At 37.9% G+C, this 72,089-nt stretch overlaps 1 long non-coding RNA gene across 2 annotated transcripts; it reads left to right on the plus strand.

Annotated features, from left to right (window-relative positions):
- Positions 1 to 3,657: 3,657 nt before the first annotated feature.
- Positions 3,658 to 28,705, plus strand: LOC135416803 (uncharacterized). Of its 2 annotated transcripts, none has more exons than XR_010431742.1 (3): positions 3,658 to 3,927; positions 4,310 to 4,422; positions 24,776 to 28,705. It is a non-coding gene; the product is annotated as an uncharacterized LOC135416803 (long non-coding RNA). The 2 variants fall into 2 exon arrangements; XR_010431741.1 differs by lacking the exon at positions 24,776 to 28,705 and adding an exon at positions 8,129 to 8,238.
- Positions 28,706 to 72,089: the final 43,384 nt, after the last annotated feature.

Genomic DNA, 72,089 nt, shown 5'->3' on the forward strand with positions numbered 1-72,089 from the left:
ACCTTTGACATCACCCATTGCCAGAAAATTGCACATACTGTCTTCAATAAAACCTTCCCAAGTTAGGACATACACATGGATGCCTGCGTATAGTCTGGCCTCTAAAGTGTATGACCTTTTCCCAAACTGTATAAATATCTTGAGTATGCATGTGATACTTTATATATGCACTGCTTGTAAAGGAAAGTGAAATTAGAGAATGAAGTACAGCCTAAGTGACAGACTTTTCCTTTGCCATGGATAAAATCTGGATGAAACTGAAACCCCCATGCCATACACATGCTGAAATGATGCTGAACTTCAAATAATTGCACACAAAGCAAGGAAGGACAAAACTTCACAGAAGCAAATTCTGTAGCACGGTTTACACTATGGGGTCAATTTTCATAATATAGCTTGCCATGGCATTGCAGGAATGTGAGCTGTGAAGGGCTAAAGGAAATACGGCTTGTTCTAGAGACTATCAAAGACACAGGAAATACAGCATGTTCCAGAGCCTGTCAAAGACATAGGGAATCTTTCCATTGACTTTGGGAGAGCTTTGGGCTGAGTCTGTGTTACAAATGTGAACTATTTGATTTGATTGAAAAAATCCATGAGGAATGTGGGCTTTTGGTACTTTGGCAGATTGTGGAAAGGCATTCCATGTCTGCAAAACGTCATGTCAGGACTCAGTGTTGCAAACAGTGATATCTGGCTTTGAATGAGGGATGTGGATTTTTTACCCAGCTATATGCACAGCTCCAGTTAGCATAATTAAAAGTGTGCATATGTTGAATCACAGAGAGATTAGACTTGAGTGTAAGAAGGTCCGTCCCCATGGAAAAGCAACTTAACAATTAGACTAAAGAAATGGACTGTTCTAAAATTGGTACACTTGATCTTTTTTCAGCATATTGTTAAAGAATAAATACCTACATTCTTCATCTCTACATGAGATACATGTATGAGACTTAAAAACATAAATAGGTTGAATTTGTATGCTTGAATTCAAAAGAAGTTTTACTTATGTAAAGCAACATAGGGATGAGTTCAATGTCGTCTTAGTGACTTTGATATATAAGATTACTATAGAACACATCACATCTGAAATAATTTGAATTAATAACATTACAGATTTGCTACAGTCTGACTATAGTGCAATGCATCTTTCTATGGTTTTCAATTTGCACATAATATTTGTAATGGTGTTTATTAGCTTTTTTCAGTATAAATCTACCCAGGTAATGTGTTGCTGCTTAAACTTTGAATGTATGTCTTGGAGGACATAGAAATAGCAAAATAAAGCATGCTTGAACATTTTCACTCTTTTCTTTCTTCCATGTATACAATTAAGGCTCAGATATTTGCATCTGAATTGATCCTGTATTATAATATGAAGTTTACATACCACTGGTTACAAATAATGAGATGCTGAAGAACAACAATTGTATTTCTCCTCCCAGATTTTCCCTTTTCTTAAATTTCTCTTCTTCATTCTTTATTGGCTGTAATTTAAAAATCTTTTCCCTGACATGAATGCATTTTCTTCTGTCAAAATGATTCTTCTGATGCTTTCTATTTTAAAATAATTTTATATAAAAAAAATATAATTCTTAACAATACACAAATAAGACTTTAATGAGCCCAAACATGAATTAAATGTTTGTGTTGTCCAGTGCTGTCCAGCATGATATTGCAGTGCTCATTGTTAGCTTTCCTTCTAATATTGTCAGCTTCAATTTCTTAATTTAGAAAAGATGATTTGTTTCCTTATTCAAAAATCCACCAAGAATTTACAGTAGTGATTCATTAGCTTCCAGTTGGAGACAGAACTGGAGACTCAAGCAAGTTCTTAAGTGACTGTATGGCTAAACTGCCCCAAATCATTTATTTTTCTGTTTAAAGACACGTTGTGATAGATTACATGCAGCTAGCTCACGCGAGCCTTGTTCACACTTTGTAATGATTTTCTTGGTAGGTAGTTCCCATGATTTCCTGGGGAAGATTCAGAGAGTAAGTCAAGGTTTGGCAACTTTTCAAAGTTGAGGTGCCAGATGGTATTTTTCTTTCCCAAATTAGAAGTTAAGCGTGCTGTTTGAAACTCAGCAAGAGCTGGGAGATACTGCCTTTCACAGAAACAAGATGCTGGCAATCACTTTACTGGAGGTATCATTTCTCTGCACAAAGACATAGTTTCTCAGCCCCTGTTGAGTGTGGAAGGTGGGGGAGCTTCTGCCTTTCACAGGTGCCCCTCTAAAGATGTGCTTTGTCTCCCAGCTCCTGAGCCTGCGTGAGTCCTGCTGTGTGCCATTAAGAGACTGCCTGTGGACCATTCTGGCCAACCAAACTGAAGGCTGGTGATGCCTAGAAAAATAATTTTGTTAGTGGAGCAGAGATGTCATAATCTAACCCTAGTCAAGGGAACAGGTTTGGATTGTCACAATGGTGCCTCCATCTCATAGTTTTTTCTTGGTGTGCTCTCTATTTTTGTTGTCCCCATGTTGTGGCTATTTTTGGGGTTGTTTGCTTTTCCTCCAAATTCAGATTTAAATAGGTGTCTAAAAGTCAGGCCTTCAGCCTATAGTGTGTATCTTTAGACAGTTACATTCACAGAAGGTGCTTCAGGGAAAACAAATTTGTTGCAGGTAGGCAAGTGATTTAGCTGCTAGCACTCATTTTCTGGCACCTGAAAGTTGGCAGAGATGATAGTCTACTTCCCTGTTCAACTGCAGTCTGTCAACTGAAAGCTGCTGCATTTTGCATTTTTGAGTCTCTTTCGTGTCACTACAGGTCACAATCCCTTTTCTGGGAATCACCAACCCTTGAATATCCACAAAGATGCTTCACAGAGTAAGGTCCTTTAAGTTTTCTGCTTAGTGAACTAACAGGAGCAAGAAATGTTAGAAAAATGGCCCCTTTTATAACCTGTGAAGTTAGAGATTGTCTTGCACTGCTAACCAGTGCCTCCACTCAGTGAAAGGGCAACACAAACATACTAAAGAGAGGAACTTTCCGAAGCAAATAAACACAGATCAGTAAAGATGATCTGGCTTGTCCTTCACTCCAAACACAGGCTTGGAACTCCTCAGCTGCTTGAATGAGGTGAGTGTAGCCAAGCTGTGGCTCTTGAGAGGAGTCTCTGTAAGTGAACACATGGACCCAGTGACATAGTCCTCTCAGACAATTAGTAGGAGCCCTGCTGTGTTATCTGAATTCACAGTGTCAGGAAGAGCTGTGGAAGAAAACATCACTGAACTGCTTTGAGAGCTGGCTTCTTGTTATGTTGGAGAGTGGCTCATTGGTTTCTCGGGCAGCAACGTGGCATTTCTAATGAATGTTAACATCATCACCTTCATGTCTGACTAGAGGCTGGGATGAGTTGAGGGACTGCCATTAGAAGTCCAGATTCTCTTGGCTACTACCAATTGACAGCTCATCTCTTACCGTATCAGAAAAAAAAGGGTGCAGAAACCTATGCTCATGCTTTCTCCATCAACCTACTAACTTAACACCACTTTTAAACAAAAAGAAATGAAAACCAGCTTGACATTTACCAAGATTGTTCTGAGACAACAAATATGTTGCAAGCCTGAAGACAGGTGCATTACCACAAAGAAGGATTTTGTTATGAATGTTCTCATTACAGTGTGTCATGGATAACTAACAGCGTACAGTTTGTGCCTTGAGGTTCAGTTTGCTGTTGTTGTATTGTTGTCACATGTTTTTATGCTAATCTTTTAGATGGTAAATATAGAAGTCTTTATTCAATTAACAAAGAATTAGTCATTAAGGGATGGTGAATGAAATAAAATGGTGAGAAATATTATCCTCTTAAATATGAAATTAATGCATAAGAGTGGACACGTGCAGTACAGCAAGGGATGGAATAAAGCCGGAAAAGACCAAAAGCAATATTGAAACATCCCTCAGCTCTCTGTTTAGCAGGTAAATGTTCAGAATTTACTTGTTTTTTTTACCCATTCTGCATGATACACATAATGTACATCTGAAGTTCTGCATGCAAATATTCAAACACATTATGTTTGGTATTTACTCTCTCATTCGTTTTAATTCAGTTTGCTGCTGACTATAGATCTCTCAATGTAACTTTTATCTGAAGTAAAATAATGGACTCTTTTCGTGGGGTTATCTATCCTTCTTCTAGTAAATGTCTGAGTTGAGGGATGAATTTTAGTCCTGGACTTTTATTTTAACCTGTATTCTGATCAGATCTGACTGTAATAAATATTCTTACTATTATTGTTATTTAAGTGATTTCAATAGAATACTAACAATAACCTGGAATAATATAGTCTATATATGACAGTGCCAGCCAGCAAGGAAGAAGAGAATCTGCCTACGGAGTCAAAAGAGCAAACTGCAACCCACCACTCTCCTTATTAAGACAGCTAGGAAATGTCTTCTCTGTCCTTATAGCAGGTAGGCAGATATGAAGTGTGATAATTATCTGTCCCTTATCTTATCAATAATTAATACTTTTCACTTGCATTCTGTTATTGCTGGTTACTACACCTTGTTCATCACCATATTTGCTGCATTTCCACAGGTGTCATGTGTTTGTTTTCTTGTACTCTTCTTGGGCAGAAAAGCCACAGAAAATTTTAGATTAATTTTTATAATCTGTATATCTCTACATATATATTATTAAATATTTGAAAGAAATCAAGATCATAGTCATTATCATGGGATTGGGTGGGGATGGTTTTCTCTGTCTTACTCTGCCAACAGCATGTCAGGTGCAAGTAAAAAACACTAAGTACTCAGAGCAGAAGTCTAGATTCTTTTGCAGGTGTTTAGGTTATATTGGCATTTTTCTTTTGACAGTCCTCTGACGTATCAATTGTCTTATAAATTGCAGTTTCTTTACACTGCACAGGCATGTACAATCTTACTGTAAATGCCCAGCAGGGCATTTAACTGAGCATTTTATTTGCCTCATCCTCAGAAGTACATTTGCTGAGGATCTTTACCTTTATCCTGACTGTGACAGCAGGACTGGGACTGAAAGAACTTGATTTCTCTATCTTTCCATCACAGACAGAAGCCGTTGAGGAACCTATATGACCACTGTAACTTAGCATAGCTTGGCAACAGCTCCACGCTGCAGTCAGACAGCCTGTTCTGGCTGCAGATGGTACCCTGATTTCTCCCTGCTTAAGCATCCCCTCAGCTCACACCCAGGCTCCTGCTGAAAGTTGCTGCCTCCTCAGGTCTACTGGTATGAGTCACAGAATGACTTTCTAGTCCAAAGCAGACAAACTAATGCAGGTTAAGGAAATAGTTTTTATTGAATCAGGTTAGGGAACAGCTACATGAGCAGGAAGTGGCAGCTGTGAGGGAGCAGATAAGGGGTGACCAGGTGAGGTGGTTTCATTTGCAGTGGTAAGAGGGTGCCTGCGCATCACATAAGTAGTGTCAGTACCCCTGACAGTCTTCTGAGATGGGAAAAGGGAGAGATCTTCTGTGCCCTCCTTTCCTTTCTCCTGAACCAGGTCTAGCTGTCACATAGAAGTGTATCAAACTTGGTGCTAAAACTAATTTATTTATTATTTTAAGGAGTTAAACAGCTCTTACCCTGGTCAGTAAATGGTTTCTATAATGTGCTAGTCACAGATCAAATACAGAGGGTAGGAAAAAAGAATTTCTTCCACTAGCTGCCTTTGTTTGAGGTCTGGCTTTATATACTGGGTTAATTGATTAGATCTTCTTTTTCATTTTCCTTCAGCTGGTTAGTATCTAAGGCCTATACGTGATACAGATAGATCACAAAAACTCCATTTTGAGCAGTGATTAGTTCCTATCTCACATAAAAGCTATACTTAGTTCTGGTCAGAACTTCAGCAGTAACAGCTTTAGGAAAACAAATTTTTATAGGAAGTGATTGATGTACTGACTGATTAGGTTGCAATCTTCCCCTGCAGTAGGTGGTGCTCACTGCTTAAATAAAATTAAACAGTGACAGTGTTTGGTTGAGTCCTAAAACCAAGGATGGACAAATTCCGATGGAAAAAAAAATATGAGAAGGGACAGACTTGTTTTGTAGGGTGCATTCTATCTAACCTTTCCTTTTACAGTTTCACTTTTAAGTACTCTTTCTAAAAAAACTTCTCTGCATGCTCTCTTGTTGCATGGACATCTGGCATATATCATTATACAGTACACTTCAGGAAGGTCTTAGAAGACCAGAAATATTAAGTTTTTATATAAACATTGCTGGTTTTGGTGAGAAAAATGGATTGGTAATTTATATAAGTGCTAACTTCACCTGTTAAGCTGTTGTTTGTAGAGTCTCAAAACAAAGTGAAATCGATAAGAATTTGGCCCAAATGCTTTTGGAAACTCCTATAACAGTCTATATGTGTTTTACGTACCAAAATACCTTCAAAAATGTGTTCTTCAGTCCCGTGTCACTTGTGTGATGCTGTAGAGATTGAGTTTGTTCACAGATCCAACTACCTGAACATGCCTCTTCTCAGCCTCGATGCAGGTGTCCTGCTTACAGGTTTACCCAGTCCTGCTGCTGCAGGTGTCTGCAGGTGCTGGAGTCTGCACCTTTCCCTCTCTGGCTTTGCCCATTTTAGCATCAACTTGCTGGGTTCCTCAGTGAACCTGGGGCTTTCACCAGCAGTGCAAGGGCATTGCAGATAATGTGCATATGCAGGCTCGAGTGGAATGATAAGAAGACTGTTTCCATACTAGGTGTTGAACAGAAGTGATTATAGAAACTAAACTGAGCCCCGCATGTTCCTTTGTAATAAAATTTTGGTATTCACACTGGAATTTTGGACACAGGCCATCCTTGAATTTTTAGAAAAGTTTGGATGAAGATCTGAATTGTGTGGCTTATTTCTATAATGGTTTTGAACTGGATGCCAGATTTGTGAGGTCTGCCCTGTCTAAGTACTTGGATATTGGCCTGGTGCTTGGATACCATTGCCTTAAAAACTAAAAATAATTTTCTCAGTAGTGAGAACCTCTGTTTTGAGACATTTTCAAAACAGCTGGTCTGGTTACCACAGCTGAATAAAAATGGAAATTGCATTAAAGAATGTGTGTTAAAAATTTTGTAGTTTGATTTACTATTTGTAGATTTGCAGGTCATTATTAATGTTCCATAATAATGCTTCACCTGGTTATAATACATATTCATTCCTTCATATTTCTAAAGCCCTTTGAGAACCTAGAGAAGTGCAAAGTGTTATTAAATGAGTTTAAAATTCCAGCTGTTTTTCCTGCAATAGATTTTGCCTAAAGTAAGAATGAATATTAAAGAAAAAATATAACTTTTTCTGAAGCAGATCTTTGCTGACAGTCTGACAAAAGTACATTTCTCAGCATGCTGTCCATCTCTTTTTCTTGATGATATTTAATTTTAGTTTGATTTACTTATTACTTCATTACTTTAAGAATAAAAGTTCACCAAGGCTGACACTTGTCTCAGAAGGTAAATCTTCACTCCAGTAAAAATGAAGTGAACCTTTCCTTTCCAGTCAGAAGAATATTCTCTTGTAATCTTTTTTTTCATAAATATTTGTATAGTGCTTAATGGTGTCTTCTGTATAGAAATCATGTCTCTCTTGAGAAATACATTGGTCTCAGAGATAGAAAAGTAAAATCCTTAGCTCACTACCTTAAACCTAGATGCAGTGTTCTGCATGGCTTGGTTTTGTTTTGTTTGAAACCATAGTATTTCTATTACTATAGAACCTGTTGAAATGCAGGCTGTTAGTGTGCTAATGTAAATTGTAAAAAAGAAACTAATTTGTGCTGTTTTCTTAGGCTATAACCGAGATTACTTTTTCTATTTGGGGTAAAAAAAATTGCAATGATGTAAAGGTCCATGAGTTAAACTGCAACCCTTTGTGTAACAAGGAAAAAAATCCACCTGAAAAATGTGTGTAAAATGTGTTCTAAGCTGCAACAATGATCTCTTTCAAAACAGTGCTCTCACTGTTTCAGTACTTTAAAGTGACACTGTGATTTTCAAATATTAATAAGCATCCAGGGGGAGCTAGGGAGTAACAATTTTGCTTTTTCTAATGGTATATAAGGAAATATGAATACAGAGAAAAGTAGTATAAATGTCTAATTCTTATTTTGGGATTGGGGCTTTTTTTTTTACTAGGAACTTTTGATGAGAAACTGGTCAGCCATTCTGAGAGTAGTGGAAAGCCTGTCAAGGTCACTGCCAAGGACAAGAGAGTCAATTAGTATGCAGATCAGAGCCAAGGAGTTCAAAGGTATTGTTCCAATTCAATCACATTAGCCAGGCCAGTAATGAACAAACGGCATGACCTTAATCAGGGAGCCTGAACCACTCATTGAAGGGAAGTCTGTGTGTCTGTGTGTATTTGGGGGGGAGCAGGAGGAGGGGTTAGGGTGGCAGAAAGGATGTGGTTTCTTTTGTTGTTGTTGTGGTTTGGCTTGGGCTTTTTTTTTTTTTTTTTTTTTTAAAGGGACAGCAAGCCCAGTTTGCTTAATTAGCCACCAGTAATGTAAACTTATTTCTGGATCCCTGTGTTCTGAAGTACAGAATTGCTTTTATTTTTGGGTGATAACTGAAACAGGCTCAAATGGACAGGTGGCTTGAATATTTTAATAAAATGCATTCAGTGATATGCTAAAGGGTATGCAGGAGGAGGGAGATAACCTTATATAAAACACCAAACCAAATTTTGCAATTACAGTTTCTCTCACACTGTTGTAATTTTCTAAAAGTCTACATGCAAGGAAAATTCTGGGTGATTTTTTTTCCCTTAGACATAACGTAAAGTAATCCACACTCTAGTTAATAATGGAAAGAATGTTTATTTAGAGGAAAAAATATTTTTTTAGCATTTTCAGTCTGACAGATATTGCACCATACATAATTATATTTTAGATATCTAAATCGCTAAGTTGTTTCATACACTCAGCACAATACACACTGCATGTTTCAGTGTGCTTGATTTAGTACAGTCAAAAAGCAGCATTCTGTGTTATATTCACTTTAACAAATGCTCATTTTATTATAAACTTATAAAATATATCTCTCTGACATACCGAGGACAAAATAATAAAATGACAGGACATATCTGTAGTCATTTATATATTATAATGTCTGCATGTTTCTGCAAAGTGGTTTTTGAATGCATACTTAGGACTCCATTGAAATTTCTACATAAATCAGGACTGTATTCCCTTTTTCATGAGCTAATAATTGAATTTGGTAGCCAAAAATATTAAAATAACACTTCAAAAGGTAACATTTTTCTGTGTTTGAATGATCAAAATTGTAAACACATACTTTCTGCATGTGGAAAGATTGAAAAAAACCTCTGCAAGACATCAATATTAACTATTGAAAATGTGAATGATGCTTAAAATACATTCACATGGTTTACCTACAAGTTATTGTTTTATGTTCACGTGGTTTACCTACAAGTTATTGTTTTGTGTTTATATATACAATAAGTTATAAGTTTCCTGTATCTCTCTGGGTAACATTTGCTCAACAGTTACTTCAATTGGAGCAGAATATCAAAGAAAGCTTCAGGCTTCATTGGGGAGAGTGTTTGCAGAAATCACTTCATTTCTCTGTAAATTAATCATGATAGGCAACTAAGATTTTAGGAATCAAGGGGCGCTTGTTTTTGTTGTGTTGTTTTGTTTTTTTTTTTTCACTCTTTTCCTCTCTCTTCTTTACTGGGGAGATAGTTCATCATATCTCACTAAAACGGAAGATGCATAACAGAAACGAAACTATTCTGGGCTATGAAGCACCCTAGGGGTTCATGAATGTTGGGGGAGGAACACTGATTATACAATGCAATAACATATTGAGACACTATTTCAGTTTTACACTTGGTATCAAGTAAATACAGGATATCTCACCCATGAAGGGTGATTATCTTTCATGAAGGGAGGAAATGAGTTATTAAGGTCTTTCTCAGGAGCAAAACAAGGATAAGAATCTTTATTAATGTAAGAAACAATTTTTTTTCCCCTACAGTAATATACTTCCTTTTTAGCAAAGATCTGGGGGGTTTTTGTCTTTAAATTGTCTATATCTCAGAATGGAACACATATCAGTTTTAGCTGACACCACTGCAGTGCTTGAGAATATTGTTATAAAACATGTGCTCATTTTTATCTAGATCACAATTAATAATATTTTTAAGCATGCAATGTCTATCTAGTCCCATAAAAACACTTGTAAAGTATTTGATATTTTATTTGAAGATATTAAAAGATTGTTTAAAAATAAACATGCACCAGCAGAGCAGAATTTTCACACGATTATTCAGATAGTCAATAGGTCTTCTTTGATCATATTATTATGATGCTTCTGCTGGATTTCAGTCTAAGACAGGCGTATTTTTTCCTGTCTCTCTCTCGCTCTGTCTCTCTGTCTCTCTCTCTCCCCCCCCTCGCCAAACAAGGTCATAGATTTTTTTAAATGAGGACTAGAAGTTCCAAGTACAAGATTAAGTAAGTTCTAACAGTGTTATAAAAGTAAGTGCTTTTTTCTATAATAAAAGGTGTTTAAAAGGTTCGCTACAGCTTTAAACAGAATTACAATTTACTTCTTTCAAGTGTCCAGGCCATAAATTCTTCTCAATTCCCTCTCTCTCTCCTTGTCGGAATTAATGAGATCAGATTTGATCAGGGCAGTGATGTGTTCAGAGCCAAATCACACAACAGCGCGCGTGCGGTAATGGAATTTGCATCTAATGCATACATAAATCAAACATCTTTCTGGACATTTTCATATGCATAATGTCATTTCATCCAGTTCTCTCTGTGCAGAGGGGGAGATTTTTCTCTCTGAGAGAATGACTTTCTTTAATGCTTTCATTTTATTTTCGCTGACTACAATCCCCGAGAATGCGCTCGGTCGGAGAATCTTTCGGGGCGCGGTTGACAGTTCCTTTTCCAAGAGGGGTCCTTCACATTTATCATGCCTCTTCCTCGGGGGCTTTGTTATGCAAATGTGGCTGAAATTGATAATTCCAAAGTGCTTCATTTCGGTTCCTTGGCGGTTGGAGATGGTAGATAAAAAGAAACTGACAAGACACACTGATTGCCCTCAATGCTTGTAACTCTCTTGCTAACAAGGCTCGATATTGTTAAAAATTCCTATTGTTATCAGGGTGGCAGTTCCATTATGCAGGCCTTGCAAATTTCTCATTTGAATATTAACCCTTTAATCACCCTGCTCTGCTCCCCTCCCCCTAGCCCCAAACCAGTTGCCCTCGGGTGGGTCAGAACGCAAACCGGGAAATTATTGCCCTATTATTAGTGCAAACTATGTGTGTGTGTGTTTTGTTCTGTTTTGGGGTTTTGTTTTTCTTTCTTTTTTTTTAAAAAAAACCCAAACTCTACCTCTATCTTTCATTTTTTCAATGAGAATTTTTTACCATAAAAAAATAAAAGCTTTAACAAAACAGGTCTATCACAGACAGACAGAACTGGGTTATTTCAAGTTAGGTTTGGGAGAATATTTACATCAAAATATCTGTTCACAGAAGTCAAATTCAGTAGCTCCTGGAGAGTGGAGAAGTTTCATTAAATTTAACTTGTATGTACTTGCACTTTATGTTCTAACTTAGGTAGGCCTCAGGGAGGGGATAGTGTGTCTTTATATACCAGAGATACATGAGATTTTTAGCTGCCGGTCCTACTGACTGCAACATTCCTGTCTCAGGCTAGCCAGCAACTAACTTCCAGCCTATAGACAGGTGGCTAAAATAAAGGAGTAGGGAAAAAGGGAACTTGAAAACTAGGATTTTTGGAGCTGTAGGGGTTTTTTAACCTTGAAGGACACATACCTATAACTTTACTTTTACAGTTAGGCTCTTATTATTGACAGATTTCACTTACCTACTTTTAAAATACTGTTAATAAATGGAAAGGGAAGGACTGATTCAGGGACCTGATAATGCAGTCGTTGTGATTCATGGGAGTTTTGCTGGTATCTTCAGCTACAACTGCATCAGGTCCTAGAAATGACGTACAAGTGGGCAATGTCAAGTTCAAGCTAAGGATTAGGTCACTCAGCAAGAGCATGACTGGTTGCTAACTGATTTATTCACTGACTGATGAAATTGTGAGGTTTGGAATTTCAAATATCCCTCTAACATTCCCCTCTGTGCGTGTCCATAGAAGGTGAATTCTTTCCCACCAACTGCATGCCTTCAGGCTGATATTACAATTATAGATTAATTTTAGTTTGTCATTTTTCTGGGGATACCTGACATGGCTCCAGTTAAAGTAAATCTTGGTGTGACAAAGGTAAGTACTGCAGATGCTGGATGGAAGTGGAGAAAGGAAGCATTGGCACCATAAAATGAAACATAGTTCACTGCTAACACCAGGCAGCTGCGAAAATATAATATTTCTCTACAATTACAAAGAAGATGCATCTCAACCAGCTCAAGTCAAAGGAACGTCAAAGTTTTCCACTTTCCTAGCTCTGAAGCCTTGCAGAGATGTGTCTGCCAAATTACAGTAAATAAAAAAGACATTTGCGCAACAGTAACCAAAGACTTCCCTCCCCCCATAACAACAACAACAACAAAAGAATAAGAAAACCCTCTCATGTTATTGTAGGAACTCTTGGGAAGCTCATACTTCTTTCTTTCATTTATAGGTGTGATGGCAGATTAAATCCATGACAGGAAACAGTGATAATGCCCACTATAGAGCCGTGTGAGTTACAGCATCTAAATTTCCCATGTTGGTGCTTTTTCTTTCAATTATCTGAAAACACCCTGTTAATTTTTAATGTGTTCATACCCTCATTCTGTTACCAAAACTGCTACCTTTCCCCCCCTTCCTACTTCAGAAATAGATTTCACTAAACCTGGCTGCTGTAAACTCATTATATGATTCTATCATTTATTCTGTCCATTAGAGTAACCAGTGTTAGTGCTTTTCCCCCTACTTGAGTCTGTCAAGTGCTGTTATTTATGCTCAATGGTATTAATATCTCTGGTTGTAATATGGTTGTGCACTCAAAATCTCTAATACAATCTAAGCTTGGCAATAGTGACTGCATCAGCTATCAATAATCAAAAAGTCTCATGCAAGTTGTATGTATTAATAAGAGTCAATAAATAGATAAATATAATTAACATGTTCTGCTTGCTATAAAGAATGATCAGTAGTGCTGATGGCTTAAAAAAGGTCCTCCTTTTCAAAATCAGAGAGCGTGCCCGTATTATGAACATGAGAATTAAAGATCTGACAGTATGATTTTTGAATGTTTCTTTTTTTTGTTACCTTTGGCAATGACTGCTGTAACCTGGCTGTATAATGTTACCTGCTGTTTTTAGGTGGAAGAGGGCTTAAAAGTTGATTTTTCTTTCACTGCCTGATTTTGGTGGGTTAATTTCACTAACAAAAGGATTTTCTGTTTTTCTGTAACAAGAAAACCTCTTAGGTAATTTGTGACCATAGAATTAGAGCAATACAGCTAAACTAATATAAATGCAATGTTTCATTATGCGTAAGAGCAGGCACTCTTTACTTTGCAGCCCAAAACACACAAAGCACCCATTAGAATGAAGAGGCCTGTGATGTCTCTTCATGTGCAGAGTGTAAAGGTACATGAATGTCCTTGCTTGTTGGCATTTAATTTACCAGTTGCCTCTGTAGTGGAGCCTTGGCAGATTCAGCTTGAATCTGAAAGACAGGCTGTCATACTGAGAGTCTGCTGCCTACTGCTGAAATTGAGAGGCTTGGCAGATATGCAAACAGTAACTGGGTTTGAGTTGTTTTGATTACAAGTTAAACAGAAAGTCATTGGCAGGGCCAATATAAATCTGCTGAGGTTTTTTGGCAAAATCTGTGGAGGTATTTCTATAGATTCTGCAGAATTCTGTAGCACCTTGATTTCACATCAAAGAGTGTCCACCTCTGAACCCATTCTGCGGATAAATGTGTCAGAAACGTGAGTGAACATGTTTGAGTTGCTGAGAGCTTCCAGATTCGGAAATATGAAGCACATATTAGCAACGTGCTGTACCACACCACCTTTGTACAGTTGTTAAATTCTGAAAGCAAATGTTCTATTGAAGTTCAGGTGGATTTTTTGAGAAATAAAATAAAGCAAGTTATTAACAGCTGAAGTGGAAAGGCAAAATAGATTTTAATGAAAGTTTCAGGTGAATTATTGAAAAAAAAAAGAGTATTGGACCATGTCTCTACTCAGCTATGTGGCTTGAAATGCAGAGATATTTCACCAATTCATTTTTTATGACATTAGCAAGATTTTCTAAAGTTGCTTCCTTCCTGGCATGCAGTGTTTTAACAGTGGTTTGAGTTAGTACAATTCAGTCTACAACTGGCTTTTTTCTCCTCGTGTTCAATAACTTTGCCTCAAACATCATATTTGACTAAACATCCAGACTTGATAAAATCCAAATACTCATCCCAAATTTATTTCCTTACAGAGTTAATTTGTCTCCCTGACTAATCTGCAATGCTGAGTTGATAAAAGTAACTCAAACTGATACTGTATAAGTAAAAAAAAGGAGGCTGTAAACTTTAATTATAAGCACTTTTACAAAGCAACCCCTGCTCAATTCTAACTTATTGTTTTGAACGCTGAGACATCCTTTACTAAAATTGCCTTGCAATTTTAAGGCAAAACCACGTTAATTTTGGAGGGAGGGAAAAGAATACATATAATTGTTGCTGCTATTGTTTTTGTCTGACTGGCTGTAGACAGATTTCTGCAAGGCTGGCTAGCAACAATACATTGATTTGCAGAGGCAAGAATATCTCCACAATTCAAAAGGCTGAGACACCTTTATTTGAAAACTGAGAATCTGCAAAATGTGGCAAAGTTCTTGGAAAGAAACCAAATGTATGGAATCCTTTTTTCATCTTTTTATCTTTTTTTCTTCTCCACTTGTATCTGCTACTTTGCCTATTAAGTCTCTCTAGGCAGAAAAAAAAATAACACCTTTGAATTTGCACAAATTATTATATACCTCATGCTAAATTCTACAAGAACCTAATTTTGACAAATTGATTAGAATGCAAACATTGTTATCTAAATGCTCTTTATTTTCACATCTGGCAAACTGAAAAAGCACATTATTTTCCTGAGAGAAGTAAAGGTTTGTTTTCTTTGGAAATTACTCCACTGATTTTTCCTTTCTCATACTGAATGTCCCTTTCCCTTGAGCAAACAGAATAAAGGAGTTTATATGAATAGACCATATTTCGCTCTGGTTAATGGATAACAATAGCATTTTAGGAATTTCATTTTCAGATGCAGGTTGAAAAGACATACTGACTTTCTGCCTCTTTTTGCTGCCTTTCACTGTTCTATACACTTCTCTTCAAAAAAAAGTGAATTTAGGAAGCTTTAAACAGCATGCTCACTTAATACTGCAACCCGATGCAAATTTTTAGAGAATGCTTACAAATGTCAAATCTCTCTGAAAGTGATATACTTTATTACTGTTCTTTCTTATAATACAAACATTTCAGTGCAGCTCGGATCTTTTTTTTTTTTTTTTCAAAATACACAGGATTTTGATATATGGACAACAGGAGAATATGTATTTTAGATATAACGCCATAAGTGCTTAAAAGTTATTTCTGAGCTGATTTAACATGGAAAATCTCCAGGTAGATTAATTTTATAGGCTGCTTTTATGGGTGTAACATTTCAAGATGAGAAAGCCGTGCTTCTGAAATTTAGTTTCGGCAGATTTCATTGGCACCTCCATCTCCATCTTTTATTACCTTAAAGTTGAAATTTAATCTCTTTTTTTTTTTTTCCCTGATTTTTACTTAATTCTTTACTGAAATGACTGGGTCTGTATTTTTGTTCTCAGGTTCTGTTGTGTCTATTGCTGTCTAACTATTTCTATTCCAAAGGAAAAAACAAAATCACTACAAAAGAAGTACTTAAATAACTATGCATAGAAATTGCAAGATGTAGAAGATTTTTACTGGGACAGGCAGCTATAGAAGGAGGTTAAGCAGATGCCCTCCAAAACCCTCTTTCCAAATGGCTGAGTTAATTCACAGTGGTAAGAGCAAGCTGCCCTAAAACCAGTTGCTGTATTGTGGTAAAGGCAAAGCTTGAAACTGCAGTCCTTGCACACACGAAACTTCCTACAGAAACAGGACTTTTTAAAGAAACAACTATCTGTAACATTGCCAACAGGGGCTGTGTTGCAGTAAAAGGAGAATGTGGGCTGTACAGAAGCATGTTTATAATGTTTCTGGAGGACTCTTAATGTGGATTCAACACACACTTCATAGATGTGTATAGTGAATGTCTATGAACAATAGTAAGCATTTGTGTATTATGTATGTTTTCATATTTCTGAAACATAGTCCGGAATGCATGAAAAGTGGCTTTTATGAATGTGTTAAGAATGCTTGATAAACCTCAATACTTCAGCCATTTGGTTGGTTCTTGTTGTTATTTGTTACTTTTAATGTACCACAGAGGTAGTCTGTATTCTGGCCTGATGGCCGGCAATATTGCTAAAAAGGAGGAATGGGTTTTTAGATTTCAGGAGTGCAGGTTAAGGGAAAGAAAAAGGAAGCATTTAAATCAGAAAACGTGTGTGTGTGGGTGTCTGTCTTTGTGAGCCTCTGTGTGTGTGTGCATGTTTGGAAATTCACAAACTAACACTTTCAGGCTATGATCTCAGTTTTTATGACTGAATTACATACCTTAAAATATTGGTCTCACTAATATAAATGCTGAGAAACTCTCAACGATTGTAGTGCCTACTGTAATAAAATTCTCTGTGAGAGAATGACAGAGATACAAAACACTAAAGAATGATGATTTCCTTGCTACCAATACAATTGCATAAATTAGATGTGCATAAGTTCCCAGTGATTTATAGCAGTTGAAACTTACAAAAAATGATTACATTTGATGTTTCTTTAGTAAATACAAAAAAGCTGATGCTTTCTCACAGGATGGTTAAAAGAAGCAGGAGCTAAATTCGGATTATATAAACTGTCTTATAGTGCTCTTTGTATACCTTTTATATAAATTTTTTTTCTACAAATTTTCCTTGAAGACATATTTCAATAGTCAAACTTGCACATAATATTTGTTAATTTGGAAAAAAATCCTTTTAGTTTTTCTCCACTTGCCCTCCTCACTGGGAACCTATTAGTGGAAGTGGCATTTTATTGATTAGACATTTAATAACAATATTATTCTATATTTGCTCGAATATTTAACTGTTTGCATAGTAACTGGTATAAAGGTCCCTAAGAATGGTACAACTGAAATGGGAGAATGAAGAAATGTATTGGCTATGACAAGAAGAAGTAATTGCTTTTCCTCAAAGGATCAGATGTGATATAGTTGTTTGAAAAACAATCTAAACAACATTTTGTTCACCATTGATTTTAAAAGCATTAAAATTAGTTTTTATGCAGCTATACTCATTAAGCTTTTATGTATACTGTGTAGGATGAATAGTTAAGAAGCAATAAAGCATTCTGCAGTAAAATATACTTTGCCAGTTGTCAGAAGAAATAAAATACATAGATTTGGAATGTTTGTTTCCTGTAGAATATTGCGATATTTGCCATGTTAATTACAATCCAAATAAAGCTATTTTATTTATGTATTTTAAACAACCTTGTAGCTGTAGATGACTAATACAACTGTTATTGAAAGTGTTGTGTTTGGAGGTTGTGTGTTCATACTGATGAGAAACAAGCATCAGCTAAATATAGCCCCAAAATTCTTGCATTTTAAAACTAAATTTCCTCTCAGAAATTAGTGTTCCAAAATCTAATTGTAAATTTTAACCTCAATAAGCCAAATGAAAGTGCCATTCTGTGCGATTTTCTTCTGTACTTCCTTTAGTTTCTTATGTTAAAATCTGCATTCATACACAAAGTAGTGCCCCTAATTTCACTGAAGTAGTTAACAAGTTATTAAAAAAGTAGTCTGGAATACAGTAACAGTCTAGTGCCCAAGGAAAAGAAACTTATTTGGTTATTACTCACAAGAGCATAACCTTTTATTTTGTTTCTCAAAAATGAATAGAGGAATATGTGTACAGTACAACAACATGCCATCAGAGAGAATAATGCATATAAAAATGAATTCCTGTTATTGTGTTCAGGTGTGTTTGTGAATAAAAAATGGAATTTTGAAAAGTCAATTAAAATACATTTAAATTCTGTAACACCAGAATTCTTTAATGTGAAAAATTTTGTTAGACAGTTTGTCAGTATCGCTGTAAGCACTGTGCTGTGATCATAACTGGTTTCCTCCACCTGTGACTGTTAGATGGCTCAGAAATGCATTACAGCTTCCTGTTCCAAATGAGGAGACCACTCTTCAAAACATGGAAGTACTTATAAAATAAATAACCTTTAATTAGATATCATTGTCTAGCATTAATCTTTATAGCTTTGTTCCCTATGGAAATAAAAGTGGATATTCAATTTGTTTTGATTATGCATGAATTTTTACAGAAACATTATTTCTATATTGCTGTGTTCTTCAAGATAGCAGCGTATTTGTGTCGGCATAAACTGTTAAGAAAAATGTTCCTCATTAATGTAAAATAAGAGTGACTCGTTTCTGTTATATGTAAATAAATTGATATTTAGGAAGATTAATAATTTTTTTAAGAATAAACATTAATTCATATATGGCTGGTGTAACCTTCCTGTTCAGTCTGAAATCTCAGTTATTTTCAGCGTTAACTGTGAAGTGAAATACAAAGTATTTCTATTGTTAAATAGGTATTATCTTTGGTACCTGCTGATTTCAAGGATGTTTGGTTGCACAAGTCAAGTTATACTTTTATCCTAAACTAGGGTTTGCATTGTTGGTCTGTATGTATGTGCACAAAGAGGATCAGGGACACATATGTAAATCCTGCTTTCTTAATATCTTGAAAACAAACTCCATTCAACAGGGTATCTTCAGCCTCATACAATTTTACTCGTGTTTTCCATCTTCACTTAGGAGAATTTTGTGACAATCATGTCAGGAAAGTCCACCAAAGTCTATCTCAGTGCTAGGTCACAGTGCCAGGGTGCATCCTCCTTCATTAGCCTCTTGCAGCACTCGTCAACAGGTGTTTGGCTTCTGGTAAACAGAAGTTAATCTACTTTTGGTAAAAATACACCCTCCCGTGCTGAGCTAATGATGTCCTCTGTGGTAATTATTGATGAGGGATAAGCAGGGAGGGAAAGTGTGGTCTTTTCAATTCCTCAGTATTGAAGTACAGTTTATGCTCTGGCCTCTAGCAGTTTAGTGAGGAAGGCAGGTCTCATGAGGTAGACCATAATCTCTACAATTCTCTACAATGTTCTGCCTGACATGGTCTGAGGATGCTTGTCCTCAATGCAGTAAACACTGGGGTTTTTTGTAGCTGTGTGGTAAGACACTTTGCCACTACACTATGGCTATGTATGTGCAGGAGATATCAGAGAGTGTTTAAATAATGTGTAATGGCATGTTGCTCTTTCATCATGTAGGGAAGTGGCTCTCCCCTGTGACAGTCATTATATGCTCAGTGCTGAACCTTGGAAAACACTTTTAATCCTGTCTGTTGTGCCCACAAAGCTAGGCAAGTGCATATATTCAGCATAGAAGCGTTATCCCAGCGCATAACATGATGCTTAGTGCTGAAACCTGAACAAACTGCACTAATATAGACCCTGGGAAACATCCATGGCTGAGGCAGAGCCATGGTCAGATCCATCAGGGTAAAGAACTCAGGAGCAGAGTTCTCTGCGCCAGCGCAGAGAGCCTAACAATTCCTCTCGCAGCCCAGTTTTCTACTCTGAAAACAAGGTGAAGAGAGAGGAATAAACAAGAGAGGTGAAACAACAGACAAAAGGAAGGTCACAGCAAAATGTGTCTTTTTAAGGAGAAAACAGAGAAACAGCATTCCTCTCATTCTTACACATATAATCTCCACTATGGTTATAGGAAAGGAATAGGGGCTGCAAAGACAGAATGCTTTTGAATGGCTGTCCTGCCATCCCATGATGTATTAACAGGATCCCAGACTTCTTGTACGGTCAACAGAAAGGTACAAGTTTTTAATGCTGCTGTTTTGAATTATAACTCAGAAGATCTACTGACTACATAGGAATCCTTGAAACTGTCAGAAGGTGGACAGCACTGGAAATACTGTCTTATTGGGTAGGCATTCAGCAACTACATTTTCCTGAGAGTCCCTCCCTTTCTGTCACTTAATGGAAGATAAAAGGCTGGTATGGGGTTGTTGACTGTGCAGTGACTAGGTTGGGAGTCTCACAGCCAAAGGGCAAAAGTGTGTTCTCCCACAGGTGTGGGAAGAACTGCAAGAATTATTTTCAGAAGCTGGGGAGACCAAATCTAAAATTTCGTCTGCACATATCAGGCCATAGAGCTTCTCTGGATTAACTCTTGCTTCAAATCTAACATCTATGGTTGGATAAGTACCACCTTTTTCAACTATCCAGTAACATATTTACTACTTCTTGTGGGGGAGAATTGACCCTAAACCTCACTGAGCAGTTTCAGTGCTGTTAACAGTGAGCATTTGATTTACAATTTTATTTTTTAGCTGTTGATTTTTTTTTAAATTTTATTTTCCTCCTGGATGAAGATTCCCTGAATATTAAGTTCTTATATATCTCTAGAGGTGTGCCTAAACCATAATCAAGTTATCCTTTGCATTTCTCTAAACTAAATAAATAGAGTTATTTATGTCTTTCACTCTTAATCCTGTTCTCCAGTTCAGTCTCTGAAGTCTTTCCTGCTCCAGAGTCTTTCCAACCCTTGTAGGACTGGTCCCATTGCTATTAAAAACACATGTAACTTTTCTACTTTTGCTCTGTATTCCCTTGTTTATTCATCTAAGGACCAAGCTAGTCCTTTTAAATACAGTGTCACAGATTAAGCTTCTGAGCAGCAGATGAATGGGATTAATGGATCTAGGAGTGAATTTTTAAAAATTTACACCAGAGTGAATGCTATTATAAAAGCCTTTAATGAGAATGAATCTGTGCAAATATCACTGATGGCAGCTCTTCAGCATTTGTTTTACAGTAGAGATGGTTGCACATTAAATGTCTTTTGGCAAGGGACTTAAGGGTTCTACTGGGAGCAATATAACATCTAAAGTTTGATACTCTATTCTTTGGGAGATCATATTGTTTCCTACTTGAGCAAGTCTGTGAAAACCTGCCCTTGCTCTGGAAAGCGTTATTTTGTTAACACTCATTTTCAATCTTTCTGAACTTGCCAGTAAAATATATTTCATTGGGCTTGTTCAATGTGGTATGAACACAGACAAGAAGATAGTTTAGTGTGGCTAGAAAAAAAAGTGTAGAAACAGAAGTTGAAAGTTCCCCTGAAAATATTCTGATCTGAAACTCAAAATCTCGATTATTTGCCATAATTTCTTCTCAAAATTATAACCAACTGATTGTGTTAAAGATGCTACTTCCCAGTGTAAGTGAAACTCTCTGAGGAGTAGTGATAACTCAGTAAAAGTATGTGGAGGAGGGGGTGAAAGGAGTACAGTCAAGAGGATGTGGTGAGAGGAAATGATGAAAGGCCATATTAACATAGCAGGAAACAGCTGAACATGTGGCAAACACACTGAGGACTGCATGCATTTTATGTGTCAAATTACCTCCAAAGAGGTTTTTTTGAATTTAAAGCATAGTAAGAAAGTATATTGGAAAGCTCACAGGACCTAATTATGTGGGACAAATTAGTCTGCAAGACCTTCATAATCTGTCTAAAGATGTGGGTGTACTAGTAAGTTAACGAGCAGGTTATTATGAGTGAGTGTCTGAAACTCCAGTTGTGCCACATGTAAAAGAGCTTATGTGCAATAAACAGAAAACTGCAGGAGGTTTGAATGTGTACCTGAAACAGCATAGCGACATAAGGGATATAAGACAAAAGGAAAGAGCTCACAGTGGTCCATTTGGGCAAAATGGGCTCAAATGTCTTTGAAGACTGGTATCAAGCATTATAGAGCTATAGTTTAAGAAAGAATAATCAACAGATTCTATATTGTCATAATGAAACACATTTTCCATGGCTTAGATGACTCATCTACTAACTCTAAATACCTCAAGGTATTTAAAAGACCACAGCAGAACTAAGATCTATGAGAAGTTAAAACACACAACCTACCCACAATTTTAGCCTTCAGTTGGGAACCAACTGGCAGAAAAAGTGGATGGTTTGTCTTTTGTCAGAAATTTCAGATGGATGGGAATAATGGTATCTTTGAGACAGACTTATCAGGGACCCTCACAATACAACACGGGTGAGGGGAGATGATAGAAGAATTGAAAAATAAAGAGAAAATCTTAGTGCTTATGTAGGTTATATATTAGGAAATCTGACTCTTACCTCAAGCTGAAAAAGTGTTAATAGCAAACTTTGAATCATGAATCCATAAGACTATGATCAAGCCAATCATCTATGTGGAATATTTAGCGTGTTTGAAGTAATCCTTAACTGGAAAGACAGAGAGAGTTGAGAATTTCTGTTCTCATTGTGTCTATCTTTTTCTCCACCACCTATTTTTACTGTTTCCTTTAGTTCATGTATTTAGAGATGTGACTGAAATGTGATCCTTTAGTAACTCTAAGAAATTTTTATCTGATGGGTCAAGATGTTTAGCCAGCTTGATCTAATACAAAAATAGTTTATAATTCAGCCTGATGTGCTGTTACATCTCCAGAAAAGCTCAGCAGCATGCTCTTTGAAGAAAAAGTTTCAAAAAATACAGGAACAAATCTCCAGCATTAGTCTCTTTCTGGCTGGAAGCATAGCAGTGAGTACAGTCCTTTTTATAATTAAGACAATTTCCTCTTGAACAATAAATTACAGGTTTGTGTGAAGCAGTTTTATCCAAAGAAGAGGATATATCTTGATAGGTGGACTGTAGTAATATTTTTGCCTATAATTTTTCTTTGTTTTAAATACAGAGTTGTTCACAATTGCCTCAGTAAAGATTTGTACAGTGTGTAACAATGTTCCACTGGTTCAGAAAAATGAGAACAAAATGTTCTCTGTTCATACAAACAAAGTGTTAATTCTCCTTCCATCTATTGACACTTCTCAGTGATTGTCCATCGGTCTATCACCACAGAACCTCCTGTCAGCTGGGAAAACATGAGTTTAAGCTTTTCTTATCTGGTTTTAAAATTAATGTTTATAGGCAGTGTACTTGCAGTTGAAATGTAGATAGACATTTACTGGAGCTCTTAAACCCTTACACTGTCACTGTAACTGTACACTGTGCATCTGTAGTTACAGGTATCAGCCTTTCTGTTGTGAGGCCTTGTATGGAAGAGAGATTTGGTTTAAGATAGACAGCAAGATTTTTGCGTTGTAATATTATCTCTAAAATTCTAAAACGTCTAAAATATTTGGACATTTTTATCATGTGGAAACACACTATATATATATATATATCTCAAGTTGCTTGTCTTTCATTTCTTAAAGTTGCATTAGGTTGGGTATCAGTCTAGGAAGATATTACATGTTGAATTTTTTTATGTTAAAATAAAAAATACAAATCATATGGGACATAAAACAATGCATTTAATGAATTTGTGAAGCTCTACAAAGCAGGATCTCCAATAAGTCTGATAGCAGTATGAATGTACTTCAGGCAATTGCACAAGAAAGTTAGTAAGTAAAAATGGAAGCTGGTTTTATGAGTGAATATTGAAAATGATGCTCTCTTGTGTAGAGAGCACTAGTGCATGTGAAACCCTATGTGCTTTTTACATAATATGCCTCTCTAGTTAACATATAACATAAAGTGTCACAGATCTTTTAGAGCTTGATTCACTAGGAAAGAAACACAGCCATCTGTAGTGTGAAAGTTTATGACTCAATTGTCCACACCTTGCAAAGTGATTCAGCAAAGACATATCTGGGCCGTGGAAACTTTTCTTTCCCTTATTCCATTAGTTCTGACTTTGAAAGATAAAAAAGATCTTTGAGATGTAGTATGCATTTTAACTCTCACATAGTAAGACAGTGTGAAGGTTTAAGCATGTGCTTTTACTTATTATTTTTGCTTCACAAGGCCATTTCCTGCTTCTGAATCATATTTAGAATTTTCCAAGGTGGATTAATAAAATGTGAAAAATGGCAAGTCATTTTCAAAGTGATGGGCATATGAATAGATTAGATTAGACAGAAATCTGGACAGACCGTTGGAGAAATGTTGTTAGACAAAATGGGACTTCTGCAATTACTTCTAGTCCAGTTGTGACCCATTTTGTAGAGGTTATGGAGTGCTATTTTTTAGCTTTCTTTTTCTTACAAATGCAAAACCACTGTGTAGAACCTTAGTTAATATCCCATCCTCTTGACCTCATACAGACTGTGAGGTAGTGTCCAAAATCATCAAGTTTGGTATTATGGATAGCTTGCTTTCCTTTTCTTTCTTTCTTTTTTTTTTTCTTTCTTTTTTTCTTTCTTTCTTTTTCTTTCTTTCTTTCTTTCTTTTTCTTTCTCTTTCTTTTTTCTTTCTTTCTTTCTCTTTTTCTTTCTTTTTCTTTGTTTCTTTATTTGTTTCTTTTTTCTTTCTTTCTTTCTTTCTTTCTTTCTTTCTTTCTCTCTTTCTCTCTTTCTTTCTCTCTTCTTTTCTTCCTTCCTTCCTTCCTTCTCTCTTTCTCTCTCTCAAACATACACACACACACACACACACATATACACATAGAGTATATATAAAATGCATAACTCCCTTTTGATGACAAGCCAACCTGACTCAGCTTTACTTCGTATTTGTTGCAGGGAAACAGGATCCATGTGGCTAAATCCAATAGACCAGCTCATACATCATAGCTGCAAGGACTTCTGCATTTTCTCTCTTTATTTAGTGTTCACGCTAAGCTTGGCTGTGTGAAGAGCTTCCCTTTAGGACTCCCACAATATATCCTTCTTCCTATCTCTTTTTTGATTGGGGTAGATCCACACTTGACATTGTGAACAAATGAGCTTCAGTAACTTTTAAGTCCCACTTCAAGTCTTACTGAGTTCTAACACTTCCTGACAGATTAGGGCAACCCTGTTATATACCCTCTGAGAACTGGTAAATCTTTTTGCTCTTCATGATAACTGCCAAGTGGAAGAAGTTGAATACACATCTAACCTCACTTTGGAAATCACCTTGCTTCAGGAACATGCTATTTCTCTCATTTGATATTAAATCTTTGACAGAATCCAACAGTTGCAGATGAGCCAATTTTTTGAGATAGAAGAGCAAGAAAAAGTCAAAGGTATCCCTTTTTTTTTTTTTTTTTTTTTTTGGTTGTTTTTAATCTTGGCATTCTGTTCATGGAGAGATCTTTGTTGCCAACATGTCTGCTGCTTCTCCATCTCTCACCCTTCAGGTTTCTTAAAATAGCTAAGAACACAGAGTTTCTAAGCCCTTAAAACACACTCACTGGGAAAAAGGGTATGCATGAAGTTAAAAAAAATATATATTTATACTGTAAGCCCTGCAACCTGGCTTCCTGCCCACGTTTGGGCATCTGTGCTGTCTCTGGATACCTCAACTCATACACACATGCCAGATCCAAAGAGGAAGAAATAAAGGGCACTGCTGGTTCAGTGCTGAGCCCATGAACATAACGCAGTATCTTTGAGAGGTGGGTTTTGCCACCATTAGTCTGTTCATTATCACAGGCCTCTGGAGGGTAGAGTTCAGTCTTTATTATCTGAAATTAAAACTTCTTTCATAACACACACTGTCACTTCAAGCAGAATTCATTCATTCATTCATTCATTCTTTTCATTCTCTCACTGCAGAGAGTTTGGAGTATGTTTTGAGGTGAGTGCATCTTCAAGTGCAAATCCAAAGGAAGGCATACAGGGCATAGCAAAAGACAGATGATGATAAGTTAACACATCAGATAATTTAACACATTAGATGATAATTTCATACATCAAAAGTTCACATATCTAGTGTTAATACAGAATACATGGAAATAGAAACAGAAGTTTCAGAAGGGAGAATAGCAATTCCTCAAGTCTGGGCACAGAAATCAAATTCCCTCTTAAGGAAGGGGGTGGGTTTTTAGGAGGAAGAAATCAAATTGGAAGAAAGAGTGGTGGCATACATATGAAGAGGAAAGACAGGAGGGAAAATTTTTGATACATATGATAAGCTTCAGAAAAGCATAGGGAATTTGGAGGGTTGAAAGAAGAGTAACTGAATTCAGGATCCAAGATCTGTGCTGTTTAATTTCTCTGAACTACTTCTGTTATCTTCTTTTAATTTTCATGGATTTGACAAAGGATTTTATTTATGGTCAACAGAGATAAATATATAGCAAGAAGCAAAAAAAAAAATTCTTTCCAGATGGAGAAGTATGACTAACCCTCTTGGTTGCCCTAAAAGGCAGTCCTGAAGCCCCCAACAGCAAATCACACTTTGTCAAAATGATTTCTAATAGTACTGCTTGCCCTTGGCCCATCCCTTACTACCTGGAAACACTTGGCTACTAAGGTTTTTTGACTTCACAGGGTTTATTCAACAAAGAATATAAAAACATAAAGACTGTCAGCTCCAAAGATATTTTTATCCTCTCTGCAGGATTCAAGGATATGCAAAGAGAAGTTGGCAGATTTATGGTACTGAGTTAGGAACAAGTTCTGCACCAGCTGAAGAGCTTGTTGAACTTGTACAATGCATAGGGTACAAGCTAGGTGGGTTGTGCCATCTGCTTAGAGAAAAAAAGCAAGGGAGAATTTCAACAGCTGTTTGTTGAGTCAGATACTCATCCCTGATTGTTTGTGCCACAGTGGCAGATTACTGCCAAAAAAATGCATCCCCTGTTGCTTAATACACCTGACCTGGATGTTATAAAGTTACACCTGCTGGAAACAAGCCTTATGATATAGTGCTCATAAAATGCCAGTGATTCTACTAGAGAAATGTCCTGAAATCAGCATGTTAAGTTCATCCTTGTTTCTCTTTGTAGCTAATAGCGATATAGCAGGAGGCAGCAGGAATATATCCCAGCTAATTCTATAAGGTGATTAGGGCCTGGGCGTGATGCTCTATATTATATTCAGATTTTCCCCAAGAATGTTCAGTTTTGTTGGGTATGACATACTGCATGTGAGTCACTCATATTCTGCATGAGTCATATGTTGAAGTGTGAAAGCAATGCTGTATCTCTGCCGTTGTTACCCGTTGCTCAGCTGCTGCCATACCACATAGCTCAAGCCAATTGAGCTCACCTTCCCAGTTTGAGCCAGCTCTCATCAGCTGTCTGAGGCCTTTAAATGTGATCCAGAGTGTTGCCCAATGTATAGCTAACACGAATGCCATATTGGGATTGGGCTTTGAGTTATGAGTCTGTGGATTAGAACCTCTAAGAATTCTTCTGAAAGGGTTGTAAAGTGTCCAGAAAACATATAGGCATCTTTAAAATGTATTTTAAAAAGGAAAATAATTTAAGTATTCTTTTAAAATGCACACTTCTGTAGTACTAAGGAACTAAAGTGTGTTTGTCTTCCTCACACTGTAAGACTGCAAACCTACTGTGTGTTTGGTGGGTTGCTCAAAGATGAGGTGAACCAAGAATGCTTCACATCTTCAAAGTTTGAGAAACTCTGGTGCGGTCAGACCCTAAAGACCATTAGTCAAACATGGCACACCAATTATGGACTGAGGTGGGATTTTTTTCACTGATGATAAAATGGACCTTCAGTTCACAGGTGAGTGTCGAGGAGTTGCAGAATTTATTTTGGCTGCAGCTGTGGCTGTGGTCACCACATAGAGCCCTTAGTTATTTGTGACAGAAATTTTGTTCCAGTTAGGTGGCAATTAATGCTTCTGGATCAAAGCTGCTTAAGAAAGGAGATAAAGCAGAGTACAGTTATATTATACCTGTCATTTGTAAGTGTCCAGTGATCCTTTTGTGTGATTGTGTGATTCATGGAGCTGAAAGAAGTGATTTGCCTAAAAAATTATCCTTGCTGATTCTGCCTCCAGAACTTCTTAATTCCTGTTACACGTGTCAGCATATTATGACTGTGAGCTGTCAAATTCTAATGACTAAAATTTCATTTTTCTGTCTTTTCATCTGTGTTTGAGAAGTATAGGTTGGGAATAATTCCCTAGCTAAGTTCTTCAAATAGTAAACTCAACTGTTTGTATTCTCTCTCACTTTGTCTCTGTTTCTTTCTAAATTTCTGTTCACATTAGTGGTTTTCTCTCTTCTTGTATCTCTCTAAGAGAAAAAAAAAATGATTTTCTTCCCAGAACCACTGTCCATTTTAAATTACATAATCTGAGTTGACAGCACACAGATTTGATGCAAAAATATTTTTTTACCCACTGATTTGATCAAAACATGGATTATTTAAAAGAAGAAGGAGGAAGAGGCAAGGTTAGTAGGAACCAAAATGCACAGAAAACTCTTTCCACTTCATGTGGTTAAATAACCTTGACACTGGAAAATATTTTTGCCATCCTCCTTGAAACAGGAATTTGTTGACACAACGTTCAATAATAGAGATACAGGACTAATGTTAACATGCTGCAAATACTGCACCAAATAGCATCTATTGATCCACCTGTTATTATGCTTGTTACTGAAATGCTGTATGTAAAGCAAAGGAAACCAGTTTCCAATTTAAGTCATTAATAGATTGGTTTTGAAATTTATGTTACACATGTCCAACAAATCAAGAATAAAAGCATGTGAAAGACTGTGTAGTCCGTATTGAATTACTCATTTTTTCCACAGTAAAAGCCTTTAGCTAGAGATTGACCAAAGAATTTTAAATATCTCATTATATATATGTCATTGTTCAAAGTGTCTCTAAATGGGATTAAACAATACTCACTCAAGAGTTTCCTACAATGTCTATTCCCCTCTTTTCGCCCCCCTTCCCCTCCTCACCTTGACTTAAATTAAGGCTAATGATATGTTTTCAGTGTAAGGTAAAAGAAGGATTTTCCTTGAATGACTTTCCAACATTTTCAAATCTAATTCATTATAAGTACTTCTATCAAACGATTACTTATTTCATCTCGTTGTCTTAGAGGATTTAACTCTAAACCACACATGTTTGATATGGCTTTAATGACCATGTTACAAACTGAAGCCAACTGAAGCAGTATTCACCTACAAATTTCTGTTTGTACTCACATTAAAAATAATGCCAGGACTATTTCTCAAAGAATAATAGATTTATTTCTAGCCACTGTTTTTCCCCTTGTATGTACCACTTTGTCCTGGCTTCTGGTTCTTCAGTAAAAGGTAGGAGACAGCCTCATGGGCTGCAAGGGAGAGGGAGGAAAGGGCACAGCACAAGGAACCATGAAGAGAGGCAATTTTTGGATAAATGGCTACTTTTGAATACCAACCCAAAGACACTACACATTTTTAAACAAAAGAACTATTTCAAAAAACGTTCCCCTTTTCTAATCCTATGTTAAAAATATTTCCGTAACCATAGGCATAGTAACACTAAATATCGTTATGAGAAAGGAAGAAGCAAATAGTTTTGGTTTCTCACCAAAAAAAAAAAAAAAAAAAGTTGAGATAATTAAGGTAGCGAACATATTGCGCTGCTATATTGGTTCAGTCACCTGATCTGTCTCTCCGATCACTATTTGCACGATATACATGGTTTTGACGGGCTTGTGATAGACTGCTGTCTGAAATTCTTTAATCTGGGTCTCCTGTTTGGCAGTGCAGCAGACTTTGCTATTTTGGGTTTTTGAAACAGAGCCATACTCTGGGAGGATAAGAGATAGCTGTGACTCTGTACTGACTCATCAGTATGAAGGAAAGCCAGGTAAACTCAAAAACGACAGTGGTCCTGTTTGTGCTGCCGCTTGTGCAGATGTGCAGCAGAAGTAATCCCACTGAAATCTGTGGTGTTAGACTTGTGTGCATGCCTGAATGTACTTGAGAATCAGGCCCAAATAGTTTTAGTTTAAGGATTCTGTAATAATAAAATAAGCATTTAAGCCTACAGGAGATATATGGGAAAAACTAACCTTTCTTAGACTTTGTTTCAGGAGGTGAAACTGCTCTAGTCCCACTTTGAGGACAGTCAGTGTTGTTGCATCAAGGAATGGCTTTAGCATAGGAAAGTAGATGCTGCTTAGCCTGTCTTTGGCCTGTGTAGATGGAGAGAAATTTGTTAGTGACTTACTCATAGCTCAAGTGTTTCTACTCCTAGATCACAAAAATAGCAAGGAAAACTGAGTTTTATGAAATTAAAAAGAAAAATAATCAAAATTTTCTGATTTTGAATGAAGAAAAAGCATGTAAAGAACAGTTCAAATGCTAAATGCAACCACTTAATCTATTTATAAGTCTATATTTTATCATAATTGGCTGCATTCTGACTTTAAATCATGTTGAATGGGGATTTCCTTTTAGTGACCCTGGGCTGTACAGGATGTATGTAACTCTCCAGAACTCAGACAGGACAGAGGGATGGAAGTGCAGAAAGGGGGAGAACTCAGGGTAAACTGGCCTTGACTCCCTGGCCTTTTTACCTGGCTCTGTAGACATTTCCTCAAAACTTTTTTTCCTATGTGACTTAAGAATGAAAACTGAGTAGCTGGCTTTTTATACATGAGTTTGAAGAGGAGTATTGCTGAAGGTAGGTAGCATTTAGGAAGTGGGAGCTGCCATTTCTCGGTTGCTTTTATTTCCAGGGACTTATCAGGTCTTTCCTCTGTACTACATGTGGTTTTTTTACCCAGAGCATTACAAGAGTACTTTAAAACCTTACCTCCTTTGTTTTTAGGAGATGAAGAATGAATCTGCAGCTAAAAGGGCAAGTGGAGTCTGAAAAGTTTATACTAACATGCTATCAACAAGAAATATCTCTAAATCAGACTGAAAATTAACTAAATACTGTTTTCCTTACTTTGATTTGAGTCTGTTAGTTGTGGTTATATCCTGCTTGCATGCAGGTGTATAATTAACCACACTTCTTTGAAAGGGGAGGATGCAACTGAAATCCTCAGGGCAAACCCTTTTCTTCAGCACTTACGCTGGATCTGTCTCTGATATTTAGCTGATGGTGAAGCAACTTGAACATTGTTTCTATGGCAAAATCCATTTACGACATTCCCCATTCCTACTCTGTAGTTAGCTGCATTCTAGGTTGAACAAGACCAGTTGTGAAGCTGTCCTGTAAAGTGACTCTTTGGCATAGCCTGTCTTTAATCCATATTTGCCACCGAAGAAAAGAGCATATTGTCAAGGCCTGCTTCTTCTTCACATCAGAGAAGTCTATAAGCAATCAAACTAAGCTTCTCCCTTAAAGAGAAAACTAGAAAATTTGTTGCAGGATTTTTCTGACTGTTGTTATCAAACAAGAATGAAAGATTTTCAAAGGCTATTCCTGGAAGACATATTCAGTACTCTTTAACTCCTATAGACTCCATGAGATTTCCCTTGCAAGTTATGAAGAAAAGTATTAGATCCCAAACCAGATTACACAATTGTTATCAAAACAAAAACAATGAGGGGAAAAAAACTCCACACACAGATTTCATACTGTATATCCCCCAAATCAACTGTGAACAAAATTGCTGATTTTGTTTTGTAGGAGATATCATTTGCTAGCAGTGAATGTGCAGGGCAACTGCCTCGTGTTTCTGAAAGTGTCTGCAAAAATGGAAAGATTCACAGTTTGCAATGAATGTTTCTCAAAATTTGCATGAAAGTGTGTAATTTGCCTCCTGCTAATAGTTATTTTCCTTCTTAAAATATTTCAGTCAAGTAAGAGCAATGATAGTATGACGTGGATTAGCTTTACGTATTTGTTTATATTTATATTGCAGTCAAGCGTAGCAGCTCTCCTCAGGGACTCATCTCTATTCACCGCCGCCGGTGCAAATTGCTGAGTGCTTTCTTCCTGGTCTGGTTCTTGTAGCAGAGCTCTCTCGTGCTTGGGGTTCCCTGATGGGTGGGAGCACATATGACCAGGTCTGGGGCTCCTTACACCAAAGACTTTATAGGAGTCGATCCTCAAAGGCTGCAGTGCAGCAAACAAAGCCTTACACATGTTCTGAACAACCCACTCCAGTTCAAGTTATACAGGATTAAGATCCTGAAATTTAAGTGGCAAACCCATGCAGCATGAATGGCAAATAATCTATATAATCTATAAGCTTTCAACCTAAAGGCTGAAAGCTTTCTCCTAGCGTATGAAGGAAGTAGCAAACACAGAAGAAGATTTGCTTCATTTAACAAAGAAAGATTCACTAATCATAAAATGAGGGCAAGAAAGGACAGGGTGGTGATGAGGGGAAGGAGAAACAAATTCTTACTAAATAGTTTCATTTGCTCCAATATTTCTTTGTTATCCGGATGACATTTAACTGCATAACATTCCAAGTTGTTGAGAGGCTGTGCTACAGAGGAAAATGTGTGCATGTGAGCTACGAAGGCAGTAAGCAAATCTGTGAGGAAATCATAGCCTTAATGCAAAATTTATAGGAGCTTATTTCTAAGTAGGTAATAGTGTACAAATTCCTCAGGACCAAAGATGAGTTAAAGGAAGATGTCATGCAGGAGCAAACTGCAGAAAACCCATCAGCTGCTACCCCACGTGACAGACCCAGAGGCAGCTCCAGAGCCATTAACACAACTGCCTGGGGAGTTTGACAAGGGAAAAGATTCTGACACTGGAATAATATCTGCCAGCACTTGGCATCTGTGTCCCGTGATGGCCAACCATCCTCCATGGGTACTGACTCCACTGCTGGAAAAAGTAGGAAAAGGAGAGCAGTGGCAGAGAGTTATCATTTCCCATATGAACTCGTAATCTTCACAGAAATTTAGAACTGGGACCTGGAAATGCAAACCATTTTGCCTATGCATAATTGTAATTTTTATTTACAAAAAAAGGAAGTACCAAAAATAAGTGTTTGAAAAATATTCTGGGAACATAGAGACATAGGCAGCGACAATAAACATTGAAATAGTACTTTTGCAGGACTCAGGCTTCACAGAGCATATGTGACCTGACCCTTGCACTAGTTGCTGATTTCTAGGGTGAAAATTACTCTTATTTAAGCAAAGTGTTTGGGTTTCATACGCGTTTTTTTTCCTGTTTGCAGCCAGATCAATAATCTGAAGATCGGGAAAAAAATATAGTAATAAGTAAGAACTAAATCTGGCAGTTCCTATGCAAACATCACTGGTATTTGAGAAACAGACAGAACTAGAAGCAATTCTCATTTTGAGAAGCAGCTTTTCAGCTGAGATGCTGCAAACAGCTGATGCTTAAACTGCCCTGTATTCTATAATACCTTCACTTACAGAGTATACCCCAAATCCTTCTAAATCTGATCACCTGGCAGTTTGAAAATTGCAAACTCAGTTTTTGAGTATGTTGGCTATTTGAAATCTTGATCCAGTACTTAATTCCAATGGCAATGTTTTCCTGGATAGTTTTTTCTACTGCTAGCAAATCAGGCCCTATGAACTCCTTTAGGGATATGACTGGGTGCTTGTGCCCATCTTTTCTGATACCCGAGTGAAAGACTGGTCTAGCAGGCCCAGCCCCTACAGACGTTTGATTAAGCATGTACTTTTATAAGCTTGTTGCACTAATATCATTTATGAAAAAACAGCAAAAATGCCTGCAAATATCCTTTAAGCCAATCTGCAGTTTCTATCTGAACACACATACAAATGCCTCTGCAGCAGCAGTGTTTGTTCGGCTCTCGTCATCCCAGCAGAGTACAGCCTGGAGGAAGGGAATGTGTGGTATTCGTCCTCGCTTCAACCAGTGTCCTCTTTGCACCTTATGTGTTGAAAATGACCCTGGCCTCCGCTCCCAAACCATTTGTCTTATTTGTTGCTCCTGTGATGCTGAAAGAGCTCCCTGCTCGTCATGGCTGCAATTATCGTTATGGCTGAACCCCTGGTACTGGAAGTAAGAGTCTGGCCCTTGAGAATAGAAGGCTATAGCCTCTAGCATGTTGTTCCAGTCCACTGGCATCTTAACTAGGCAGCGTTAGTTTTAGCATAAAATCCATATTCCTAGCCTTATGGAGGAGTGAGGCAGGTTCTGTTTTCTTTTTCCTTTTACCACAAACATCAAGCAGCCTGACACAAAGTTCAGGAGACAAAAGGCTGTTTTTCTATTAGCTTTTTGCCTCTGCATATCTGTCATTTACCTGTGCCCTGTGAAGGGTGAGACTCACCCTGTAACAGCAAGAGGTAGTGAGAGAATAACCCTATCCTGAGAATAAATGGAATAATTTATTATTTAAATGAGATTTTGTGAGGTAAAATGATGAATACAGTACAGCCCCCTTCTGAGTTTTAAACATTGTTTCTTCGAAGGCATAAATTTGCTTTGCAAAGGTTTCTTCATCTACTGTAGACGGTATTCCTACTTATGCTACATGGTGACAAAACCTAAAGAGGGAGTCAGATGTGTGCTCTACAGTACTTGAGAATTTAAGTTAAATCTGTAATTTTCCCCCCTGCATTTCCTCAGAGAAATTAGCTATTCTATTCACTGCATAAATTTTCAGGTTTTGCTAGCACGACACTCAGGGTGTTGAATTTTTTATGACAAAAATGCTGTAATAATTGTTGAACAGATGTAAGTGTTGGAGAGTGGGCTCTGGCAGACCTCATGAAACCTCTATTAGCAATTTAACCCTGTCGTTACTTGAATGAAATGGAAATGGAAAAGGACAGAGTTTTGAACTGTTTCATTCAGACGTGCACAAGGGGTTCCCAGGTAGGGGGTAAATGACCTTTAATTAGATATATCCCTAATGAAAGTAGGGATTAAAAAAAAATCTTGATGAGCACTAACTCCATACTACAGCACTATTAGGACTTTCTGCTGTGATGTGTGGAGCTAAGAATAATTTTGGATGGAGATATCCCAGTCCAGTGATCTGAAATATTCATAGGACCTAATCCTCCAATTTTAGGTCGGTCTCTGTTATTACATTTCTCCTTCACTGTTGCTGAGTTAGCAAACGATGACAAGACAAAAACTTTATGTCCAAGAAACCAGAGGAGCTTTAGATTTTCCACACCTGCCATATTTAATAAATGGCTTTTGAAGCCTCCAAGGCTTCAAAAACGGAATTGAAATAAAATGGCAGCCCATCAACAGTGTAACTGAGTAACAGAGGGAACTGTCTCTACACATAGGTGATGTCAAAAGAAGGTGTTTTACTGTAGCTTTGTACCCGAATCAGAGATTTTGTATATTTGTGTGTGGAAATAGACATGCAAATATAAACAATCATACAGGCATCAACAAAAATTCCTACACATAAACACACCCATCCTAAAAATATGCATGCATTTTAAACTAGTATTAGTAAAGAAGTTTTTTTTGAAATAATAACGCATGTTTGATGGAAGACAATAACTCGTAAACTATTACTTATGTGGTCCTAAGAGCATACTATCCATGTGCATGGTGGGGAGAGCCAGAGATACATACAACTGCATAACATCTGGGCAATGTAAAAGTATAGGATTGTTTTGAGATATTTTGCTAAATGAATTCATTCTGATGTTTTCAAGTGAGTGAATAGGTTTGCTATGGTGAGTTCCACTTTGCTATTGCAATTTGAGTTAGAAAAGGAGCTTAAAGAAAGAAATAATATCTTAGATTCTAGAACAGAAGTAGAGATGCAGGAGCCTATCCTGACTGATGTTATCTGTCTTATTAAGTTACTTTTCTTGGTTTTGGTTCCGTTTACTAAAGGCTAAAACTTGTTTGGGGTTTTTTTGTGTGTGTGCATGTGTTAATATATATAAAATCTATGTGTGTGCTTGCTCCATCTGCTTTTGTTTTACATGCCCCTGTGGTGCTTAGTGAGGCATGGGAAACTTTAGTGCAGTGGCTCAGAAGTTTTGTGGATGAAAACAGGCAAATTATATTTTAGCTCTAATTTATGGCACACGTGATAGCATGCATCTATAGGGTAAGTTAAAAAAAATTAAAAAATATTTTTTTCCAAATCTGTTTATGTATTAGATGTGCTAACTCAGATTCACTAGAATGGTAATATTTTCAAAGGCTGGAAAGATGTTTGAACACCTGGCTATTTCTTGATACCCATTTACACAACCAGCTATATTAGTGAGTATAAACAGAGGTATTTCCAGTATATCCACGTTTTGAAGAACATATTCAAACATTTGTAGGTGGACTGCTTCAGAGACATACTTTCATGGCCTTTCCCTGTTTGCAGTTTATTTGCAACTTGGCATTTTTTCTGCTTCTTTTTGTTGTTCTTTCATATGCTTTGTTCTTAGAACCTTATAAGTAAATCAATTTTATGTAGGAAGTGTCCAGTAGAAGTACAGCAGAAAGTAAGATAATAGTCTAGAGAAAATGTCACTAATGGATTTGACTATCTTTTTAACTTACCTACATAGATATAGCAACTCAAAGAGTTTGTTTTGAATGATTTATCGGAGAGATACTGTTCTCACCCCTAGAACACAACATTTCTAGTTACAATTTCATTTCAGATTTCATGAAAGAACTGCTGTACTTTGCAAGGTGCTCAGAGTCAAAATGGGGACTGTCTGTAGAGTGTCACTCTGTAAAACTGATTTGATGGTGTCATAATTTGTGAAATAACACATGCAAAATTCGCTGCCCCCCTCCAAAAAAAAGAAAACCCAAACCATGAAATGTGACTTCTGATATTGCAAGATGTCTTGTGGCTTTTGCAAATTTGGATGCTCAGATCTTCTTAGGAAGTGCTCATTTAGTTTGTTATTAATTCATCAGTCAATACTGAAATCTGGTCTTATTTACCAAGCTTTGAAGGAAACTCTATCTCACCCAGGCTTTGCACATATTACAGTTATTTACATTATTTGTTTAAACGGCAAAGCATGAGATGTATAAAGCTGAAAAGAATTTGGATACCTGAAGAAGGACTTGTAATTTTGAATTCATTGCTTTTAATTGTGCATTTTCATTCCTCTGATTTCCTCTCCCAGACATAGTTTAGCAACCTGGTGAAGTGCATTGGGCATTGAGCTAAAAATACACAATGTCACTCACATGTACATTCCAACCATGCAAAAAAGAGAAGATGTCTTCAGTAGTGATTCTGTAAAACTGACAGCAGGGAGTATTGCCCTTTAGAAGACTATATATAAATGTTTTTATTACTTGGTGCTGCACTGGAAGAGATAGCAGAAGTTAACTTTACACATATATTTTAATAAACGTTGTTGTCAATAATCAAACATAAAAATGTAAATTGATAGGAAAGAGCTGGAAAAAAATAAGCTGATATTTATTACCTGTATATTATGGTCATTCTAAAGTCACAATTGGAAACCGAAAAGCCAGGGGGAAGCTAGGGAGTAAATGTACTTGCCACTGTGGCAAGGGCTGTATAAAGATACTAGAGGACAGATGCTGTTGTGTGAGCTTACGATATGAACAGATGAAGAATGACTTAGTTTTGCTCAAAACAACAGGGTCACACAGGTGCAAACCCAGAACGCCACCCTGTGCTTCCTAAAGAGGCTTCCAGGTCATTTCTTTTCCTTGAAGTGTAGTACTTCATTTGGACACCTGGCTGCCAAAGCAGCTTGTCTGTGGTCAGTTGGCACTCTGGAAATGAATCTTTAGTTTACGGCAGTGTGAAGTGATGGGCAACATAATCTCTGTAAGGAAAGGTGAAGGGCTGTACTCCAGGAATAAGGAGCTATTAAAGAGCTGGATGGAGACTTTTTGCCAGTGACACTGAAACCTAAAGTCTTGTTAAGCAGCCAAGAGGACTGCTGCTATGGATTCACCATCAAGAACTCTCAGTAGCAAAATATAATATCTCATATGCTCACAAGATGGAAGCCAAAGTGAGGCAGACCTTTTCCTTTTCTGAAAAGCCTATATGCCACTTACTCGAGGACTGATGGAAGGGAAATACAGCATAATATGTTCCTGAGACCAGGTCATTACAAAGCTGTAGATTAGAAACTGTAAAAATAAGAGTCCTAAGGAAATGGCACTTAAGTTAATGAAAACTAAAAGACTCTTGTCATAAGTCAGAGAATTAATCTACAGAAAATGTTCAAACTTCATTTTAATCATCTCATCTGCTTATAAGGGTTGACTGAGTAGTTAATACAGAAAAAGAATATATTCCCAGAATTTCATCTCCAATTCAGTCCAGCCTAACTGGAAACTGATCTGCATTTTGAAAGTAGTTACTGATTTTCAGTGTTTATCTTTACCCTACAGGAACCAAACCAAAGTGGGATTCTCACATGTAAAAACCAAGGAGGGTGACCAGTTAAAACAAAGCCCAGTTCACAAAAAACATTGCCAGAGAAGTCATATACAGGAATGAGGCATGGTATGGGGAAAACCTCAAGATCAAACCCTTTTTCTCGAGACTTTTGCTTCAGTACTCGGATATGAGACCTGTTGTCAAACACAGCATTTGCATTGTTATTTGTTCTGGTATGGTCAAAGAAAAGAACATAAAAGTAAAATTCATTGATTTTTGGTCTGGGAGTCTAGGTTTTATCAATTTCTTATTCTCACTTGTAGTGAGTTTACCATCTTTTTTATTTGCTGTGTTATGAAGGCTTGGTTTGTGATCTTGAACTCTGACTGTTCCATTGCCACTACTTCTCACCAGTCATGCGCTGACTTTTTCTCTAGACAAAATGCCTCTGTTGATATGAGCTCAAGGGCAAAAAACGAGCTAATTTTTCTTCAGTGTATGTGAATCATGGCTTGCCCAAGCTCAGTGTAAATCTGGGGTCATTTATACCATGTGTAAAGTTCTCTTTATACCGTTGGAGCATGTTAGAAGTTTATATTGCTGTAGTTACAACAGAGTAACTTCACCGGCGCAGGAGTCAGTGCAATTAACACAGGGGGCACAACAGCCCTGTTGGCGTTACTCATAATGAAGACTAAAGATGGAGCTTTCAAAAGTGCTGAAGTGACTCACAAGCACAACTTTTGTTGTATCACAGGTCACAGATTCATTAATCACACTTAAACCATGTCTACACAAGGAAATTTTATCCTCACCAGCTAGAGTACTGTGGTCACATAGCTATATTCATAGTACTGAAGTAGATCCACAATTTCAGATAAGAAACTCTATCAGAAGTTATTTGTATGGGACTTATCTAAATAACATATGCATCCGTATTGCAACAGTTGCACCTCTTGAACTGAAACAGCACAACCCTCCATATGAACAAGAACTAGAAGATTTTGATAATCCTACACCTTAACATTGTTATTTCTTTTGCTAAATAGTCAGAAGTTTAGATCTGATCACATTTTGTTGGTGGTTTTTTTTTTCAAAGGGATGAGGGAGGAATCTATAAACCACTGGTATTTGAAAAGTTTCCTCTACAGACTAGCATGCAGTTGGGCAGCTCTGTCCTCATCAAGTTACACGGAATCCATATCAGGTTTTAAGGAAAGGGAGAGTTTTTACAAGAGGATAATTTTATTTCTACACGTTACTGTATTTCTGCTAACAGTGCTAGAAAAGCAAGATTATGAGGGTTGTGTGTTTAATACAAAAAGTAGATTTGCTGATATAACTGTTATTTGCACTGTTTATATTTAAATGTCCTTAAAAAAAAAAAATCATCATAATTTACGGATAGTAAGAGTGTGCAAATCAGAACACTTATCTTCTTTTTATAGACTAAAATCAAACTATTCCTCACATTTTTCTCAGTTACAGAATATTAAATTGCAGTGTGTGGAATATACTTGCTTTCTAGAGAAAGGTATATTCCCAAACTAAAACTGAATACTGCACCAAGACTTTTTAATTTTTTTTTTTTATTAATTCCAAGCAACTATTATTTGTCCTACTATATTAACATAGTACCATTCCTAAACCTGCCCATGGCAATGGAGAGTAGCTCACTTCACAATCAGATTCTTAATTAATTACCTTGTAGTCTGCTATCTTAAAAATACAGGTCGAAAAATGGTATGTTAACCTTTTAATTTTTTTTAACCTAATAAAATAACCAACTTGTGTTGTGACCTGTAATTCTGAATCTGATTGAGTTTTCAATATACTGTAATTCACAGATTTTCTCCCCTCTAGCACTAGGTTTGTATCTGTCACATGGTTTTCAGTGTTCCTAATGAGCTGTTAACAAGCTGTCAATTACCTATGCAAATGAGGCAAGCAGAAATGGAGGGGTTGCTATACCTAGAGTTAAAGTGTGCTACCTCGGATTGTTACGAAATAAATCATTTCAGTTTTAATAGCTGTCTGTGCCCATGTGGCTTGTGTCATGTAGGCACTTTTTCATTATATTATTTACCCAGCAATAAAATGCTGCAGGGGACTTCGGGGTGATTAAAAATTTGAGGGGGGGAGGGGAACTCGCACAAGCTACTTCATTCTTTGCTGCTTTGCACCTTCTGCTCTTCTTGGGTCGGGGCTATGAGGCTACAAGCTGTCAGGTGCCCTTAGCCCTGTAGAAATCAATGACAATTCAGGACTTCAAGCCTGATCCTGCCAGACTATTTAACGAAGGAGCTTGCCAAGATATGTAATGGAGCCTCACGAATATGTGAAGTTAAAAAGTGGAACTAGGAATTGAAATCTTGAATTTTGGAGAGAAGGGCACACTTTATATATGCATTTTCAGCCTCTTAAGAGCTTTCTACACCAAGTTCTGTCAGAAGAAATCTTGCACTTTTACTTCTGTAATTCTGAAAGGAATTCTTTCCCCCTTGCTAAAGCCAATGAAATTTCACCTTCAAATTCTCTTTTCCTTTGCTTTAGCTTTCAGTTGATCCTTACTGTAAAACACTTTGTGACACTGTGTATGAAGAATATTATATAAAATGAAATTGCATTGTATTTATGACCAGCACTATAATAACGCTCTATCAGTGTTTCCATTATAAGCCCCTATTGTTGAGGGCTTTAAAATCACCCATAAAAATTCACTCAGGATTGCAACATGGTCTACAAATGGTAAACAAATCCTTTTGCCTATTTTTGAGTTATAATATGTGAAATCAAGAATGAAAATTAGAGGAATTACAGGTTTCCTCTCATTTTGGTATGAATATGTATGTATATATATATATATATTAAAGATGGATCAGAAGCATTGTTTCCATTATTTAAAAAAGTGTTATCAAAAAGCACCTAGGGAAGTTAATGGATTGAATTGTTTTGCTCCAGCCCATACCTAATCAATTGGGGCTTGTTAAATCTTCTGGCAGGATCAGGCTCAAACTCCGGAATTGTCACTGATTTCAACAGGGCTAGGGATACCTCACAGCTGGTAGCCTTGTACCCAGCCCTAACCCACGAAGAGCAGAAGGTGCAAACCATAGTCACTTGTGCGAGTTCCCCTCCCCCCTCAATTTTTTAATCACCCCCAAGTCACCTGGAGGATTTTATTGATGGATAAATTTGCACACCCAGCTAACTCAGCTGAAAGGTCGTTGGCATATGGACTTTTCTTATGTCCATTATGTTTAAGGTTCAGTGACTTGAAATTGTGCATACTGAAGCCAGGAAACCTAGTGTGAAGCAGAGAGAAGTGTTCTGGTAGGAAGCCAGAAGGAGAGGAATTTGGGAAATATAATGACATGAAACCCAGTAAATAGAAGTGAATTAAATAAAAGTCATGAATGCCTTTTCAGATGGTAGAAACCCCAAAGAAACAGTCTGTGAGGGAATTAGGAGGCTAAGTCTTTCACTGATCAATCCCGATGGAAGCTTTCCGGTCAAAATGTCAGTGGTAACTTTATTTTCTGCTGGTATGTACAATAATCCTTTTGTTCCATCTGCAAACACTAGGGGGTAAATTTTTAGCGTGATGCTTAGGGATTTAGCTGTAGGACTCCCATTAACGATAATGGGAATCATGTAGCTTGAGCACTCTGCATCGTGCTGAATATTTACCCCTCAGTTCAGAGCACTCTCTCGTTGAATTTTTAATTATATTTACAGATAAATTCCATAACCAAATATCATCAGCTCTCAAGCAGATTGTTTTATTAAAAGGTGCAGATTTCCAACTTCATTTTGAGCTGCAACCTACAGTGATTGGTTTAGCAGCTGAGTAATTTTTTTAAAGTGTCTATTTAATAATGCTTGATTTGTCAGCTTCAGAGTGTTTGGGAGACAATAAATATTAGAAAGCATCCCACCCTTCATGCATTTGCTGGAGAAATGCAAAATATGAATATTCTACCTTCTACTGAACTTTCAAAAGATGTGTCACAATGCAGCAACCTCTTTCTGGGAATTACTGCTTTTGCATAAATCTATTGTTAAAATCAGTAGTAGTATACAAACATTCAGCACTAATATGACATAGGTGGCAGAGTTCTATTTGCATTTGTGAAGATAAACAATAGAAGCCAAAAAAGTTAGAAAATTTGCCCAAGGCCAAAGGAGTTCATGTAAGAGAAGATATTAGAATTCAAAAGTACTTTTCTTCTCTGCTCCGTAGCCTATACTTACATCAAAATCTAACACCAGTATAAGCAGGTATAGAGGAGGTGGTGTACCCATGCTGATCTGCTTAGCTCCTCCCTGAGGCAAGCTTCCACTTGCTTCTTCAGCTCTTAATTTTTGAAGTAGCCACGCCCAGCTCTCTGCTGTGACCCTGTTGAAAGGACCTGTGATGTAAGAAAGATTCTGCTGGTTATTTCATGTTTGTCTAGCAGTGACATTAGAGATGCTCTTTGTTTTAAGATATGGGTGAGATTAATCTCTCTTTTCAGATATTTTGTAAAGGAGACTTAAAGGCTTCTCAGTTGGTGACGGAGGGCTGCGGTGCAGCTATTTTTCTGGTGCAGCTATTCTAGGGGCCCCCATGCCAGGCCTCAGCTGCTGTCAGCAGAGGTGTTTGAATAAAAGCACAAATTGTAACATCTTTTTAGTGCCACTCATGACTGATACATGTCACTTTATCTTGCACCAGAGGACTAGAGTGACACAGAGCAATCCTGAGATCGAAAAAGCACTAAGTCATTTTGACTGAGCCTTGTTGTCCACTCCAGTTTCTTCCCACACAACTTTTAGTTGTCCTCAGCTGAAACAGCTGTTTCAAAGTGTGTGACCATAAAAGCTTGCCTGCATAAGAGGCTGCCTTTGAAGATTTTTTTGGTACTCCGTAAATGGACCCACAAAATCCATAAAGTTTCTGCATTGGTCAATTCACAGGAACTGTCCTGATGTGAAAGTGCATGCTTTGACTCCTTGGGAAGTGAGGTGATTTCTGAGAAGGGGATAGCTGCATTCGGGCAACTGACTTGAGAGCAGAGACCCTGCCAGGGTGTGGTCATACGTAATCCATTCAATTCATACTACAAGCATCAAAGTTCAGATAAAAACCACATGCAACTTCCTCACCCTTTCCAGTAACCTACCAGTGAGGCCATGCAGTGCCTCTGTGTGCTCCCAGAGTCTGAGACTGCAGTCCCACAGTTCCTACTGGAACAGGACTGGTGAAATGTCCATTTGACTTTGGTAGAACATAATTGAACACCCATCTCTATTCATCGCAGCACTCTAGAATCAGGATTGATTCCCCCTCAAAGTCAGTGGAAATCCCTATTGTGGTTGATAGCCTGAGATCAAACCAGAATATCCTTTGGAAAAAAAAAAGAATGAATAGTGATCAGTCTCTCTTCCCAGTGCTAGTGATTGACAGTGCAAGACAATTGGAGAACCTCCACAATATTTTTCCTAGGAAAACTTATTTTTTGTATGCTAATCTTATCTCTGAATATATACCCTCATCGTAGTATTCATCTCTCTGCCCTTGGTAATCATCAGCCCATCCCTAATGTTCCTTTTGTTCAGAAAAGGTAAACTCACTTTTCAGTAGCAGATTATACAAAGGGAACTTTATGGTATATATTACACTCACAAAGCAGTTTTCTCCATCTTGCAATCACTTAAAAAAAAAAAAAAAGAACTTTCTTATCTCATCTTCCTTCCTGCATGAATGTCTGAGATAATCAATGAAGTTCCTGTGTAGAGAATAAATTGAGCTCGAATGGCTCCTCTTAAACTGTACAATCAAAGAAAGAGGACGTTTTTGCTGATGATTTTGATATTCAGTTTAACTTTCTTCACAAGGCTGTCAGCTCAGTGAAAGTGAGGTCAATCTGACCACACTCTTCCTAAAGGATCCTCTTCTGAACCATCTACTTGAGTGTACATCTCCTGACAAATCAATGGCAGAATGGAGAGGTGTGTGCTTTGCCCAGAAACCTGGGGGCTGATTGTCCTTTGCTGTGCATCTTATGTAGTCATTTAGGTGAGTACAGCGTGGGCGTAAGACAGTGCCTGATAACAATAGTACTGTTTAGCATCTGCATCCTGGTGATATAAATGCCTGCCTGAAGATGCGGGACAACAGAGATGCAGACCTGTGTCCTGCAACGCGAAAAAATTCAGATTGTGGCACTCACACACAGATACACACACACAGGAACCATTTCAGTGAAAGGGTGGTAAATGAGTGACAATTTTAAACAAACTTTCTGAAGTCACTGATTCAGAAATCTGAGTTTTTTACAGGGCAGATGTTGGGAGACAAGCAAAATACAGGAACTTACAGAGACCAAGAAACTTGTCCTTCCATCTTTCAGTGTAATTTGCATTTCTTGGCCAGGAGCACTTGCTGCCAGCTCTGGGGTAAGGGTTGTTGCACTCCTGTGAAGTTATAGCGTGGTGTGGGACTGCTTCACAACAGCAACACAAGTAAGTGCAGTGAAAGTGACTGAAGTCCCTCAAACATTCTTTTGCTAAATTATGCAGATCAAGCCAGTTGTCTCAGAAGTGAACAACAGTTGTTTGAACCAGTTCAGATCTGTCTCTAGGGTTATTACCCTCAGACATTTACCATTATGGGCCTATCCTGCTCAAGGATGAGAAGGGAGGAACCAAAGTAGAGGACAGGAGTAACAAAAGCGGTAACAAAGAGTAGAGGAGGACCAAAACTCAAGGGAAGATCTGGAATGCTGGAAAACTGATTAACTTGAGAGAGTTCCTTAAAATTCTTACTTGGTGTAATGAATCTGTGCCTTGCACTTGGGCCTGAGAGGTTTTGTTGGTGAATCAGATTCATCTGTTCATGGGCAAACCCTCGTCTCTCTTCCCCTGCCTTTTCTCCCACAAGTTCTCTTCTGAGCTTGTCTGCATCCTTATGTGAAATGAAGTAGTATGTATGAGAATAAGGGTATTACATCCTGGGTAATATCCATTAGGTTGCATTCTATTAGCTCTCAATTCTTGGGAGTGCATTACTGCATTATTTCTTTTGTGCCAACACTATTCCATCAAGGCTAGTGCTGGCTTACTCAGTTGTATCAATGATTTCTTGTAAGGCAGCCTAGGCAATATGCTGTAATATATATTATACTATGTGATTTTTAAATCAGCTTTGAAAATGTATTCTAAAAATTTTGCAGCTCTTCAGTCAAATCCTATTGTCCATCATTTCTAATGATGATTACTGGTTAGCAGAAAACAAATAAGAGGTGATTTTTGTACACATAAAAAAGATCAGCTGAGTGAACACAATTCTTTAGGAAGCTTAGGAATGAGAATTTTGCTTTGACCCTTCTGTAGAAAGCTTTTCAGTTGTTTTGTAAAACAGGAAACAAAATAAATTGCATAATTTTGGAATTGTATATGTTACAATACAAAGGTGTTAAAGAGTTAGATGTGAATTGAAACATATTTTCACTTACTCTGAATCACAATTGTAGTCAGACATTTTTTCAGCTGAACAAATGAATTAAATTTTATTCCTTCAATTTTAAGAGCATTAAAACACTGTTACTTTTCTGGTTTATGAATGCAATTTTAGACAGCTAAGATCACATTTCTATTCTAGAAATGTTACAGTATTTTTAAAGTAATGTTGATATTTAGAAGCATTTCAAAGTTTTGTTTTGTGTGGTTTTTTTAAAAAAAAAAAAAATTTCTTTCCATCTTATGTTCTTCCTAGGAAAAGATATAGTTACTGCAGTACTTTTAAAATTTCTTTGCATCCCAGTTTCTTTGCACTGAAAAATGCTAATGCATAGAGGTTTTTTGTAACAATGTGTATTTTATAGTCAAACTTCCTATGAATGGTGATATTCATTAACCTAAAAAGGCTCAAGCCAAACACAGGACACACTGCGGGCAGGAGTGCTCTGTCCCAGGCGAAGTTGTCTCACCTCTGCTCCATGTACATGGACAGTGAGTGCAAGGGACAGGCATAGGAGAGGTAATATTTTTGACTGGCCATGTTAAATGAGGCTAAATTGAGGATGTGGAGGACTCAGACATGATTCTCTGTTGCTGGCCAGGCTCTGCCCCTCCAACCTGAGCAGGTGAAGTTTAGGAAACTCAGTGCAGTCAAAGAGTGAGTCCTGACCTCTCACTATGACCACTCAGTCGGCCCACGTTATTTTGTTTGTCTAGGGGACACCTTCCTACTCAAAGGCAGCATTCACCTGCCTCCTCACACTAAATTTTCTCATAATGTTTCACTGTGTAGTGGCCAAAATGATGCTGCATGTATCTTTGAGAGATGAAGCTTAGGAATTGAAGTGTACACAAGACAAAAGAGAAAAGAGAAGTGGAAGAAGAGAGGACTAATGCTGGTAGGGATAGGTGAAGAACAGGGGGGATGCAGAATATTTATCAGAAAGACCAAGCTGAAAGGCATGTAAATCCAGTTAACAGCTTGAAAACAGGTAGACACATTAAAGGAAGTGGAAATAAAGTCAATTAGTGGCAGGAGGCATTAGTTGGGGGTGTCAGCTGGTGAATGGTGGCTAATTTGATATAGTCTAATCACATAGTTTGGCTATTGGATTACCAAATTGAGATCCAAACACTGCATCTTCCAGGGCAATCACTTCAGAAAAGAGGATAGCTGGAATTATCATGAGACCTGATCCATTCCTTAATTGAAATTAGTTTTAAATAACTGTGTCACATGTGATGTAAAACCAAGAAGTAAATAGTTGCTGAAATGAGCTGTGAAATATGGCCGTTCAGGGAAGATGAGGATGCATGAACTATGCATGCATGGGCTAAGCTGTAAATGTGCCTGTGGAGGTTCACACACATGTACACCAAGAGTGAGCATGTAGAGGTACTTCCCTCTCTGCTGTGCTCTTTGTCTCCAACTCCCTATGGACAGTTGCTCCCATTTGGATGAAACGTATTGAGAATGCCAAGAATCAGTTCAGTTTTTAGTGACCAGCTGGTAGAGATGTATTGATATATATCTGAAGGTTGTATGCACCTTGTACAGCTTTGTAAGAGCCTGGGCAGCCTCTCTAGCACTGTTTTCTTTCTGGCATTAACAGGAATGGATGGGTAGGGGAAAAGAAGAGGAAACAGGAGATATATAAAGTGATTTTTTTTTTACAATCAATGGCTTAGCAATTTCCTGAATCGGAGGTTATATCCAGACTTAGGAAGCTATGCTCTACAAATTTCTCTAATATTTTCAAATCTATTAATTTTTTGGCCTCTTGTAATCATGTTGCAACTGAAAATTTATACAATTATATGCTCTGTGGAAAAAATGGCTTTGTGTGTTGTAAAGGTGGTTCTTGCTCACTTTACTGGGCGCCCCTTCCTTCTGATAATGTGGGTAGAGGTGCAATCTACCCTTGTGTGCTACTGCTGGGCAGTTTTGACCTTACATGTCTCTGTCAAGTCCTCCTCAATCATTTATCTTCCTCACTAAAAAATGTAAATTTCTCACATATCCTTTGTCTTCAGCCATGCCTCCATTCCCTCCACCTTTTTTAGCTGTATTTTGTATTTGATGACTGGGTTCAGGCTTCAAGGTTTTCTTCCCTCTGTATCGTTTGCCCATCCAGTCATTGTTGGCATATATACTGCAGGAAGAGGAAAGATGTCCAGGGGAAGAGGGCTTCTCCGTCAATCTTGCCATTGCATTCCTGAAAGCATTCTGCCCATTCTGGAGCTTACCTCGAGGCTGGATGCAGAAAAAACTTTGCCTGTATCATAGGCAGTATTTCTGATGTCTGTGATCTGTTAAGTGGAACACGAGAGCACAGGGTGTATCTCCTTTAAAGGACCTCTTTGATGCTACACTGTCTGTAGTCATATTGGTCATGATTTAGCATGATGTTGCCCATCTTTGTGCAGAGAAACGCTCTCTATGAGATGCTTTGAGTTAGGCATATGCTTAACTATGCCAAAATGTTTTAAACCACTGATGTAAAAGGTGGGCATGGGACTAGAGAGATGTGAAAGTTTCCATTCCTGCTTGCTAGCACATATCGTAAGTGCAGATCAAGCTGAACTCACACTTCAGAGAGACACAAAATAACCCCAAATGACTCCCTGTATAAGAGAGCTGCTCCAGTTTACACTAGAGTTTAAATGAAATCTAAGTTCTTTTTCTTTGCAGGTAGGGATGAATATCAGCTAGCAACAAAGGAACAAGTGAAGCAAGTATCCTAGGCAATTTTTGCAAAGAGTTTATTTTTTTGGGTTGATCTGGGGATCAGCAGGATTGGACCTTAGCATCAGCAACCTTGAGCAGACTGCAATGGCTCTGCCTTTAATACACTTCCACCTCAGTGTGTTATACAGCCGTAATACTGAACACACGAGGCAGACAGCTGCCCTGAGGCATTCTCCGTAAAAACTTTCATATCACAACGGAACTGAACGTACCATTATAACACCACGTCTCCTCTTCTTCACGGTAAGAATTTTTCTGAAAACCAGGCAATGTCATGGAAATGTTATAATAGATACATCCAGAATATATGGGTGAGTTAGTTGTCCCCAGTGATATATTTAAGCTGTTCCTTCCACTATACATAGAGCAGGTTAAATATAATTAACATTGGTCAAAGGGTCCTTTTACTTTACATACTTTATGAATGCATTACCTCAATTATCAGGAAGGAAAAAAGGGAAAACGTATTTCTTAACATCTGCTGGTATAAGCTCCTCTATGGCATTTCCATTGCAACATGCATTTTTGCTCTTTGAAAAGCATAAATATTTTCTCTCTCCTTAAATCCCATAATTGTTTTATTGCTACATTAAAAAATGTAAATAATCATTCCTCCTCCCCATAATAAATTAGACACAACCTGTCAAGCTCTGAAAATGAACATTTCAATAACTTCAGTCACACAATGACATCATATCAATATTTAAAATCATTTTATGCATGTATTCCAGGTTGTCCAACTTCATTAAGGGCATTCATCAGCCCTCCGGCTACAGTGTATTCCCATCGGAGTTGTAGGCCTCAGGCCCTACCAAACAGAAATTTAAACTAACTTGCCTTTTTAATTCACATTATTCTCAAATATTCTCTTTTTTAACCCCCATCATGACTAAGGCATTTAGACTTGGCTATGATTTTTTGCACATCAAGATTTAACAGACAAAATCCCCATTTTTATGTCAGAACTTGAGTACATGTAATAATAGTCTTTTCTCTCCTCTTTCCGCATCCATCACTATTTCCTGAGTGCAGTGATAACTGTGCTTCCTTTAATACTCTATGCAAAGTTAATAATTTGAGCTACAGGTTGATAGGGATATGGGGTTGTTGGGGTTTTATGTTTAAAAATTTAGAAACGGTTCAAACATACTAAGTTTCATTCTTTTTTTCTCTTTCTCTTTCCAAAATAATAAAAAAAATCCCCTCTTGATCTATTTTTTATGCAGCTAAGGATACGCAGCATGAATACATATCCCTGCTAGTGGCATCAAACATTGTATTAGTATAAAACTTTTTCCCCACCAAAAAAACTTCCAAAACAAAACAAAAAAACACTCTTCCCATAGTTCTGATCTATAGGATGACTGTGGATCTGCTCCCCAAGACATTTACTGATCTTCAAAATTCCGGGGTAAAACTCACACGTACTATACAAAACAGGAATGATAATTTTGATATCAAAACAAATGTCTTTGCTACTGGCCAGATAGTGTAGCTTTGGCTGAAGCCTCTCATTTATCCTCCCAGATATGTGTGGAAAGTGTTTAAATATCTATCATTTGATACCAAAAAAAAGGTGGAAGCGTGTGGAAGGAGCCAAGTTAATACAACATGCATCTGAGGATGAAACAAGCCTGTGAGAGATATTGGTGACTGAAAACATAAAAGTTGATGTAATGTATGTCAGTGTTATTAGCTCCTCTGTCCAAAATGTTCTGACCATGGTACACTAATGGGTTATGATCCATTTGCCTTCAAAAATGAAAGATGAAAGAAAGAGAAATTAAAAGAACAGGAAAAAAACCAGTAACTGCAGGAATAGCTTTTGGATATTTTCCCCCACAAGTAGCACTTTTTTAAACAACTGTACTTCTCTCAATTTTCTTCTGCTCTCTGCATCTCTCCTTCTCCTCCCACCCCACCTTGTTTCAGAGTTCCAGCAGCCACATTTTTCCTTATGTCATTCCAAATGTCTTCTTTTTCTCATTTTGTTCCTCCGACTTTCACAGCCTTCTGGATTGAAGGCCTCTCTTAGTTATGGCACACAATGCAGTCTGTCAAAGTAAAAGAATTTCAAACTGCCCTTGTCCCTTTGGTTGTGGTAAAACTACTCATCATCTATGATTTATCCTTCTAGAAAGAAGCAGGTGCTGTCTCTTCTGTGAAGGTCCTGCATACCATTCCCCTCCAGCAAAGCTCTGAGGTTCAGTTTCTCAAAGACATGGAAATCCAGAAAAAAAATTCAGCTTCCTAAGGCCAAAATTTGCTGTCTGAAAACACTACTCAGCTAGATGTGGGCTTCGATAAAACTGTACCTTACCACAGGTAAGAAGTATTCCCACTGCATCCCATAAAGCTCCACAATGTTGTAGTATGTGGGAGGTTTTTTGGTTGGTTTTGGGTTTGTTTGGTTTTTTACCTAATTATTATCAGACTTAACTCTTTAAAAGTACCTAGGAAAATGTCTTACTTTCCAACTGTGAGGTGCTCTGAGTCATTTTGTCTCCTGTTCCAGCAGGATTGTCCTTATTGATGTGGAGTCTGCTCTACCAGGTGTGCCCAGATATCTTCACTTACGGTCTTTATCTCAAGGGCAGTCCTAGAGAAGGGTACTGCTGATGACAGCCACCCAGTCTGTTAAGGCAGTCTGGAGTCTGCTTGTTTACTCTTCGCAGTCACCTGTCAATCTGACTACAGAAAAGCTGAAGCTGTTGAAGGAGTTTGTGTCCTTTGGAACTACTGGCAGGTACTTCGCAAAAAATGAGTTGGCCTTCTTCCTGGAGGTCATGTAGGCTCCAGGGCAGGCTGCCTTTGGAGTCAAAACCTATTCTCCCAAAATACTGCAAGGACCAGCTAATCCTAACATTTCCATTACCATCCAGACCCTATCCACAGAAGTAAAAATAAGAGCTAAGAAAGAGAAGTTGTTTGAGACAGGGAATGCCCCTTCCTGTTTAAACAGCTAATTGAGAAGGATGATGGTGGTGGTGGTGAAAGCACAGTCCGGGTTAGATCTCTGGGCCCTGTTGTGGTAAGTTGTATAAATAAGAAAAATAGTAGAAGAAGAGAAAGGGAATGGGGTGTGTGAAATGATCACAGTAAGGAACACAATGTCAGAAGGCGGCTAAGAACAGAGCTGGGAATGAAAAGAATCGCCATCACAGGGGATGAAGAGAGAAGACAGTGGATAAAGAGCAAGAGATATAGGGAAAGAGCAAGCAGACAGGCAAAGAATGGAAAGGAGGGGACACAGAAATACAAAATAATGAAAAGACCTAGTATATTAGGAAACTGGAGAGAAACTTAAACTACAAAAAGTCCAAAACTGAAGCTAAGTGAGAACAAAGAGGAGGGAAAAGAAAAATTAATTAAAAAAAACAAGATTCAATAAAGAAATAAAAATATAAAATATACTTAAAACTAAAAAGAAAAAAGAAAAAAAGGAAGAAAAAGGAGAAAGTGATTCTGTGGAGACAGAGAATATGAGAGAGAAACTAAGAATAGTTTTCTATTTTGTAAAGTACTGGAAACCTGCCCATAAAGAGCGCTGTATAAAAACTTGTCATTACTGTTGTTAATTTATTGCTTCTTTCTTCTGAGGCAAGCTACACTGATGTAGCTATGTCCAGGCCTTGGAAGAGGATTGTGCCACTTTTGATACTAGTTTAAAGAAAGAGGTCTATGTTTGCATACAGATTCTTATTTTACTTTGTGGCTGTGGCATCCTTGTAACTGAGACCTTCATAGTGCAAACAAAAGGAGTTTGCTGGACTGATGAAGCAATGTTTTCCTCTGGGTCTTTGGCTCCACGTTTCCTCCCTGCCAGGACAGGTATGTCTCACACATGTAAGACCTGTACACATCACTGACAAATCTCTCTCTCTGTGAGGTTGTAGATATCATGGGGCCTAGTGTTTTGGGTCAGGCTGAGACAGGAAGGTACGTGGGGTAGATTGCAGAGTGCCAGTCTGTGCTGAGCTTGGCTATGGGTAGTGCTTTTTGCTCTCTCATTTTCATGAAAACATCATTCATTCATAAATTTTTAAAGGAGAAGGAATCATTGTTTAATGAACTTTTGTGAAGAAAACTGAGCAAGGGAGAAAAGAAAAGAAACACTGTGAGCTCCTTACTCCCTAGACTTATGACCTGCATAACTCCAACCATTGTGTTATTTAGACAGCCTTCCTCTTTAGCTGACATTAAATTTGTATGCTCCCACATGGTTGACTTGCTACTTTTTTTTATCCATGCAGCTGGGATTCTCTGAGGAAACATGATGGGTCAGGGGGAGGAGGGGAGGCGAGGACAGCCATCTCCAAAATGCAGTGGATGTGCCTTTCCGGCTCTACGCTGGTTGCACTCAGGCAAGTACAAGCTGACGGGAATCGGCGGCGGCAGCCATGCAAACGAGGTCAGAGTTGGTTCCTCCATGGCTTTATTATTCTTCTGAGCACTCTGAAAATGTGGGTGTGCATGTTAAAACTGCCCTGTGAGGCAGCTCTGACATGTGGGGCTGCCTGGCACAAACACAGCACATAATAACACAAAGTATTTGGCAGCGTTACAGGGCTAATCTTTACGTAACTGTTCCCGAACAACTTCTCTAGCACACTGAGCACAAACAAGCTTTCCATCAGCCTTTGGCTGCATGCAGATTGTCTTGTGTCACCTGCTTCTCTGCTGAGCAAATACTAGCTGTGGTCATGACAAGGAGAACCTTCTTTTGCATTCGTAACTGACTCTCCCTAAATTGCCTCCTTGTTTTCCAAGGCTATTCATGACCCATGGGCGTGTTCATCAAGAACATACCCTTTTATAGAATTTTTCCTCTTAAGCACAAATGTATGCTGGAAATTATGTTGTGGATTGTTTTCAGGAGAGTGGTGGGAAAACAGGGCCTGATTTTTCAATGGTTTCCCCCCTGTTGACTAAAATCATAGGAGGAGGGATGTCTTTTATGGTTAAGACACTGGTGTGGGACTTTGGGAATCTGAGATTGGAATTATAATGTTTCATTCCTCCTACTCTTTGCCCCTCTTGCAAGATTTTAATGTAAGCTCTTTATGATTATCTCCTAAGGTTTTGTTGCCTGGTTCAATAGGGCCTGGTCTCCATTAAGGCTTTTGTGCTGCAGAGCAACACCAGGGCACAAAATCAGGCAAAGAAAATAAAGGCTAGACCTTCCCTAGCATCTTTGATCAGTGCTAGTAATGGATCTCCTGCTCTTGCACAAAGGCAAGCATGTGCAAACCTTTTCTTTGACTGGCAGAAGATGAGTGTTTTTAGCTGTCTCCCCCAGCCTCAGGTACTACCTGAGGTGGTGCCGTCCGTCCATCCATCCATCCATCCATTGCCACCCAGTGCCACCTCCCCACCCAATCGCTCCTCGATTTGGGTGCTCTTTTCATTCACCGTTGCGCAGCCACAACACATGTGCTGCTCTGCAGCAAAGCCATGTGGCAAATATATAAAAGTATGTACGTTTCTGAATGCTGGAAGAGAGCCCTAATTCTGTTGGCAGCAAAGCTGACTCTCCTTCTTTCCTCGGAGCGAGGCCCGCCGCATTTCTCGGTCCCACAGACATAAACCCTCCCTGGAATTCTCCCAGTGCAGCAGCAGGCTGCCAGCCTGTGACTTCATCCTCGGCAGTTGCTCCAGGAGGGGCAACTCCTCTGCCTCAATGTTCAGGGAGTCTGAACTTCCTGCTCAATGCTTGTCTCACTCGCTCCAATCTGGTATTGGTCAAACTGGGGACCCTCTCCTGGTTCTTGGTTTAATCTTAGCTTGTGAGGAAAGGTTGCATGCCAGGAGGGAGGCAAAGCAAAGGGAGATTGCCAGACCCAAATGTTCCATAGTTGCAAAGATGGTTTCTAAATATTGAACTTCAAAAATAATTTGGCTTGCGTGGAAAGGGGTGAGAAGGGGGAGAACTTTCTATCTGCCTGCTGGAATTTGGAGTCTATGGGTTTCTGGGGACACATTTCCAAGTTTTTATCATCAACTATAGGGGCTAGAAAACACTCTCTCATGTTAAATGAAAGCTGAAATTCCCCCTAGTCCTACACACTGAAGATCTGGAGCTTTAACCCTGGCTAAATCACAACAAAATCTTTACAATCATCCCATGGAAGATGTCTATCACCAAAGAAAGAAAAATCCATACAGAAAGAGTTGTTAAGGAGTCCTGAGCAAGTGCAGCTGTTAAGGGAGCAGTCACTTAGATACAACCAGGAAGGAGGAGAGGCGTTTTCTGTGATGTGAAGGAAGTTTGTGTAGCCAAAGGTGAAGAGATAGGGTCACCATGGTTTATTCCCAAGACCTTCCTATTGCTCCAGCAGTGTATTGATTTGTGGATCTCTGCAAAGCACATAGATCAGGTCAGAGATGTCCCTACAATTCTTTTTACTCTCTTGAAGGTATGGATTTTTTCTTCTCTCTCCTACTTTTTTCTCTGTCTCCCTTTCACTTTTACTGGGTTTCAAGGCAGGAGGCTGTTAATGTTATTTTAATTATTCTCCTTTTTTTTTACAAAGGGTTTAATTTTTAAATCATTCATGGATTTGCCTAAAATGATGAAATGGTTTTTGATTTGCTTCCAAAAAGAAATATTTGATAAAAAAAAAGAAGAACTGAAATGCTCCATCCTTTCCAAATGCAATTTTTTTTTTTTTTTTTTTTTTTTTTTTGAGAGCTCTTAATTTTGGAAGTGAATAGTGTGCTCTGGGCATGGGCACTGCAGACCAATTTAGATTTCCTAGATTGCTTCAATAATCTGAAGAGTACTCCAGTAATTTTTAACTATTCTCCACCACATGCCTTCAAACCCATTCATTTTTTAACTGAAGTGACTATACTTAGGACAAACTCTGCTGTTCATTTGAAATCGTTCTATTCTGCATATCCATAGACTTCAAATTCCAATATAGAAACATTTTGCTGTAAGAATGTGTAACCAGTTAATGCTAAGACATTAATGGTCAACATTTTTTATGCAGTGCTCCTTGTCTGAGGCAAGGCCATCTCACCACTGCCAGTCTACTGCAGAAGACAAGCCCATAATGAGGCAAGACAACCTTTACATTTTGGTTTTTTTTAATCCCAGTGTTTCTCCTGCATTCAGCCTGAGATCAGTTCCTTTTGTGGCTTTCTAATCTGCAGATCAAAATGCTTTTGCAGATAGTTAAAACAGCCAGTACCTTTATTGCACACATATTTTCAGTTTTGGTAGGGATTGAAGTGCATCACTAAAAGTCTCACAGAGCATCATCAGAGGCAGAGGTAGGAAACAGTAAAACACAGGGAATTTTAATCCTTTTCTTCCTTCCTGTTGCACACACTGCACTTATGTCACACTGGGTACAGCCCTTGCTGGCACTTATACTATTGTATCCAGGCTGCTACTTGTTGCTGTTCTTTAGGGAGTAGTTATATTTCAAACACCACCCAGAAGAGAAAGCTCATGAGCTCTCTGCTGTGGATTTCATGCCCTAATTCCTCCCACCTTTACCTTGCATATAAAAAGTAGTTATTCTTAATTCATATTTCTATAAAAGCATGTCTGCATTTCCAAGAAATATGAGCATATTGTTCCAGGGAGGCTTTATGCTGCCTTAACTAATTAAAGATTAACAGTAGGGCAGTGCCGTATACTTTGCAGTCCACCTGATGTCTTATTCAATCATGATCTAGCATTAAAATTATTGGAAGGCGGCACAGTTTGCATTGATCTGCTCCTGCCTTGTCTTTTTCCTAAATGAGTGCTCATCTTTTACAAAAGGTATTAAGAGGGCACAGAGGACACATGAACATGCCCTGGATTATGACCTCTGTGGAAGTCTTGTGGTTCTCCAGGGGGAACAGCTGCCCTAAGGCTGTTTTTGCAGTGTCTTTTTGCTTGCAGAGGGAGGTTTGGTGATGCTTTAAGCAACAATGTTGATGAGAAACTATAACTAAGACCATGGCTTTTTAAAATTTTTTTTGGCTTACCATTTTTTAAATGGAGGTGCAAAGCACTATGTATCTGTATCCTTAAGGGCCGAATAGTTGTGGTATGAATTAAGGACTTTTTGGAATTGTTATGGTATGACCCTAATGACAAACCAGATCTGAGACCCAGATTCCAGAATACATCCTAAGTCAGTTTGAGCCTATTTTGCCATTCACTTCAGCTGAATTTTGCAGTTCTCAACTGCTACTGAGAATATTAATGAGAAAAATAGACTATTATAATATGATGGACAGAGAAAAATATTATAAACATAAAAATGCTGTTACCATTTAATGATTATTAATGCATAGGAAACTAATACTTTTTTCAGGACTCTGTAGGCATAGGGTTAGTCCTGTACTAGATACTTTTTGTTCTTCCTTTACAAGATTTCTTTATAAAATTAATGTTTCCAGGAAAGAAAGAGCTCTAGAGGCAAGGTAGATTGAGAATCCAGAACGTGAACTTGTGTAGCTTTAGGATTACAGTCAATGACATCTACTTCCTCTGCATGGCTGTCCCCGCCTTGTTAGGAAGACTGTGCTGTTGGCAACAAGGCACCTTTTGAATGAAATGTTAACTTGGTCCTGGCCACTTAGAAAAGCTAAAGATCTCTTAGAGAGTGGTATCTTAATCAATTTCTGACTGGCAAATTGCATTCTCCCTTGTTACGTTCCCTGAAATTTCAATCGGATGCAATCTTTTTCTTCACTTAGAGACATCCTTTTTTATGTGCTAAGTGCTTGCTCTGTTTCAACTCTGATGGAGATGATTTTCAAGAATAGGACTTTCATCATCTACCCAGAGCTTTGTACTCTTTTGGAAAAAAATCGCTAATATATCTATTAAATATATGCTCTTGCTTGTTTGCTACAGTATTGTGGCATTAATAAGAGACAGAAGAATGGTTTCACATAGTTCAATTACTTTTGAAGAAGAACTCAAGAACATCTTTCTTTCTCAAATAATGCTTCTAAAGCTAGATTTTTATAACAATTGCTCAGTCAATTCCTCTTATAAATACTAAGATAATATCGTTAAATTATATTCACTATATTTCTTCTATTTTTAAATTGAAGACATAGATTCAGAAAACAAAACACATGTATGCTTAGCTTTGCGGAACTCAATTTTCCTTTATTTGCCCCCTTTTTTTATTTTTTTATTAAGTCATGTAACTCAGTGGACGTCAGTGAAGTGCTGTGTTTAACTCCAAAGCAAATGAAGCATCTTTATAGGCCAGAGTTTCCTTTGGAAAGTTATATGTGGAGGCAGCATTTGCTAACATAATGGTGTATTATAATTCATCCTTGCACCTGTCCAGTTAGCCATAGATCCATCCAAGCATACAATATAGTGTAGGAGGATTCCATTCTGCAAGATTAAATCTTCAGTTAAATGAACCTAAAGTGACTTAGGGTGTGTATGGCAAGCTATCTCATTGAGAATAAGTTGGAGAGAAAAGAGGCAGGAGAGGATAAGCATGTCTCCAACCTAGAGACAACTCTGTGTATTTCATACTGATTTCCTTGTACTTCTAAGTCATTGGTATATTTTTTAGCCTAATATATTAAATAAGAATAACCTCAGTCTAGTCAGTAGAAATACATGACTGTAAATTTCAAATGCCAAACAGGAGTCAGTCTTTCCTGCTAGAGCCATTTATCTCCCCTAAAGTATCAGTAGATTCAAACTTATTAGGGGTCGTGTAGCAACCCCAATAGAAACAGAGGACACTGTCTTCCAATTAATCAAAATAAGATATAAAGATAGAGGAACTACAGAAAATTAATCTGCTTTAGCTCCCCAAATGATTTCTGCTTTTCAAATATCTCTTCTATCTGTAATTGTCTCTCTGATAAGTACAGGGTATTAGAACTAAATGAAAAAAACCTGTTGGAGTCCATGCAGACTTTGAGACATTTTCCATAGGGGAGTAGTTTAAATGTTATGGGTTCCAACATGGATTTCTCCATTGTCTCCATCCATGGAGATACTCCAAACTAAACTGTACAAGATCTTAAGCAACCTGCTCTAGTTGACTCTGCTTTGACCATGGGATTGGACTGGTTGGTTTCTAGAGCTCCTTATCAACCTCAACTATCCTGAGATTTGTTGACTGTCAGTGGTGACAGTGACGAAACTAAATGGTGATATGGAAAGTCTGTCCTTGCTTTCATTTTGCTTTCATTTTGACAGGATCTGTTACAGTTTGCACCAAGATATCCTAATCAGACTCAACTAGAAGTGCTGGGAGATATGAGATGATCATATCTGAGTGACTCTTGTCAGAAATGGTTCCATAAAGAGGACGGGACATATGGGCTGGGAGAAGGACAGTGGGGGCAAAGAACAAAAAGAACAAGTGCCAGGGAAATAAGAAAGGAGATAGAAGGTGGAACTAAAAGCCCAGTTTGGGGAAGAGACCTGGTTGCAGGGAGGTGTTACACATGGCTGATTTCCTCAAGCAAGGGCTGCTACAGAAAATTTGGGAGTCATTGATACACGGGCTGTGATACACAGGCTTTGTTGGCCTGTTGTACCTTTGTTGAGTTGTACCACAGGAAAAATATATACTGGCAAAAGGAGTCTTTTTACTTCAACTACCTTTTTGAGTGACATAAGCCATGCCAGCAAAGGGATTCTTGCATCTATACAGAGGGTGTTGCTAGTGTATCTATATCAATTAAGGGTGTGAATTTTTCATGTTTGTGACTGAAACAGCTTTGTCAACAACACTTTATAATTTAGACCTGGCTTGAGAGCTGTCCTGGCTCTCAAGCAGCTGCAGAATTTGGGGATTTTAGAGTGAACTCCTATATTGTTGGCAAAGAAAGAAAAGGACACAAATGCAGCAGAGTAATTTTGAATAGTTTTTTTTTATTGTTATTCACAGCACACAGAGAATTTCTTTTTTGTTTAGAAAGTGGTGACTGAAGAAGCAAAAATAGCAGCTGTGCAGCTTCGTGGCAGGGCATCCACTGAAATATAGACTTTCTTCATAATCAAAAGCCAAAAGGTTTCTGTTATGACCATATCCTAGCTAGAAAGGGCTTGTGATACAGCTAAACTGTCAGACACTTCCATTGGAAGCTAAGTTTACATTGGCACAAAAAGCTGATAAACTGATACAACTTCCTGAACAAGATAAGTATAGGGCAAAAGTACTCTTTTGTAGATAAAATGGCATATACATCAGGGGAGTTGCTGCCATAGCAGTGCTGGTTAGGAGAGGAAAATGTGGTTTGCTTGCTCTTTGTCTTCTTCACAATCTTAATCAACTCAACTGCCAGGCTGGTGTATGTCTCTGTGTAATTTATTCCACCCTTAAAAAAAACCCAACTGCTTTTGTTCAAGTCTTGTCATTTATTCTCAGCAGAGATCCCTGTATTTGGTCAGAACAATAGTTCTGACGTGGCCAAAGTGATAACTCCAAGTACAGTGACATAATACTGTTTAAGGGGTTGATTTCCCCGGAGGACAATCCTAAAATACTGCTGATACTGAGAGGAAACAACATGCCTTTCTCCCTCCTTCTCATGCTGGCTCTGGAATTTGTTTGATGCTCCAGCAAGCTGCTTCAGCTTACTATACAGACAGAAAATGAACACAGCAAATACCAGTGCAGCATTTTCTGCCAGTTTAGTGAACAAAATTGGTTAGCTTGGAGATCAGGTGAACATCAGTGTCTCTGCAGAACGAGAAGCAGCAGTGTATATCTGAGAGCAAAGGATATTAGTGGAAAAATTCTATTTTTTTTTTTTTTTTGTCAGTATTAGACTGATTTAACTGCCTTGCCAAACTTCATAATGCTGTCTGGGTCACAAAATGATAAACCAGTTCAAGAATGTCCATCCACACTGAAATATGCATTTGATTAGCTGATCCTGAATATCAGAGCTCTTAGGTTTGTCTGCACTTGAAGTTATTTCTCAGTGTAGCTTGACTGGCACTCTCCCATCCCTCTGAAGAGATGCAGTTTATGAGAGTCACTTGCTGAGGCAGCTCAAACCCAATTCAAGGAAAAGGCCTTCCTTTTGATATCAGCATTACCAAGTCTGCCTTAGGCTCCTTGTTGCCACAGCCATTTTGATCAGAAAAGGCTTTTTTTTTTTTTTTTTTTCCAGACTTGTAATCAACAGAAATGCTTATCATACTGGTGAAACAGTGAAATGGAGGCCAAGTTAAAAGCAGTGTACTTGGAGTTCTGCTGGATAAGAAAATAAGTATTTCCTTGATCACACAGAAAAGGAACTGTTGTCTTTAAGATGGAGTGCTTAGCATTTACATTACAGTGGACCATACAGCAGTTTCTGTTAGAGCAGAAGTTGCAGAAACTGATGCAAGTTATTTTCTTTCTGAAAAGCTATTTTTCTTTTTTTGTAAACTGATAGACTGTCAACCTTCAGAACAGTCAATACTTAGGGATTTTTTTAATTGCATGCATTACTTCACTGCTACCTTGTGTATTATGTATGCAAAATCAACGCTCCTTACATTTTAATTGGAGAAAGAAATGTGTTTGGCTACGAGTTCAAATGGGGGTAAAAGAAACTTGCACAAAAAACAGTTTGGAGAGTAAATTCTGGAAGTTAGTTATTTTTGTGAGTCAGAGAAAGCTCTTAAATAGGAAATATTTAGAGAGCTGCCCTATGTTGGGGCAATATTTGTGAATGCTGACATTGCACAGGTATTTATACAAAGCCATGTGAGGAGCTGCTGAGCACACTTGGCTTGTTCAGCCTGGAGAAAAGGAGACTGAGGGGAGACTTCATCACAGTCTACAGCTTCCTCATGAGGAGAAGAGGAGGGGCAGGCACTGATCTGTTCTCTGTGGTGACCAGAGGCAGGACCTGAGGGAATGGTATGAAGTTGTGTCAGGGCAGGGTTTAGGTTAAATATTAGGAAAAAGTTCCTCACCCAGAAAGTGCCAACATTCTTAGGCACATGGTGTGATTCTTGGGGCGGGGGGGGGGGAACTGTGCAGGGCCAGGAGCTGGACTCTGATAATCCTTGTGGGTCCCTTCCAACTCAGGATAGTCTATGATTCTGTGATTCCATGATTCCATGATTTGCACATCAGCAAATTTCTCCCTAACAATACACAGTCCATTGCTTATTATTAGTTGCTATGTAATATTTGTGCATCTAAAATCACCCAACACAGGAGGGTTTGATCGATTTCTCTGTAACAGCAGTGGCTAAATTTAGTTGATACTGCACCTGTTATGGAGCAGAGCATGGAATATTTCTTACCTTTTCATGAGGGGCTCTTTTAACAGTACTTTGTGTGTCATAAACACCGTGTGCTTAGCACCAGAATAGGAGTGACTAGTGAAAAGCTGAAGCAAACAACCCACAAGGTGAAATGGTTGGCTGAACTATTCAACAAATACCTATGACAAATATAAGCAAAATACATTTGCAAATTATTTGTTAATCAAAATAACTTGAATCTTTAGCTGGTATAATTTGTAGCTAACAGTTTATGAAGCTGTAATGGGCAAAAAAACACTTGAAAGGAATGAAATACCATGGCTGATTTTAATTGGATTTTTTCTTACTGTTAATGCATGCAGAAATATTAATTTGTTTCTCATTATGAGTGAATCAACTGAAAAAATATTAGGCTGTGAAACTATATATATATATGTGTGTATATATATGTATATATATTGAATTACAGAGATGGGAACAGCCACAGTGAAGGGGAACTTCTATTTGTTGTTTAGATACTTCAAAAGCTAACGGCCTCATTTGCTGTTACAGCAGAGGTGTCTGGTTTCCAGGCATTTACAGCACTTCCCAAAGTCCCTTAGAGGTAATTTGCCATCACACTTCCCAAAGCCCTTTTTCCCTATCAGAGCTGGCAGATTGTCAGTGAGTCACCTATCAGGGCAAAACCCCCCCCCCCTCTACCTGTCCCTTCAGCCATGTGCATCTTAAAACAGCAGTTCCCAGGCTGTAGTCATCTCCCAGTGGTTTTGCACAAGGGTATAGCAAGAAATCTGCAGAGTAGTTGAAGATTATCAGCGTACTACATCTGGGTGGTTACTCTGAAGGCTAGAAAGTTGAGTTCACAAGTTTGGGAAACACTAGATAGAGACTTGTTTCTCAGCCTTCCTGAAATTTGAAGAGTGCTATCACAACCGCCCAGTATGTGCATGCATTTAAATGCTTGTATTGTGAATCTTAGAGATATGCTAAAAGAGACAAAAATGCCCTTAATAATATTGACTGTAGGTGCCATTTAAGCCAATATTTACATGGTTGTCTGGCAACTGGGATCTTTAGAAGTATAATTACCTCCTGGCTGTGAAAGCAGAACTTTTATTCAGGTTGGGATGTTAGGATCAGAACACTCTCTTTCAGGGTTTGTTGAAGAGTATGTGAATCACTGTATTCCAGTCTTTTAGATTTGCCCTGAAACACTATTGAAGTAGTAACCAAAATGGAGTAAACCTCATTGTAAGTTGAAATAATTTTATTTTTCACAGTTTCTTCAGTTTCCTTTTTATCTGTGTTTGCCTGCTCTGTGTAAACCCCCACTGTCTTTCTGAGATGTGGATGCAAACTGTAGATAAGAGTATGCACACCTTTTTTTTTTTTTCTTCTTAGGGCTGCTGTGAAGTTACAGTCGCAATATAAAGATGACAAGAAGTTCAAGACAAGATAAAGGACCCCAGTGAGATTGGACACTGAGAGGTGCACCAGACTTCCTCCTTTTGCTTGGCACTTCTCTTTTTATTCTTTGATTAAAGTCTTTTTCCTTTACTTACATCCTCCATTAAGATGTCTCAGTGTCATTTAGGGTGTTAATTGAGAGGAGGTTTAAGCTCATCAAGGCGATTATAAGTGATAGTTAAAAATTTCTATATATGGCCTATGCTGGAATCAGCACAGTAGGATGCCATTTTTCTTTTATCTAACTGACATTGGTAATAATAGATGAAATTATTACTAAATCGCAGCTGCAGAGATGATATCATGATTTTTTTGTGTAATCTTTGATGAAAAATTAATTTTTGAGAGGGATAATTTAAAATGATTTAAATAGTATTATACTGAAGTCCTTACTGGTAATTAACACCAATCTTGTCAGAAGTGAATCCACTTTTGCAGCTGTTTCTAAAGATACCTACAGTATTTGTAACTTTTCTGGGAGTGAAATTATAGTGTTTGGACTTTATTTTTACTGCATGAGGACCATTAAGAGAAAAGGATGCTAATAGAGAAGACTTTGTTCTCCAGCAGGGCCAAATTCTATTTCGCATTTTCAGTGTTTCTCTACGTGTGCATTTAATTAGCTATGCGCAGCATGTAAGCAGAGTGCAGTGTATTCAGAGTAGACTTTACATGGTATTTATATGTATGTATTCACATGCCAGTGTACACACAGATATGTGTATCTTTATGGGTTAGCTATATAAGTATACACAACTTTATTTGTGAGGGTTTTAATTGGTTGAACAGATGGCTGATCAGAAATGCTTCTTCATCTTCATCAGTGACTCGTCTTTCTTTCTTTGCATCGACTTTCATCACAGTGGCAAAAAAGTGCTCTAACGAGAAACAGCTGAAAATAGATTTTTCTTTGGTACTTTCATCATGCTTTAAATGACAGAAGTGGATTTTTTTGTCCTATATATAAAGACCTGCAGGAGAAGGTTAAAAAAGGAAATATAGTGAAATCTAAATAGAAAAATTTGAATGAGAATATGGGAGAGCCTCAGATTATTCCTCTTATCTTCATATTTTACTTTCTTCTTTTTTAAAGTACATGCTGATTTTTGACAAGATATATAGTCGTGGTTATTCACGCCAGCTACAGTACCTGCCAATCAGTTTTTCTTTTCCTCGAGTTTGGTGCAGAAAGGGGGAGGGAGGGACAGGAGTTGAAAGATGACACAATGGCTTAGAGGACTGTTACTTTAGGTATTCATTAAAAAAGGAGTTACATGGCCAGCTTCTGCTGTTTCTGCAATTTTATTATATTCAAATCAAAGTCTGACTTCTGTAGGCTTTATAAAGGAAACAATGTGCCTTATAAACAGAGTGCAGGGGTCACGAAGGAGTGGTTCACTTACAAGCAGATTCATGGCTTGAGTTTGTGTATAGATATGTGAATAATCTATCCCATTTTTAATTTTAAAGAATAACTTACCCTTTTTTTCTTTTTTTTTCTTTTTTTTCTTTTTTCCCACCATTGAAGTCTTTTGCAAACACTTACTTTTATTCTCTGCATTCCCATGGATACATCGCTGTTGTACCCACTTTGCAAATTGGTAAACTGAGGAATGCTTTGATTGAAAACTGAGAAAATCATATGGCTGAGAGTCAAAAGGAGAAGTAGAACTGGGGTTTCTGGTCTCCTTTTCCTTTTCTCCAGTAGCAAAGCAAAACCCCTGAAAAAGTATGGTTTAGAAAGGAAAAATTACCCTTTGCATATTTAGCTCTGTTTGAACTGAATGTGGAAGAAAGACTCCATGGTTCCAGTGTGATAACCTGATGATTTTTTTTTTCCAGGTAGAGCCTAGTTTTCATAGGCTTTCTCCTCATAAAGAGAGTCAACAGTCTACCCTTGTGCCCAGTGCAGCTGTAGAAGGATCATGGTCCTTGCCAAGTGTTTGGGGGGCCCAGAGGAACAAAGATGTGGTGAAACCTGGAGCTGTAAGCAGAAGGTTTTCAGTCAAAGCAGGAGTAGCCATAGCGGAAGACTGACATTCTTCAGTACTGCTGGGTTGGGCTAATCCAATGCAAATACTTTAGAGAAGAAAGGAAGAAATATGGCAATGAGAAATTTCTGGAGGTTGAGGATGGGTAGGGAGCAGTAAGTACCTCACAAACATGAGATAGGGGAATAGGCAACTTCTACATTCTATTATTAAAGACTTTTTGAGAGAGAGATTGAAACTAGAATTCAGGGATAAGTATACACGAGCACCATCTGGCTCTTTAATTTCAGTTCTTTGGACTGGGACAATCTGGAGATAAGAGAAGGCATTATTAGGACTATCTCCTCACAGCTTTGATTCAGCTGGTCATGTGCCTAAAACAGCAGCCCAAAGTTGTACTGGAATTTTCTTTTTCTCCCATAACAATTACTGTAAGATAAAGATGATGTTTGTGTGCTGAAAGGAGAAAGAAAAGATGCTGGGAATAAGAACAGCAGCTTCAGATTTTTTGAGCCTTTCTTTTCAGATTTTGACCCCTTGTTTGCAGGCTTTGAAACCCTGATAGAAATGGTGTGGGTTTGGGAGGAGGTAATCTTGGCTCAGGAGGTCTGGCAGATGGTGTTGGCAAATGGCACTGCAGGCTCCTGCAGCGTGGTGCAACACTCTGGAGGTGGGTAGGGGAGCAACGAGGTTGTGGGAAGCAGCTGGTGGCAAATACACTCAAGATGGCTCCAGTGAGCAACCACAAACAACCTGGTAGGGTGGAGAAAGAGCAGACTAAAGCTCAGAGCGAATGAACCAGCACTGCAGTTATGTCCCACTTCAGGAGGATGTGTGAGAGGTGAAGGTCAGTAGTTGATAGAAACACAGGTAATGCTTGCTGTCCTTCTCACCCCTCCTCTCTGTGGGGTAAACCTTTCTTAGCACAAGCCTAAGGTCTTAGAACCCAGAAGGGTTGCCATTAAAAAACAAAAACAAAAACAAAACTGTCTTCGTGACTGGAAAACTCAGTTTTCTTCTATAATGGTGTAAATCCATAGACTTTCTCTCTTTTAATATTAAAGATAATGAAAATAATCCAAGAAATTAATATCAACCACTTCTGTCTCCAAAGAGATTAGTATCTTGGAAAAGTAGAAGGGGGTTCTTCCTAATCTATTGGTGCTGATAAACTTCAGCTAGAGAGGATTTTAGGTGATGCTTGGGGATAAAGCAACAGCATAAAACTAAAACAGGCAAGTAACATATGCTTGCATTCTGACTTGTTCAAAGCACTAAGATAGGTAAGCAGAAGGGATCTGCAGCACTTACGCATCAGGTAGCACCAGCTAGGAGCTAGAATATTATGGCGTGAGTTTATGCCAAACAGCTTCACACAGCTTTGCCAATGCATCTTCATCCAGACCTGAAGTATTTTTCAGAGCTGGACCTTTATCTGCAAAGCCTTAAAAAACTGATTAACTTAGTTTTATATATACTGCAAAAAAGATTTTCTACAACAATGAAAACAAACAATGAGAATGTCACTAGTCTCTGGCATTTCCCTAAGGCTCGTTATATCTCTGGTTATTATTAACCTGGCCTCCCTATCTCATCATTATTGTCTTTTACTTCATAAGTGCGTCATCTTAAGAAGTGGCTATGAAGTAAATGGTTATTAGGTATTCAGGCCAGACATGGGCAAGGTAGACAAAAAAGCACTCTTGGTTGGCTGAATAGGACATCCTCGTTGCAGTCCTTGAACTAGGGTCCATGCCAAATATTCTATGCTGTTGCTTCCAAGATGGACAGATGGAGGCCTTATAAAATAAGACAGGATTCTCCTTCCTTGCCAATGTCTAAGCATGCTGCCTCCATACCTGTTCCAGGTGTTGATGTAAAGGAGCAAGGTGACTCTCTTGCACATCATGCATAACATGCTCGGTTAAACAGAATTGAATATGAACTGTCACATCTTTTGCTGTTGCAAATCAGTGCCATAATTCTTCAGTCTGTTTATAATTAGAAAGAAGAGCTATTGGTTAAAAAAGTCCTTTAAACTGAACTTCTTGAGAACATATCTCCATACATTAGAAGGGTTTGGCGGTTTTTAAGAGTGATTTAAACACAAACAAGGAAAAATTGAATGTGAGGTTGGGGATTTTTTCACCCTCTCTGTTCCTTCTTTTTCCTGTTATATATCCAACTCCATTTACTATGATCTATGCCTGAATTGCTAGTGAAATTATGATATCATAACAGTCAAAAGATAAAGGGAGGAATGAATCAAGGAAAGTGAAGTAGTTTTAGTGGTAATTCATGTTACATTTTGTATTTTTCTTTTGTTAACACCACTGAGCTGTACTGCAGCATAGCAGTATAACCTTTTGGAGAGAGTAAGTTTAAAATCTCTTCTTTCCCCATCCTCTTCAACCATGATGATATGTATTTTTATATCACTAATCAGTTCAGTGATTAAAATTCAGGAAAACCAAAACTGACATTTAAACATATCTCAAAGAAAAAAACCAAAAACCCAAACCTCACTGAAGTAACAGAAGTAAAATAAACCTTTTGGCATTCTTCCTTCATTCATCATGAAGTATGTGCTATATAAAAATAACTCCTGGTAAATTATTTGTAGATCACCTTTAAAGAAGCTCCTGAAGTTGTAATGCATCCCCTGAAATGAAAAGACACATAGATTTTCTATTCTTTATAAAAGACACGCTTATACTTTAAAAACATTTTTACAATGGGTTTAAGGAATGATAAGGATGTTTCAGTGTTGCATGATGTTTGAGTAGCAGCATTTTCCAGTGATCTGAACTACAGACACACAAAAGTGCAAAAACAACCTTGAAAATGCTTTCACAGACTTCACGTTAATCACTGCAGAATGGCTTCAAATTAATGAACAGAGTGAAATTGTCTCTATATAAGTGCCTCACTCTGAGATGTAAGTGAAATAGAAATTTAGTGTAGCAGTTTTCAAGATAATGATTAATATTTACATTTATCAGCTGAAAAGCACCCAAATGTTATAAAAAGGTAACTTTTACAAAGTGGAGTACTTGTTTCCCTGCTAATAGGCAGCACTTAGCCATCTAAAGTCAGTCTCTTTCTGTCTCTCTCCTTCCTTTCTTACCGGTACAATTGTAATACTGTTTATAATGCCAAACTCAGGTATGTTTTTCTTCTTGTTATGCCATTAAGAGGAATCATTTGCAGTTAGACTATATTGCTTCCCCCTTATTAAATGTATTTTGTTATTTCACAGTTGTACTTTACTTTTAACATACATTTACTTGATTTGTATATTTTTTAACTCCAGACATGGTGTTAAAAACCTTTTTTATTCTAAGCTGTTTATGAAGAGAATTTAAATGCATCACAGGATAGGTAGCTGTACCTGAACACTCATCACCAAATACAGTCCAAAATATTGTTGTTCATTGTTCCCTTCTACATATTGAAGAGATATTCGATCAAAATGTATAACAAATATGAAAACATATAAAAGCTTTGAATTTTCTATGAGGAAAAGAAAATATGGAAAAATAGTATGATGATGTTCTCTGCTTAGGAGCACTGGTTATGGTACTTATGCTGGAGAAAATAGCAAAATGCACAGAGTCTGACTAGTTTCTTGGAATCGTATGTTTAATACTTCTTCAGTATGGAAATCATGCAAAATTACTTGAAAATGGCTGTCAAGTGTTTGATCATAGCAGTATAGAATCCCTAAGAAGAAAAAAGAAGAAAAATCCCAGAAAAGTTTTGAGAGGGTTTGAATATCAAGTAACAGACTGGGCTGCTGTCTTCATACTTCTGGTGCGTTTTTAACTAGGCTACCTTGTGTTCTTTTCTTTCCTTTCCAAACCCAGTATTTAAAAGTCCCATATGGCAATAGATATTGCTGGAATAGAATGCATAGTGTTCTGGAATCAATTTGATCTGAGTTAACTTTCCTTATTTTAAAATGCAGCTGAAATATTTTGCCTTCTCTACATTTTCTTTTGACCTGGTCCATGTCCCCTCTCCATTCTTCTCTCACCTGCAACCCTCTGGCTGGGTGTTTACATAATATACAGAATTTTCTTTTTCAGTCCTGTACAGATGTAGAGGGGGCAGGGGCAGGGGAGCAGTATAAGAGTTGTTCTACCCAGTGGCATATATGCTTAGATAATAGACAAAGGAAGATTGAAGGTGACATATTCTATGTGATAATACCAGACCAAACACATTAAGTATGTGCTCTTCATTAACGGGACAAGGGTGGAAAAGAATGTGAAGAGAAAAAGTGTAATCTTGCTTGGAACTTGTTGATGCCAGAAGCATTATTTAACTTTTGAAGAATGAAGTTAATGTTTAAACATAATTTTCTCTTGTGATCTGAACTGATGACTCTGCCTGTTACTCACAGACCCTTATCATAGGAGTCAACTCATGCTCAAGGTCAAGAAAAAAAATCTAACAGGGATACTGTTAGGGAATAATCTAAAAACGTGCTTGTTTTACTTCATATCCTGCCTAGCAGAGACTCCACTGCTCGTGACTGACAGCTCTTTTCAACCATTAGAGATTTTGTGTCAATAGGTCAATAGATTTAATATCCTGGGGATATCCCCTTCAAATTGCTGATCGGCACCTTACAACAGCCAAAGGCCTGACCTCAGACCATTTGCAGATATAAACTGTGCCAACTGGGTGTCAAACCAGGACTTTGGGAGACTAATCAGTACAAGGTGCATAGTCTGGTAGTACAGCCATGATCTGAACCGGATAGATGCTGAGTTTACCTTCTGCAATAAAAGTACAGTGAAAAGAAATCATATATTCTTGAGCCGTTCTTTGCTTGGCAAAGGTATTTGCAAATCGAGACCAATATCTACAATTGTGCCAAAGCTACATACATTTGGAAAACTAATTGTGGGAAAGTACTTATTTGTTTCTTAAAGTATTTTTAATAGTGGTTTTGATTGCTATTGCACCATATGCCATGTGAATACTCTCTTCTTGTACCTGTAAATGTGACAATATTAGTGACTAATGAATCAGAGAAATTTTCATCAGTTCTCTAAAATTTCCTTCCTATCCATAGTTATTTTAAAATATTGAAAAAGTAATTATAAATTCCAGCTTTCTTGAGAAATCTTTAGCCTGGCCTGATTTTAACTGGAATCAAAGCACAAGAACAGACCTTTCTGAGATTTTCTTTAGTTTGGTTTGTTTTTTTCTGTTTACAGTTGGTGTTTTTTTTGTTTTTGTTTGGGTTTTTTTCGTGTTTCTTTTGGTTTCGTTTTTGTTTTGGTTTTTTTGTTTGGTTGGTTTGGTTCCATTTTGGGTTTTTGTCCCCCAAGGTGACATTTGTCTTTCTGCCTTCTTATTGTAAGCCAGCTGATGGTGATTTTAAGGTCCAAAGAGATTGCATTCCCACAACTTTCAGGACATTAAGTGGAAAAACAAAGGGATACCCACATCAGTTCCCCGCTAAGAAAGATACATCTTTATAAGCTAAAGCGTGTCATTAGTCAACTGAGAGTACACATGGAAAGAGACATTACCGATGTCTCAGCTACAGTAAAGGTTTCAGACTCAGCTGGAACTGCATTACATCTAGATAATACAATCTTAAGTCAGGAAGTCATACACTTCATGAGTTGTAGATTGCATTGTTTCCTTTCCTTAGTCCAAAGAAAGATCGTGTGCAGGGTCACCAGAAGCTCAAGGGTGTGTCACTAACAGCTTGAGGTGAATTGGAGTTGTTAGCATGAGTAGCACTGTTGCAGGAGGATGTTTTTTCTTTGTTCCCAATGGATCTCCAGAGCTTCCATACACTAATTAATGATGGAGGCTGCTGTTGTGGGGAAATAATGTAAAGGCCCAGATTTTCTGCTGCAGGCATGGAGCAAGGAGTGCTAATTGGGAGGGAGGTGTGAGCAAAGATGCCACCTTGCACTGACTGATCATTAGCCAGCCTTTGTCCCTTGCCATGAGTTAGAGCAATCTGAGAGTGACTGTAAATTATGTGGACTGCTAGTGGGACCAAAGGGCCATTATGTCTGCTGGTCCATGCTGGTGTGTCAGATATTCTTGCTAGAGTCTATATTCTATCTGCTAGGAAGCAGAAGTAGAGAACATTATGCCTGGATTTTGAGAAAGGGCTAAGGATTAGTTTGGACAAGTGGGAGGAAACATTAGGCCAAAATGTAACCCCTGTATTGGGATTTCTGGGCTAATTTATGGGTTAAGTCTTCAAATATTCTGAAGCTTAGCAAAAGGGCTTTTTGCAGAAGGCATTGATGAACAGAAGAGACTGTCTGAATATAAAGCAGTGATTTAACTTCTGCTACTATGAGGAGGTAGCAGGTACTGCATCTGCACAACATTCAATGCAATACATATAAGGTGTGGCTCCAGAGCAAAATCAAACTTCTCAAATGATCTGCTGTAGAAAATCTCTTCTGAATATCTCCACAGTGTCCCTTTGACAAGCTGTTTTATTCCTTGGTCTTCTTACCCTGCAGCTGTCTCACGGGAATGACAGAATTTGACCAATATATATGACCAATATATGTAGGATGACTTCAAGGATGACATGAAGAGGTAAAAGGCAAAAAAAACCCAAAAAAACCAACAAACTCAAAGGCCAGTCAAAGATCTGGAATTCTTACTTTGATAGGATTTATGAGATCTAACAGAAATGTGAGCTGTCCTGTCAGCTTTTCATTTGATTTTTCCTGATCGTATTCTGTTGCAGAGTCAGTGCAGAGACAGAGTTGTTACTGTTCCTGCACGTTATGGTACTTTGGCACTAGGCCATTCTCTGCATACATGCCAAGATGCTTTTATAAAACCATTAAAAAAGCAGTACTAATTAGATATTTAGAGGACTAAAAATCCTGAAGGTTAAAATACCAGTGAAGCAGTTATGACCAGAAGCGTGTTTTACATAAGTAAGCCCATAAAGGGCT

The sequence above is a fragment of the Pseudopipra pipra genome, chromosome 6 (assembly GCF_036250125.1).
Source record: "Pseudopipra pipra isolate bDixPip1 chromosome 6, bDixPip1.hap1, whole genome shotgun sequence".
Lineage (NCBI taxonomy): Eukaryota > Metazoa > Chordata > Aves > Passeriformes > Pipridae > Pseudopipra > Pseudopipra pipra.